Source organism: Quercus lobata, chromosome 5 (genome assembly GCF_001633185.2).
Source record: "Quercus lobata isolate SW786 chromosome 5, ValleyOak3.0 Primary Assembly, whole genome shotgun sequence".
Lineage (NCBI taxonomy): Eukaryota > Viridiplantae > Streptophyta > Magnoliopsida > Fagales > Fagaceae > Quercus > Quercus lobata.
In genome coordinates this window covers 69,286,747-69,355,042 of record NC_044908.1, presented here as the reverse complement: position 1 = coordinate 69,355,042, position 68,296 = coordinate 69,286,747, and the positions used below count along the sequence as shown (strand labels likewise).

At 36.5% G+C, this 68,296-nt stretch overlaps 4 protein-coding genes across 4 annotated transcripts; 3 read left to right on the top strand and 1 right to left on the bottom strand.

Annotated features, from left to right (window-relative positions):
* Window positions 1-8,356: 8,356 nt before the first annotated feature.
* Window positions 8,357-11,392, bottom strand: LOC115991517 (F-box protein CPR1-like). Its single transcript, XM_031115265.1, has 3 exons — window positions 9,214-11,392; window positions 8,923-8,998; window positions 8,357-8,677 (listed from the first exon to the last, which is right to left on the bottom strand). Exons 1-2 carry the CDS (start codon window positions 10,590-10,592, stop codon window positions 8,959-8,961), a joined length of 1,419 nt encoding a protein of 472 aa, XP_030971125.1. The 5' UTR covers window positions 10,593-11,392; the 3' UTR covers window positions 8,357-8,677; window positions 8,923-8,958.
* Window positions 11,393-42,264: 30,872 nt separating this feature from the next.
* Window positions 42,265-46,181, top strand: LOC115992205 (tonoplast dicarboxylate transporter). Its single transcript, XM_031116296.1, has 6 exons — window positions 42,265-42,863; window positions 43,721-44,198; window positions 44,750-44,793; window positions 44,877-44,972; window positions 45,088-45,601; window positions 45,708-46,181. Exons 1-6 carry the CDS (start codon window positions 42,417-42,419, stop codon window positions 45,740-45,742), a joined length of 1,614 nt encoding a protein of 537 aa, XP_030972156.1. The 5' UTR covers window positions 42,265-42,416; the 3' UTR covers window positions 45,743-46,181.
* Window positions 46,182-60,298: 14,117 nt separating this feature from the next.
* On the top strand, window positions 60,299-61,057 carry LOC115991024. Its single transcript, XM_031114781.1, has one exon. It carries the CDS (start codon window positions 60,299-60,301, stop codon window positions 61,055-61,057), a length of 759 nt encoding a protein of 252 aa, XP_030970641.1.
* Window positions 61,058-63,214: 2,157 nt separating this feature from the next.
* On the top strand, window positions 63,215-64,120 carry LOC115991023. Its single transcript, XM_031114780.1, has one exon. It carries the CDS (start codon window positions 63,215-63,217, stop codon window positions 64,118-64,120), a length of 906 nt encoding a protein of 301 aa, XP_030970640.1.
* The last annotated feature ends 4,176 nt before the right edge of the window (window positions 64,121-68,296 follow it).

Here is a 68,296-nt window from a genome sequence, read left to right as displayed (position 1 = left end):
AGGCATTGGGGCAAAAAATCAATAGAAGCAAAACGACATTATTCTTTAGCAAGTGCACCCACGAGAAACGAAACATGAAATAAAGGTGGCTTTTGGTGATCCGGAAATCATGCAGTATGAAAAGTACTAAAGTCTTCCTTCCTTTGTGGGTAAAGAAAAAGGCAAGTTTCAACTACATCAAAGAGAAAATATGGAGAAAGTTACATGGATGGGAAGGTAAATTGCTCTCTTAAGCAGGTAGGGAAGTGCTACGAAAGTTAGTTATACAAGCTATTCCCACCTACTCAATGGGTTGTTTTAAATTTCCCATTGGATTGTGCCATGAAATTGAAGCCCTAATTAAAAAAATTTGGTGGGGTCAACGAGGTGACCGTAGAAAGATTCATTGGATTAAGTGGGAGGACATGACAAAATCCAAAACAGTGGGTGGAATGGGTTTTAGAGATTTAGCACTATACAATGACTCTCTACTAGCAAAGCAAGCTTGGCGTCTTTTGCACAACAGCACAACAAAACATCTCTATTCTATAAGGTGTTTAAGGCTCGTTTTTTCCCAAACTCTACAATCATGGAAGCGGCCGACTCAAGAATGGGATCCTATGCGTGGAAGAGTATTCTTAGAGGAAGGGATATTATTTAAAGGGGTGCAAGATGGAGGGTTGGAAATGGAGAAAATATAAATATATGGCAGCAGCGATGGCTACCTAGAAAACACCCAACAAACCTTCCAATATGTCCCATTCAAGACTTTGAAAATGCTACTGTGTCCTGCTTGATTGATCAAACCACAAGGCAATGGAGGGTGGATTTGGTGGATGGGTTATTCGTGGAGGAAGATGCTGAATTAATCAAGTCAATGCTGTTGAGTCATGTGGAAGCAGAAGATGTGCTATTCTGGCCGTACACAAACAATGGTGTCTATACATGTAAATCGGGTTATCAATTCCTCAAAGAAGAAGCTGAAATGGAAGCCACTATTCCTCCTCTTTGAGACAAACATGTGTGGAAAGCTATTTGGTCAATGCAAGTACCGCAGAAGGTTAAGATGTTTATATGGAGAGCTTGTCAAAACGCTATGCCGACGAAACAAGCCCTAATGAGATGCACAATCATTGGTAATTCAATTTGTGATCGTTGCCAAGCTGAAGTTGAAGACCCACTCCATGCTTTGTGGACTTGCATCGAGCTTGACACTGCTGGGCAGATCAATCATTATGGGAGTTTCGAAATTCCATCGGTTTTGTAGACTATAAAGACCTGGTTTCATGGATAGTAGCAGAGGGTGAGCAGTTGGATCTTTTTGCAATTATTTCTTGGTCAGTTTGGAATCAAAGGAACTAGGCTCGGGTACAAGCTTTTGCTAGTGATCTTCATCAGATAGCCGCTGCTGCAAGAATCAGGTTGGACGAATTCCACACAACAAGACAAGGGCTGGAGCTTCAAAGGCAACGAGTTGTTTGATTAGCACAAAACCAATGGCTTCCTCCTCCAATGGACGTGGTGAAAATAAATTTTGATGGAGTGACATGTCCAAAAAAGAAGAAAGTTGGTATAGATGTGGTAGTTCAAGATGTAAATGGCTGGGTGCTTGCCTTATGTGCAAAGATAAAACACCAACCTTACAAGGCAGTGGAGATTGAATCCTTGGTAGCAACAACGACCCTATCCTTTACAACAGATCTTGGTTTTCGACACGTTATTTTGGAGGGAGATTCAATGGAAGTGATACAAGCTTTGAGAGAGAATACACAGCCCCTAACACCTACGAGATTACTGATTGAGGATGTTAGAAGGTTTTTCCAAAACTTTGATGAATTGCTATATTCTCATACTAAAAGAGATGGCAATGTTGTAGCTTATAGTCTGGCTAAATATGCTTTAAACATACCAAATTTTTTAGTGTGGATGGAGGATGTTCCGACACACATTCTTCCTATTGTACAAGCTAATTTAGCATGTTTACATTAATAAAGTTCAGTTCTTTCCCCCCTTAAAAAAAAAAAAAAAGATTGTCACAGGTCAAGAATTTTTTATTATTATTATCTTTTTTTTTATTAGGCCGAACGTTTTTTTTTTTTTTCCCCTTTGAGATTTAGGTTAAATTCTTCTAAAAAGAATTCAGGTTAAATTGACTATTACACATGAAGTAGTTTAAAAGGAGAAAATCTCTTAAGAGTTTTAATTTAGGTTAAATTGACTGTTAGAGATTAAGTAGATCAAAGAAAAGTAGTTTATCATTCATGCTTATTTGATCTTAAACCCCAAGATTGCATTTTCAATATTCTAATATTTTCTACTTTGCATGAAATGACCATCTAATATTTTCTACTTTGCATCAAGGGTGACTTGATGCATTTTGGGGTTTAAGACAAAAAATGAATTTAGACCTTTTATATATTTAAACATAATTTTTTTATTAAAAAATTTAAATATTATTTAAACTCTATTCTCTTGTTTTAGATGCAAAATTACTAATTAACATAAACTACATAGATTTTTTTTAATAGAAAGTTTATAGACACAAAATTTGTCCAAACTTCACACCAATGGATATAGTGCCGGCTGAATGATAGAGCAAAAAATGCGGTCGCCTAAGGCCCCAACTAAAAAAAGACCCCTAAATTTTAACCAATAGAGTTATTTATAATCAATAAATAAAATAATATTTTTTTACTAGATAAAAAACAAATAAAAGAGAGAGAAAAATGCAATGTCCACAATATTTTTCACAACACTTTTACAACTAATATTAAGTAGTAAGTTGTTATTGATGACAAAAAAAAATAATTATAGTGATATTTTCAAATAGAAAACAAAAAGCAACTTAAAACCTAGGATTTGTTGTAAAAAATATTGTGAATGTTGCACTTCTAAAAAAAAATAATAATAATAATAAGAGTTGAGTTTGCAAACTTTTACTAGTTTTCATCTAAGTCTACCACTAACACTGTTTTTTTACTTACCACTATCAATCTACCACAACAAGTATGAAAAATTTTGTCAAACTTTTTCTATCTATAGAATTTCTAAAAAAAAAGAAAAAATTCTACGTAGTTCATATTAATTAATAGAAATTTTGCATCTAAAATAAGATAATCAATTTTTGCCTTAGGCCCCCAAATGCATCAAGCCGCCCCTGGATGAATACCACAGATTGATAGTATTAAGTAAAAAGGATGATATTAGAGATGGATCTAGAAAAGAACTAGTAAAAGTTTGTCAACTCAACTATTGGAAAAAATGTTGTGAATTTTTTGTGTATTTCTTTTTTTTTTTTTTTTTTTAGAAATGCCACATTCACAATATTTTCACAACAAATTCTGAGCATTAAGTTGTTACTCATTTTAATTTGAACCCACCACCGAAATTACTTTTTTGCCCACCAATAACAGTCAGTAACAACTTATCACTTAGAATATTAATTTGTTATGAACGTGTTGTAAAAAAATATTGTAGACGTAACATTTTTTTTTTTTTTTCATTTGATAAAAAATATTATTTTATTTATTAACTAATATTTGTGCTTAATTAATACTATTACAATAAAAGACATAACTTTATTGGTTAAATTTTAGGGGGTCTTTTTCTACTTGTGAGCCTTAGGCTACTGTCTCATTTGCCTATTACCATAGAGCGGACCCTACTTCAAAGTGAAAGTAACAGTTTTCTATTATGATATACCCTGTGTAAATTTTTGCTTCTCAAAAAAAAAACCTACCGAATGGCAATTACTATCAAGAATGCTGAGAGTTAAATGTTGTTTCCATTTATATCTGTTCTAGATGATTGTTTGAAAATTTTGTTACTTGAATTTGTTGTTTCTGTGGTTGCTAGTGATTTTTTTTTTATTTGATGAATTTATAGATGGTTGAAGGTTGTTTATTGTGGTACTAGAGGTTTAAAAAAAAGAAAAAGAAAAGAGAGAGAGAGAGAGTGGTACTAGAGTTTTAGTGGAATATATTTTATCTTGTACAATATTTGAGGGGGAAAAAAACCAGAATTTGGGCTTTTGTTATGATTTTTAATGATTATGCAATATACTTTACACCCAAAATTGATGGATACATCTGAGGGGTGGCAATAGGTTATAGGTGAGGTATGGAGAGGGGGTCATATTCCCTGCCCTGGCCTCGTCCCCCTTCCCCGCCTCTAGTAACTAATCAAGGGTGGTTCTTTGCCCCAATCTCCACTCCTACAGGCCCTCGAGGGCCCCGCCTTGCTTCTATAATTTTTTTAAATACAAATCTGGAAATTTGAATCAAATTGCATACTTCTTGGTTAACAATGACTTCTAGGCTAGCAAATCACATATATTTATCATTGAAAATATTTTAAATCATAAACACAATACAAAAGCCCTAAATAATTTTTGCAATGAGAGAAAACATAATTAATAAAGAGACAAGTTGTAGAAAATAAACAAGTTATGGATGTGGAGGGGAGTTAGAGCAATAAAGATGACACAAGGGGGGGGGGGGGGAGAAGAGAGAGAGAGAGTACATTAAAGGGAAAGAGAGAAAGGAGGGAGGAGAAATGGGCGATGACAACGAGGAGGTATGGTAGGCCTAACGGTGAGGTGGAGTGGGGCTGAGAGTGACATTTTATGAGAGGCAAAAAATAGAATGAGTGTTGGCCTGTTACGGTATTAGTGTTTGGGAGAAAATGAAATTTATATACTTATGTTTTTTATAATATAATATAATGTAACTAATATGTATAGGTTAGGTATGGGGCGGGAAGACTAACCCTCACACCTGCCCCATACCTGTTTTGGGTGAATTAGGGGCGATAAGGACGAGTTTAAATTTTCAATCCCAAACTTTTTGATGGGTGCATATATAAGAAACAAGAATAAATGACCAACACTTGTTAAAAAAATTCAAAAAAATTTTCAAAAACTGCTGGCCCACCTATGAAACCTGATCGAATCGAACTGTCCCGAACAATTTTACCAAACACACAAATTTCAGTGGGAAAAAAAAATATTGGTCAGTAAGGGTAGCTATTTCAGGATTAATGTGCATGTTAGATTCTTAATGGGACTCATTATCAATCACTACAAGTCCATTAAATTTAATAACAAGCCCGTTAGATATACCAAATTACCAATTAATACAAAAATCATATTTATAAAGAGAATTTTTATGAGTAAAACATGTGTAAATTAAACCAAAAAAAAAAAACTAAAGAAGTATTTTAGCAATAAAATTTTAATCTGAATAGAATTATAATTTTTTTTTTTTTCTCCTCAAAATTTGGTAATAATGTTTTACCTAAAACAAATTTATTATAATTTTAAAAAATTAATTAGAGTACCTAACCCTCTTTCTCACTCTCAAACGTCTCAATCCTCTTGTTGTCCAGACACCTTTAAGTTGAAGTTAGCGACCACCGATTGAAGTTAGCAACACAAAACTCAACACTTCCAACTGATCAACAGCACAATACCCAACCATTGTTGAGATTGTTTCATATTATTTTGATCAAACCCAGTAACACAAAAGATTTGGAGGTTGCTGGTTAATGAATTCTAGGCAAAATAATTTGGGTTTCTCTCAACCCAACACCTTTATCTCTCTCAGTGGCTTAAGATTTGAGTTTTTTCTTCTCTTTTCTTTATAAAAGACTTGGATGTTGTCGGTGGATAAAATTTTAGCAAAAAAAAGCTTTGAATTCGCTTGTTTGGTAAAAATCTAGGCAAAAGAAAACTTTGAATGTTGTTGATTGATGAAAATGGAGAAGAGTTTTGAGTGTTTGTTAGTTGATAAAATGTAACAGACTTTGGCAAATAATAATAATAAAAAATAAATAAATAAATAATGTTCAAATTGAGAATAGAGAAATGATAAAGAATCCATTGAAAAATATATTTAAAATGTAGAATAAAAAATAAATAAATAAAACAACTTGTTTTTTAAAACTAGAGTCTCATGAATTCACAAAACCAAAAGAAAGGCTTTGCGTGTGTTCTCCGTGAAATGGCGGGACCAAACGTACTCTTTAACTTTAATGGAGAGACGACCCATTATGCACATTGGTCCTGAAATGGGCAGGTGGCCTTGCCCACTAACATTGTTTTCCACCTCTTTCTTTTTGAGAGAAAAAAAGAGACGTTATCCATCAAAGAAAAAGAATAGAATTAAAGCACTGATGTTGAATAATATAAATCAAGTTTCCATTTTTTTAAAAAAAGGAATATAAATTAAGTCAAAGATCTACTTTTTCATATTAAAAAAAAAGGAATTTTCATATTTACGTCTTCAAATTATCTAGCAAAAAAGAAGAAAAAGGTAAAGAGTCGCATGTCTAGTGCTATCCTTTATTATTATAATTTTTTTATTTTTTTTTTCCTTTCCAAATTTGACAATTCTAGGGCTATCCGCCACAGCTTTGATTCTTCCGCAATGATAGTAACATAGATCAGAATTGATATGGATCGTCTTATTAATTATACACCACTCAAGGCCCAAGGGGTCAATATCAAGACACCTTGATTTCTCAAGATTATTTTGGCGGTAAGCACCAGCACCATCAAGAACCACATAAACGACAAGCTTTGCAATAAATAAAACGGACAAGCTTTGCAATTAGGGAACACGTTGGCTTCACCCTAAATAAAAAGCCGATTGTATTTGATACTTGACAATTCTAAACCTCAAAATGCAGAATCCTGACTCACAAAAATCCGACTGAGCCAATAAAACAAAAAGAAGGAATCAATATCAACACACTTGACTTCCACGCCACGAGACCCAATAGTAGAGGTAGAGTAGACGGTGGAGGGATTCAAGTGCCTCTTGATGTTATTTTCTCTCCAGCAAACAATTTCAATATCCAACAAATGCAATTTGCTTCCTTTTTTTTTCTTTTTTTAAATAAAAAAATTACCACCCTTCCCTTAAACTGAGTCATATTCTGTACAATTTCTATGTATGCAAACTTCTCATGAGCTTACAATTTCAAATTCAACAACAAAATAATTCTTTACAAGCAAAATTATTCATTTTTAATTAGTGAGACCACTGCAGGATATTCTAATCCAGGCAAGAGAAACAACATGAATTTTAGTAGAAATGGATGAAACATTAACAATCACCCTTTTTTACCATTAGTTAAGTTAAAACGTTTACACAGCTCAATTAGCTTGTCCATGTTTTCGCTTTTAGAGCATCCGCATTAGTAGATACAAATTTTTTGTAAATTTGCACATCTAAAACCTACTTTTTTTTATTTTACACTCATTTTTACAAATCACCTACAGCAATTTATTTATTATACACATTTATTCAATAAAATATTCATTTTTTTACAATTTTTTTATTATTTCCTTCACCCTTCACACTTCTCTCTTCTCTTGAAATCCTCTCACACACAACCCACACCATCAACTATCAATCCACCATCATCAAGCACAACCACTGCAAATCGTTCACCATCATCAGCCACTAATCAAAACCCAGATCATCGAGCACCATCATCAAACTCTCCCTTCACCCACTAATCAAACAAAGAATAAAAACCATCAAAACCCCAAAAATCATCAAAACCATCAAAGAAGGCGGCTGGTTTGAAGTTGAGGGAATCAAGGATGTAGGAGACCATGAGGCTGACGGTTAGGGTGGCGAGCATGGCGGTTCCGCCGGGGTCGAGGAGGAAGGCGGTGTATGGGATGAGGGCGATGGCGAAGTGAGTTGCTTCGGCAGCATCATTTTGGCTAGCTGGAATATCAGATTGAAGAAAAGGATCTAAGATTGAAGAGAAGGATTTGAGAGCAACAGAGATAAGGAGAGGGATTGAGATAGAACGAGAGAGGTGAGAGTGAGAAGCAAAGAGAGTAAGGTGAAGGAGAGAGAAAAAAATCTAAAAGATCTACAGTAACCGTGCATATCGGTTACTGTAGCAAATATGCACACTTTTAGAAGCACTAATGTGAAGCATTTTTGAGGCAAAATGTGTGAAATTGGTGTCTTTTTCTATTATGCAAAACTTTGCATCCATTGATGTGGATGCTCTTACAGGTCTGAAAATAAGTTGGGAACCAGAATGAAAATTTGGCAACGCAGAAAACAGTACATGCATATAAATGGAATTTTTTTCATTGGTAAATTACACACGCACTCTAGGGGTCTTGAACATGACCTCACCCTCCACCTAGCACACACAATAATCAAAGTCCACCAAACAAGGAATAATTAAAATTAAACTTAGAAATCACATATTTATAGCAGATAGTGCTACGACACTCATGATCCATCGATAAGAAACCCAGCTAAATAAATCACATAAATGCACACTTTTCTAAAATCTATGCCCAGCACAAAGTACAAAAGTAGTTCAAACATCCAATTTCAGTCTCTTTAAGTAAATTTTTTTTTGATAAGTCTCTTTAAGTAAATTTGAGCATCAAAATCAACAGGTATTACATAAAACTTGCAAATTTGATCAGGATACAAACATAATTTTTACATAACATAATCTCGTAATAAGCATATTACGCTCACCGCTCACAACATTTTACAGAAGGGTCTATACCAGGTGTTGAAGACAAGTGGACATCATATCACAAAAAACTGGAAAAAGTGTTGAAAGATGATACATATCATGTTAATTATACTTCCTTCAATCTTCAAGCATTCTCAAATACTCTAAAGTAAAACTCTCTCCTTCACTTTCCACACTGAGAAAAACAAAGGCACCGAGATAAGTGGCTCACAAGACATTAATGTTGAATAAAAAAGATGGCAATTTTTTAAGGTAAAAAAGGGTAAAAACTTAATTCATCAAAATTCTGCCTCAACTTGTACATGTAGATTGCCGAACGCCGATATAGTTAATAAGAGCAACGCAACTAATTCTAATACCAAAAGAAGTCACTATAGTAAGCTTCAAAAGGGAAATTACAAGTTAAATTCACTAAATTACCTCTTTTTCATGCTTTTGTTTCATCATCCTGTTTGATTATAACACCAACTTGAAACCCTCCGACAAGAAATCATCCCTAAGAATAAAACAAGGACAATTACATGAGACACTAAAAGTCACATGAAAGTGCATACCAGATCATAGCATCAATTGCTACAGGGTAGGATAAGTAAGACTGGCCTAACAATTAAATTGTGAACCGAATTACAAACACAACTACTCTGATTGAACCAAACCCAACTTATCCCTAACAAAATCAATGCTAGAAAAATAAAACCCATGTAAATTTACCTTTTCTTTTTATGATTCTCTTCACTCAAATTGTGCTTCTTACCATACCCTCTTCTACTAGCCTCAACCGGAACGAGGCTCGCAAGACAAATCTCGGCCTCAAACAAATCCGGCATACCCAAAATCTTCACATTCTTAACCCTTTTCTTCCTCAAATCATACCACACAAGCCTCTGATTATCCACAACCAACAAGACCTCCTTGCCGCTCTTCGAATAAGCCAACGGCCTCAAATACTTAAACGATCCGACCACTTCAGTTCGAGCAATACTAAACAACATAAACCAAGACTCTTTCACTCTATACTCTTTCATCACCCAAACGTCAACGCGAACGTCATGATAATCCGCGGTCACGGACACACAGTCCCCTAAAGCCCCAACCTCAATCTGAACCCTCTGATCTTCCAAACACTTGGGCAGAGGCAATTCGCGAAAATTCTCATCCGTCAGATCGAACGAAACGATCTGATCAACCTCGTCCAGTTTGAACTTCTTCGTCACAACCCAATGCAAAGCTCCACAAGCAAGCGTCCCGTTTTTCTTCAAGTAACACAGAACGTAATTCATTTCCTCAACCCTTCTCCACTCGTTCGCTCTCAAGCTGAAAACCTTGACCTCCGAAGCGAAACCTTCGCTTTCCAAGTCAACGAACTGCGAAATCCTCACCAGCTTGTAGTCGTCGTGCGCAGAGTCGTATCCGAACCCGTACGCACGTGCGCCGCACACGCTCATCCCGTGGTCGCAGGGCCGATCGACCGGCAAAAACGGCAACACCTTGTGCTTCTTGATCGAAGGGTTCCAGAAAGCGATGTCTTCGGCGACGTTCGTGATGCAGAGCAAGCCGTTGGCGGAGCCGAGGACGCGAATCCGGTTGCTGTAGCACATGAGAGGGTGGGCGAGCTCGTCGGCGGCGTTTAGGGACTCGAGGCTTACGGAGAAGAGCTCCGATTCCCTGCGGAGGATGACGGTGACGTTCGAGGAGGTGGCGATGGAGTAGCGGAGGTGGAGGCGGATGAAGCATGGGCTGTCGATTAGAGACAGCAATGGCTTTGATACGGAGCGGAGCTTGATGAGGGTTTTGACTGGTGCTTTGAAGAGTATGTATGTGAGTACCTCATATGGGAGGTCCGCCATGGATGGATGGTGCTCCATGGATGGTTGGTCCGTGAAGGTGTTGATTGGAGCGCATCTAGGGTTTGGATTTAGGTTTCCAGGAAGGCCCTCAAGTGCAGTGAGCTGTTTCAGCATGGTCCCTTGGAGAGTGAATGACGGAGAGGTAAGGTAAGGTACAACCAATAAAGTTCCAAATCTAACCTTCCGTTGAAAAAGTTGCATTATTAATTTTTTTTTTTTTTTGAGAAAAAGAAAGAGTTGCATTATTTTAATGATGAGAGTGGGTTCGGCCTGTTTGGGTGTAAAAAAATAATCACTCCTATTCCAAAGCCCGGTTTGGCACGTAAACCCGCTTCTGTTTTCATCTTCAAAAACCCAAAAAATTGGGACCCACAATCTGACCTCTGCTACCAGTGCCCCGGAACCCCTATCCGCGTTCTTTCATTTTTCTGCTGTCTGCTGTTCCTTCACTTTCATCTTCTCTCCCATCAGAAATACAGAAAAGGACCAAAACCCATAAGCCAAAAACTCTCTACTCTTCCTCCCACTCTGGCACACACTAACTAGAACTAGCTTGATTTTTACATTTTTGTTATAAATAATAATTACTTTTTCTTATCAGTGGTGGTAAAAGGTAAAGATGTGTCATCGGATCTTACAGCTCTACTTTACCAAAGAAATTTTTTTTAAGAAAAACCTGTTTGAACAGATCAGCCACAACTGAAACAAAAGCGGTTCAGATCAGCTCCTCTTCGCTTGACCAAGAGCGGTTCAGATGAGATTAGTGAAAACAACTGAAACAAGTCCTTTAAAAGCTTCCACAAGTTGTTGAGTAAAAGATGAGACTATGAGAGACTTCGTGGAGCTTTTTTTTTTCGACTGAAGAAGGTAGAATTGATATATTAAAAATGGCAATAGTACAAAAGTATAAGAATAGGGTCCTGAGCCACAATAGGCCTATCCGTCTAGGCTACAGGACAAGAAGCAGGCTAAACACTGCCACAAAGAAGGTGAAGTAATGGTCTGAGATGTCCTCTGTGTGCTAAGAGAAAAGTGATTGTTTTTGGTTTGAAGGGTGTGTGTGTCACTAGAGTCGTTGGTGGGGTTGTGAAAAGTAGTGCCTGATGTGACAATCCTTTATCCATGGGTTCTTTCTATGCGTGTATTTATAAAGAATCCGGTTAATGTATCGCTATAAATTAAATTTTCTATTTTTAAAAATATTTTTTTAAGAATTGAAAATTTTGTTATTATTTTTTTAATTTTTGAGAAAATTTTTTTTAAAAATAAAAATTAATATGCGCCTTTAGAACATACATCAGTAAAATCTATTTATAAAAATGTTAAATAACTCAAAAACACCCCAAAATTGTTTTTAATTTTGCTGACTTATTACTAAAAAAATGTTTTTGCTGACTCATTACTAAAAAATGTGAAAATTGAGTGATAGAAATAAAATTTGAAAACAAATCCAAATAGGCTGCATCTCTATAGATCCCACTATTTTTTAGTGATAAAAATTGGATGATGAGTGATGGAAACACCCAAATCCAAACAGCCCAATAATTATGTTATTTTTCTTCTCTTCCTTGACATTTTACATTTTTTTTAATGGGACCTTGACATTTTACTTGAATTATATATATATATATATATATATATATATATATAAAATAACCGCGTGAACGTTCTTTAACTACACTCAATTGTTTTCCCTTTTTTTTAAGAAAAAATAATGGCAAAACTACACTATTAGTCCCTCAGGTTTGCCTAATAAATACTAGAGAAATGCTAAGAGCATTCACATTTGAAATTTACAAAAAATTCTATTTTATCATTTCAAAAGCTACTCGATCATTTATATCATACCATTTTACAACACACCTAATATCCCAAATTTTATTTCACCATACTACACATTAAAATAATATAAAAAATATTCTCACTTCTCTCTCACAGAAAGCACGCTCATTCAACCACAAGCAAACTCACTAATCAACCACAACTCACAGCAACCCATGGATCTTCTGCAAACCCATTGATCAACCACAACTCATAGCAACCCACAGATCTCCACCGCTACACGAAGCCCGTTGGAACCACCACGCACAATCTTGCCATGATTCACGCCGACCACCACACACGACCTCGCCGATCTCCACCGCTACACCCACGAACAACCCATGACCCATCAAACCCGAAACCTAGCTAAACCCATGAACAACCCATCAACAAATCTCCACCTCAGGTCGATCGCCATAAGACCCATCAACTATGCACAATCCATGCCGACCACCAAAATCAAAACCCACTCACCTCTGTCGTGAGTCCGTGATTAACCTTGTCGGAATCCACGCCATGAGTTCATGACCCAACTTGCTGCGACCTAGCTTGCCACGCATGACCTCGCCATAACCCCACACCATCACCTGACCCACGCCAGAAAATTCCCATCATCGTGAGCTAAAGAGAGATGTGATGAGAGAAAGGAGTGTGGATTGGATTGTTGTGGAGAGAGGGAGAACAGAAGTCTGAGAAGAGACACCTAAGAGAGAGAAAGAGCTGAGATTTGGAATAAAAAATAATATTTGGGATTTGGGATTGTGCTACAATACGCTCGTATATTTGGGACGATATTGTAGCGGACTTGTAAATTTGTTTGGACGATTTCGAATGTTGGGTGGTTTTTGGGCTTTAATGCTAAATCATCCTTACATACCCCATTTGGCAGTCCCAATGGGAATGCTCTAACCGATGCTCTTAAGGTAATGGTTAACAATTCATTTAAAAAATGTTTTATGGGAAAAAAAAATTAATATTTTGACAATTTTTTTAATTTCTCATAAAAATTGTGTCAAAACTTTCCTAAAATAGATTGTTAACCATTGCCTTAAAAAAAACCAACCCATTTCAAATTGACCCATTAATAAATGAGTATTCCCAAATCAAACTCAAAAATGCTAGCCCTAATATGAGATTTGTTTTGCCTACCCAAAATACCGATCTGCTTCTGCTTTGTTTAGGGCCACTAGTATCATTTGGCTTACTTTGCCACCACGAAGATCAAGCCAAAACGACGTTGGCAACTCATTATTTAAGATTTTAAGGAAATAATAAGGCAGTACCACCTCCTCAAACAATAACGAAGTCAATTCAAACAAAGCAATGATTAGGGTTAGCAATTTTAACAAAACCACATTTGAAAATTTCAATCCACCCAAATTTGAACAAAGCAAGGAGCGTTAGCAATTTTGAGTTTAATTTGGAATATCAGTTTGTTGGATTAGTTTGAAATGGGTTGGCTTCTAATGGATGGATTTTTTTTTTTTTTTTTTTAAGTGAGTCAGATTTGGGTTTCAATTTCTTTATTAAATTTGATGCCATGTCAATCAAAATTTGTCACATCATTCATTTGTTAGCCACATAGGTGCTTAAATTAATTGCGGTTAATAGAAGGATCAATTGTGTTTATTTTTTAAACTTAAGGGAACAAGAGCACTCATTTTAAACTTGAGAAACCAATAGTGCTTATTAAGCAAACTTGAAGGACTAATAGTGTAGTTTCGCTAAAAAAAATCAATCTTAAGTGGTAGGATGTTATTGGTGGGTAAAAAAGTAATTTCAATAATATGTTTAAATTAGAACCAATCTATAATTTATTGTGAAAATATTATGGACATGTCACTCCTCTTTTTTAATAGTTAAGACTTAAAATAGAGATTAGTTGAGGCAATCTTATTTATATTTAATCATAGTAGTTTATTCTGAGAAAGAGATTCTCAAAAACCCACAAAAAAAAAAAAAAATCATAGTAATTTTTGTCCATTAAAGAGGCAATGTTTAAATAACATAAACAATGAAGAAGTTGCATATGCTTCTCAAGGTAGGTTGAGCTGTAGCCTTCTTCCAATTACCCATTAAAAACTCAATACTTACTATGTCTAAGATATAAGCAAATTATAAACGCTTTCTGAGGTAGTAGGTTAAGTCATTAATCTTTTAACTAAACACTCTTAGTTTCCTTTAAAAAAAATTAAAAATAAAAAACTCTATTGTCTGTAACTTGGGATCACTTTTATGGGATTCATCCTTGTAATAACCTAATATGTGTGGAACAGAGAAACAACATACACTTAGGCCTCGTTTGGGAGGAGGGAATGGAATGGAATGTAATGGAAATGAATGAAAAGAATCATTTTAGAATATTCTTCCATTCCCTTGTTTGGGAGTTTTAATGAAGGGAATGGAAAACTCATTCCCTTATTTGGGAGTTTAAGTGGGAGGGAATTGAATGAATAGGAGGGAACACTCATTCCTCTCTATTCCCTTAAAACTTCAAATTTTCATTCCCCTCGAAATTGGGAGGAATGGGAGGGAATGAAATTAAATTTAATGATTTTTTTACTAAAACTCCCAAAATACCCCTATATATTCAATTCTTTATTTTAAAATAGGGGTCTAATAGTAATATTATCATAAAATGATTCCATTCCATTTCCTCCATGTTGCTCCCAAACAAGATTAGTTACATTCCATTTATTTTCATTCTTTTCCATTCCTTTATTTTAAAACATCCAAACAAGGTTACTTAATTCCATTCCATTCCATTCTTTTCCATTCCTTTCCCTTACTTAAATTTAGTCCATTCCATTCCATTCATTTCCATTCCCTTATAATATTTCCATTCCATTCTATTCCATTCCCTTATGAACTCCCAAACAGAGCCTTAAGGAAATAATTAGATACTCGAAGAGATCGGAATACTCTCGTTTATCAATAAAATAAAATAAAATAAAGATTATTATTTTTTACTGGGGTAAAGAGAGATTAGTTGTGGCAACCTTATTTATAAATTTTATCCTACTAGTTTTTTTGTCCATTAGAAAGGCAATGTTTAAATAGCCTAAACATAAAGAGGTTGCAAACGCTTCTTCAAAAGTAGGTTGAGCCATGTTCCTAAAAGGAAAAAAAAAGAAAAAAAAGAAGAAGAAAGTAGGTTGAGCCATAGTTTTTCACTTACCCATTGAAAAATAAATACTAGAGACCTAAGCAATAATTAAATCATAAACACTCATTGAGGTGGGTTATAAGTCATTTCTATGTTCCTATTGTTCTTCCATCCTTTCATTTATTCTATTCATTACCTTTTTATCTTCAATTTTATTATTATTATTATTCTATATTTGCATAAGAATACAAAAATTGGTGGCATGCGTAATTTTTAAAAATTCTCTTGAGAAAAAGGTAAGAAGGTACACATGTAAATGGGTAATAGGAAGTGTTAAGAGTCTTAACTTTTTTGGTGAAATTTAAATTCTCTTGAGAAAAAGGTAAGAAGGTACACTCGTAAATGGGTAAAAGGAAGTGTGAAGAGTCTTAACTTTTTTGGTGAAAATATTGAGGTGGAGTTTGATGGAAACCATGTACTGATTATTATGGAATGAGATTCATGGTATTAGACTATTAGGGTCTGCTTGGGAACAACTTGTCTATCTAAAATTGAAAATTTTTTGTTGAAAGTGTAGGAAAAAAATTGAAAAATAAGTTGAATAGTACAATGGGGCCCATAAATAATATTAAAAAGTGCAGTAAGACCTATCAATAGTAGCAAAAATAAGCTAAGATTGCAAATAAGTTGAAAATTTCAGCCCATCCCAAACCAACACTTACCGTTCAAAGTAATATAAAAGTTAGGTAAGAAAATGTTTAAAACATGGTGCTAAAAATGTTGAAAAACATAGACCATAGTGCCACAAACAATTCATTATAAGTGTGGAGGGCCAATTATGCCCCCCACACATGCATACATTTTTTAGTGGAGGCACGATGTGTTGAAGGCTCCAATAGGTTGTCTTGAAAGTAGTTTACACGATATGTCGATTATTTCATTAGTGATTAGTAGTTTTCTGTGGAGATTGAGCATGATTGTGCTTGTGCCTTGGAGTTCAATTCAGGTTAGGGGCTATTGGGGTTTTGATTACAATAGGTTATTGGGTTTTTATATTTTTGAGCAACAAACTAGAACAGAGCTTGTTTCACTAATGTTAGGAGCTTTACGAGTTGCTAATGATGGCATGAGGAATTGGAGTGCTTGGACAACATCAGGCCAGTCACTTGGCTCAATGTTTTCTCAAGACACCAATGGCTCCTCATGCCTATCTAGTGAAGCTCCTAACTACTCTTTGAAGGGGACAAGCCCAATCTCCTTGCTAGATTTAGAGTGATGAGCATAATAAGGGGCAGCATGTGGAGGCATCTTGCTTCACATGATGCCCAAGGCCATGGCAGAAGAGAGCCATGGTGGGCAGAGACGGATTTTGATATTGAGTACCAGCAGGTGGTGCTGACCTTATGGGATGGTGCATGGCAATGGTGGTTTGGTTGATGGTTGCTTTGTGTGTGGGCTTGGTGGCTTGAGTGCAAGGCAGTGCTGGGTTGCTGTGATGATGATATGATGTGTTAGGCATTGGGCTAGTTGGTGCTGGCAGAATGCATGGACTTGTGTGAGTGGGCAGATGGCAATTACTTGATGTGCTGCATATGGGCATATTGTGTGGGCTGTGATGCTGATGAGAAGGGCTTGGGCAGGGAGCCAAGCCTTCTAAAACGTGATGGACCAATTGTGTGTGGGTTGTTGGAGCATGGGTAGAGGCCCCATGGTGTGTTGAGATATGGACAAGCATGTGCAGAGTGTGCAACAGTAGTTATTAGTAGTTACCAAGTAGTTCTTAGCTTTTTGGATGTTCAGACATGCTGTGTAGGGGCTGGAAACATGGAGAGCAGGCTAAGACAGCATCAGTTGAAGGTGTCCTAAGTCAGACCACAAGTGGCTGCAAGTCTTGGACAAGGGGGCAGTTACTTGGCAGTAACTGCTGTGATAGTTATTTTTGTGTATTTATCCTAAGCTGTTGGGGCTGTCAACAACAGAGTGTGTAATTTTGGCTTAGAGAATTTCGTGTGTATTCTCCAGGCTTCTTTTGTACTAGATATTAAGTAATAAAGGTTGAGGTTGGTGCCCTATAAATACTGTATGTGCTTTGTGTATGTGAATTCCCTTGATAATTCTGTTCTGAGTGTTCCTACAGTGTGTGTGTGTGGAGTGTTGGTTGAGACTAAGTTAGGGACTTAGTGCCATCACAGGCAGAAAATTTAAAAGAAAAATTGACCCTATGACAATTGGTATCAAAGCATGGGTGCCATGTCTTCGAACACCAAGGCAAGGGTGGCTGTCTTGGAGAACATACTCGGAGTTCCTAGACATGGTGAACAACTTTCTGTGTGTGACAAATTGGAAGCTGTCTCTGCAGAAACTGCTATGGTGAGGAATGATCTTGTAGAACAGAGGGATATGGTGTTGACTCGTGTTGAAGAGTTGGTTGTTGCACTAGACACCCAAAACCAGACAGCAAGAGAGACTCAACACTAACTTGAAACATAAATTGTTCTGTTGAAGAGAGCAATGAGTGGCCTGCCTAGGGAGGGGGAAGTGGCTACCAAAGTGAAGGTGCCTGAACCAAAGCCCTTTAATAGTGCCAGGAATGCCAAGTATTTGGAGAATTTCCTATGGGATATGAAGCAGAATTTCAAGGCTGCCAGGGTGCCTAGTTAAGAGATGGTGACGATTACTAGCATGTATCTTTCAGGGGATGCAAAGTTATGGTAGAGAACTCATGTGGAAGATGATGCAGATGCTGGTAGAGGGAAAATTGACTCGTGGGAAGCCTTAAAGAAAGAATTGAAGGACCAGTTCTTGCCTACTAACACTGCTTGGGTTGCAAAAGATGCCTTGAAAAAATTGAAGCAGACTGGTACAATAAGAGAATATGTCAAGACGTTCAGTTCTTTGATGTTGGATATCAAGAACATGTCAGAGGAGGACAAAATGTTCAATTTTATGTCTGGCTTACAGCCTTGGGCACAGATGAAGTTAAAGAGGCAAGTAGTGCGTGATCTGCCTACTGTTATGTTTGCTGCAGATACTTTAGTAGACTACAAGTTCAGTAAGCCCAATGGGGATGAGGAAAAATGCAAGTCCAAGGACAAAGGCAAAGACAAGCAGAAGAAGGATAGCAAGAAGAAGGATAAGTAGAAGAAAAATTGGGGTAACAAGAGTAAGGGAGAGAGTTCTACCTTTCAACCAAGCAAAGAACAGCCCAAGCTTAATGCCTGTTGCTTCATTTACAATGGCCCTCATTGTGGAAGAGACTGTCCAAAACGTGAGAAGTTTAATGCCATGGTTGTTGAAAATGGTGGTGGCCAGTCCAATGAAGAAGTTCCCAATAGAGTGAACTCCTTGCAATTACTGAATGCACTACGTGTAGGAGGTACTTCTACGGGTTTGTCTTATGTTCAAGTGGAAATGAACGAGAATAAGGCTGGGGGTATGCTTGATTCTGGTGCTACCCGCAATTTTGTTGTTGATCGGATAGTCCAAATGCTTGGTCTGAAAGTGAGCAAGTGTTTAAGTAAGATCAAGGCAGTAAACTCAGAGACAAAACTTGTGTTGGGAATTACTTATGGAGTGAAGTTTAAGGTTAGCGAGTGGACAAGAAAGGTAAATTTCCTAGTCATGAAGTTAGATGATTTTGATGTAATTCTGGGTGATGAATTTCTAGTGTCTACTAAGGCTGCCTTACTACCATTCCTTGGAGTATTATTAATCCTTGATGAGAAGCAACCATGCTATGTTCCTGTTAGGCGTGGGGCAGGGAATAGCAAGATTAGTAAGGGGAAAGAACCAATGGTTTCAGCCATGCAGGTTAAGCATGGGCTGAAGAAGGGTGAGATGACTTACTTGGCTACATTGATCGAGATGAAGCAGGACAAGTATGTCGAAGTTCCAGATGCTGTGGCTGGACTATTAGAGGAGTTTGCTGATGTGGTGCCTCTAGAATTGCCTAAGACCCTTCCACCAAGGCATGTTGTTAATCATAGGATCGAGTTGGTTCCTGGATCAAAGCCTCCTTCGAAGGCCCCATATAGAATGTCCCCAATGGAGTTGCTGAGATAAGAAAGCAGTTGACAGAACTGCTAGATGCAGGCTACATTTAGCCCTCCAAGGCTTCTTATGGTGCTCATGTTCTGTTCTAGAAGAAGCACAATGGCTCATTGCAGATGTGTATGGATTATAGAGCCTTGAATAAAGTGACTGTGAAGAAAAAGTATCCAGTCCCTTTGATGACCTCTTTGACAGATTGAGCAAAACCATTTACTTCTCAAAACTGGACTTCAGATCAGGTTATTGGCAAGTGAGGATTGCTGAAGGGGATGAGCTTAAAACTACTTGTGTGACCTTGTATGGTTCTTATAAGTTTTTAGTTATGCCTTTTGGTTTAATAAATGCCCCTACTACATTCTGTAATTTGATGAATGATTTCTTCCATGAGTATGTGAGTCGCTTTATTGTGGTTTACTTGGATGGTATAGTAATATATAGTGAATCCTTGGAGGATCACTTGGGGTGCTAGGGTGAGGTCTGTAGCACCTCGGTCACAGTAGCTATGGCTCAATCCAACATTTCATAATGAGAGGTGCCCCTATTAGGTCATGCCCTGGGGGGTTAGTCATATATAGTCGCCCCCACCCCCCTTTGATTATCAAAAAAAAGAATCCTTGGAGGATCACTTGGAACACCTTAGGAAGGTGATGTCCAAATTGAGGGAACATCAATTGTTTTTTAAGAAAGAGAAGTGTGAGTTTACCTAGCAAGAGATTTTGTTTTTAGGGCATAAAGTCAGCAAGGGTATGGTGATGATGAATGAGGGGAAGGTGCAGGCTATCCTTGATTGGCCTCCACCAAGTAAAGTGACTGAATTGAGATTCTTCCTTGGATTGGCTAACTACTACAGGAAGTTTATCCAAGGGTATTCCAAGAAAGTTGCTCCTTTCACAGATTTGCTGAAAAATGACAAGCAATGGGTGTGGACAGATGCATGTCTTTTGAGAAGCTGAAAGTTGCTGTATCGAGTGAGCCTATGCTGCATTTGCCAAATTTTGAGTTGCCCTTTGAAGTCCATACTGATGCTTCTAACAAAGCAATTGGTGATGTGCTGGTACAAGAGAAACATCTTGTTGCCTATAAGAGCGGAAAGTTGAATGAAGCAGAGCAGAAGTGTTTAGCTCATGAAAAAGAGATGATTGCAGGTTGAGCCATGTTCCTTAAAAAAAAAAAAAAGGTTGAGCCATAGTCTTTCACTTACCCATTGAAAAATAGATACTAGAGGCCTAAGCGATAATTAAATCATAAACACTCGTTGAGGTGGGTTAGAGCATTCTTATCAAGGGTGCTATAAGTGCTAAAATGCTATTTTTAGCATTTATAACCTCAAAACCCACTCCATTAAAGATGCTATAGGGGCAAGAGCCCAAGATCATATATTAGGTCTTGGGCTTTATCCGAGGATATAGATGGGTCCGAGGAGGACCAAATAACTATTAGATATTCCCAGACCAGGTCCCATAAGTAAGGAGCAAATGAAAGGTTGTCTGAGGAGTAGCTCCTCCTCGGACTTGATGAATATGGTTCAAAGTATGTGATCCAGCAATTATAGTGACCTTCCAAGAAGCTTCAATGATAGAGATGTGCCTCATGAACATAAGAGAAGGAAGGAGACCTAAAAATATCTAAGGGAAAGCTGCCACCACCGCATTAAATGCACCACAGCTACTTTTCTGGCTGCATTTATGTGGAAAAGACCTCTGAATAGTGCTACCTTGGCTACCGCAACTCACAGAGAACTAGAGAGGGTGTCTGATGGGACATGTACTTAAGTAAAGGCTCAGATGATCAACAAGTGTAGGATGAGGATGGTCCGAAGGAGGATATATAGTGTAAAGGATTCTTCGTAAAGAGAGGATCGAAAAAAAGGAGAAGGAGAACATTGTATTAATCAAAATTGACTCTATATTCAACTGTGATCAATATACATAATTATGGTCTCCTCGGATTGAAAGTCTATTGATATCAATACATCTTGTTAGTGCCTGATTGACATTTAATTCCATATCAGCCGTTATTTAATTCATTAGAACCTAGTTCTTTAACCCACTCTCTATAAATTTATTGTATTGGGCTCATTGGGCCGAGATCCCATATACTTTGGGTTTGTGCCACAAATCGGGACCCTATAGATGCCATATGCTAAAAAATTTGACATCTTGCTACAGTGAGCTCTCATTTTTTAGAGCGCACTGTAGCAAGATGTAATAATTTTTTAATATTTTTAATTCTCTCTCTCCTCAGACTCAAAATCACTCTGTCTTCTTTCTCACTCTCACTCTCTCTATCTTTTCTCTCTTTCTCTTTGCGTCTCATTGACTTCAGTCTCTCTCTGTCTCCCTCTTTCTCACTAAGCGACAGTTTGACTCTGGCAATCAGTGTGGATAGTGGTTCGACGAAACTGGGGAAGAAGATGAGGTTGAGTTTATGGTTCGTGGGTCTCTGTTGTTGATCGGGGTGGCTGGGTTGCTATGGTTCGGCGAGTATGGCTAGGTTTCAACAGTTGTGGTGGGTTTGGGTGGGTTTTGTGTGATTTGATTTTAGGTGAGAAATTTCTTCAAATATGCTCTTTCTGATTTTGGGTCTGTGATTTCTAACATGGATTTGTGATTTGTGGTTTGTGATTCGTAGGTCTCTGTTCATCGCTTTTCACTGAGGGTGGGTTGTTTTGATTTTGTGATTTTGGTTGTTTTGTGGGTTTTGTGCTTTGATTTTGGTAGGTGTGATTTGATTTGTGATTTGGTGGGCTTCTGGGTCTTTGTTGTGATTTGATTTTGGCTGGGTTTCGGCAGTGGTGCGTGGTTGGAGGTGATGAGCTTGAAAAGCTCCGATCATGGAGGTTTAGAATTAGAGCTCAGTTTAATAGGGAGGGCTCGAAGGGATGAGAAGGGTTTTATGTTGAGAACATGGAAAGGGTGAGACTTAGGGTCGAACCACCGAGGAGTGGTGGCGTTGATGTTCAAAGACGAAGCTTGGTGGTCAGCCATGGAGCACAGGTTTGAGAGCAGAAGATCAGAGAGAGGGAGAAGATTCTAGATCTATTAGGTTGAGAAAAAGAGAGAGAGATAGAGGGATAGAGAGGAAGAATAAAAAAAATAATAAAGAAAGAATCTTTAAATGAAGTGGTAAAAAAGTAGAAGTTTTGATGTAGGTTGTATTGTAAAGTAATGTGTTAAATGTTATAGAGTTGGTTTTTTAGATGATAAATGCTAAATTTTTTACAATCTTTGATAAGAATGCTCTTATAAGTCATTTCGATGTTCCTACTGTTCTTTTATCCTTTCAGTTATTCTATTCATTACCTTTTCATCTTCATTATTATTATTATTATTATTATTATTGATGCAAAGAAAATCAGTAAGCTGAATGCTTTGGACTTTAATGGATTAGTGACTGTTTGGGAGGCCTAAAAAGAAAAGACATAAGATCAAAGGTGACTGGGAGGAACCAACCAAGAACCTTCCGATACTTAAGTTAGTTTTTTCTCTGGAATGTTAGAATTCCAACTTTTAGAATAGTGAGAACTAACTTTCATTTGATGTGGATGAGTGTTTATATAGTGTACTTTGGAGTGGTTACTTGTCTTGTAACTTCCCCAATATTTGAGGAGGTTAGAAGGTTCAGAATTAACTTCCATAACCGCGTAGGAGTTAGAATGTTCAATCTTATTTTCTACAACTGTCATTGGAAGTTAAGTACTTAGTAGGAAGTTATAGTGATGAACCAGGATCTTGCTCATGTTCCAAAATAGTAACACGTGGTTCGATTCACTAGCTTTTGTAGATAAATCTTTTCTGGAAATTTCCAAGTGTTGGGGGTCGTCCAGGTGCTTTCTTGATGGACAACCTCATGACCATGGATGACTGTTCTACTAGGGATGATCATTCTTGCCTTTTTGACCTGGACGACTTTCATGGACGAATTGGCGTTGGTTCAATTTTCAGTTCACCATCAGTTGCCCCCTTGTCCAAGGGTCGTCCAAAGCACTATAGAATTTACTGTCGTTCTTTGGACGTGTATCTTTATGTCGATGGTTAGATGTTGTGCCATGTGTCATGACCTCATTGGTGACTGGTTGCGTCAATTTACCTTTTTGAGGAATTTGCCAAGTGTCATTCTCTGGTTGGTCGCGTCATTTCAGATGCCAAATTTCACTGCTTATAAATAGTAGAATTCCTCTTCTACCCTTCACATTTCCTAAATTCTCTCCCTTAACATTCTTCGTCTAGTGCCTTGTCTAGAAGTATTTCTGCATCTTTAGTCCTCCTTCATCTAGAGCCAGGTAATCTCTTCATCCTCATTCTTAGGTTTTCCTTCGAATTTCAAGATGTCTGAGATTGTCGTTTATTCATCTAGTGATAGTGTTGATAAGGCTATAGATGAGTACCATGACACTGCTATTTATAGTGGTTCCAATAGTGGTAGCAATAGTAGTTATAGTAGTAGTGGGGGGAACACCACAGACGAGCAATACATGTTTGGTGCTCTTGGGATTCCTTTTGAGGTTTTTCATGAATAGCTTAGGATGAGGGTAGCATTTGGGTCTCGAGCTGGTACCTCAACGAGTGTTCCTTTGTCCACTCCTTTAGACGAGTTTGAAATAGTATATAGTTGTGCTGTAGGAGTCCATTCCAAGACAGATGAAAAGAGACTTACTTCTCTTAGGAGTTGGTACCAAATTCTAAACGACCTTAGCCCTAAGTTAGTTGTTCGTGGGGAATGGTGCTGTCAACCCTGTTTTGGCGTAGGTGTTTATGAAGCTTACCTTTTAGGGGGACTTAAGTTACCCCTTAATGCCTTTACTAGGGAATTACTTACCAGGTTAGGTTTAGGAATATATCAGTTTAACCCTAATGTGTGAAGGCTAGTCGTTTTGTGGAGGGAAGTGTTTGAAGGGGATCGTCCTTTCACTGTGGACGAGTTCCTCTACTACTACAAGCCCTCAGAGATTAACCAGTCCCTTGGCTTTTATCAATTCACAGTTATGGGGAAAGATTGTAGATTAATAAAATCACTTATAACATCTGATAGGAACTGGAAGACGGAGTTTTTCTTCGTCTTTGGTTTTTGGGCTGGACACCCTGTTGAGGTTGGCAGGGATCCATTTGCCCCCTACACTGGATAGTTAGTGAACTTTTGTCCTGAAGGTATGTTTATTTATTTATTATATATAGTGTTTTTATCTTTCACTTATAATTGTCTAAACCTTTTCTCTTCTCTCTCTCCTTTTTTTATTTATTATTTTTTAATAGCTGTTGGACGACCATCTTTGAGTAAATTTTATCTTGATCACGTCTAGAGGGCTCACTATACGCTGACAGGAGTTTCCATTCATTGGTCACCCTTCAACGTCCTGCAACATGGGGACTTGGTCCTGAGCTATCTCCTGAAGCTATAGCCCACAAACTTACAAATCATAGACGTGAATTTTTACTTAAAGAATTTATTTTAATATCATCTTTTTAAATGATTCTAACATTTTTCTTTCCAGGGATGGCAACCATGAAAGAAAATAAGGGAAAGGAGGTAGTAGACAAGGTAACCAGGCCAGAGGCTCAATCTCAGCCTCATCCTTCTATTGTAGATAAAAGAAAAAATTTATCCAAGACGCTGGATTTGGGAAACTGATAGGCCAAAAACGAATTGACCCCTTGTGATGAATTAATTGATTGATTAGTCAAGTTTATTAATTAATCAAATTAACATGCAAGATGCGTGGTAGCACAAACAAATCACCAATTAAACTAAGTATGCATCGGAAATTAAATTGACACGGTGATTTGTTTATGAATGAGGAAAACTTACACAGCAAAAACCACACCTGGTGATTTTAAGGTTACCACTCCCGAGAATCCACTATTATCATAACAAGCAGTTACAAGTAAAGGAATCCCAGTACCTTCTACCAACTTACAGTTAAAACCTTACCCCAATACCCAATTGGACTTGCTCTATAGTGACAATCTCTCCTTTTCAATGCATGGCTCCTAGTATGTGACTAACCAATTGCGCGGATTCTAGTACACAACTTCAATCACCAACTAGAGAAGGTTGTTGGCTGCAAAGTTTTTCAGTTCATCACACAATGAAGATCAAGAAGCTTATTGATTACAAAACCCTATAGTGTACAAATACAGCAGCTTTTTCACAAGAAAGTTGAACTAGGGCAAAACAGGTTTTCGGTTACACTTTACTTCTCACTTATGGAATTGTGCTCTTGTGCAACTGTGCGTTTTACGGCCTTTAAAATAATTCTTATATATGTTTAGAGTTGTGAGGAAAGAAAGCTCAAACATACAATCACAGATTGGATGAAAAACAAACCAAAAATTCTGAGTTTCATAAACCTCGACAGATACCCTATTTATCGAGCCACGGGCTGGAACAGTTTTTCAAGGCTCGATAGATGCTAGCTGTCGAGCTTTAATGAACAGAAATTTTCACACTTGAATCTTAAACAAACTTGCATGGCTTTTACACTTGAACTTGAAACCTTGTTTCTTGAAGTATTAAACACATCCTGGATCTATCCAAATACAAGTAAGGTGTGTTTTGTCAAAAGATTAGCCAATTACATAAAATAGTGACATATGTTTCTAATATGTGAAAAACATATGTCCTAACTGAAGCCTTCCCAGTCATCGAGGAAGCAAAAAGGCGAAGCATGGGTCTTCCAAGCCTGGGGTTGTCAAGTCTGGCCTTCCTCCTACATCTCAGCAATCCATCCAAGTCCATAATGTAGACTCGTCTGTGCCCATCGAAGTCACCCCGTCCAAGATCACTGCGCCTACCTCGTCTTAGCCTTCTCAAAGGGTTGCCATGAATCTCGTTGAAAATGAAGATTTGGCTTGGGAACGGTTTTAGAAGGCGGTGACTGATGAGGATGTGATTACATGCTATGATATGTCCTTGAAGGAATTTGAACATTCTGTTGTTCATGATCTCTTCAAAGTATGTGATTTCACTTTTGCCTCGTCTTGTCACTTTACATTTTTTTAGTCTAACAAGTCTTTTTTTTTTTTTTTTTTTAGGCAATGTCAAAGTTCATCGCAGCGTCTAGGCAGGCCACAGAGATGGACAAGATGAGGATCCAACTAGAGACAAGGATTCAGGAGGTTAACGACGACTGTAGGGGCTGGGCTAAAATGGTGGCCAAGGCTACAGATGAGGCCAAAGAATTGCAAAACCTCGTCGAGGAGCTCAAGGCAAACATCGTCGAAAAGGACACTCGTCTTGACCATCTTTAGAAGAAGAATGATGAGCTAAGCACCCTTCTTAAGAAAGCCAAAGAGGACGCTGTTGTAGAGTTCAGTGCTTCCAAACAGTTTACTAACCTCTTAAATGCAAACTATGCTGCTGGCTTCGAAAATTTTCGTATGGACGTTGAGGAATGCTTCCTAAAAGTTGACTTCAGTTCCATCAAGCTCAACATTGGTTCTACAAGCTCTCTCCTTCAAACAAGCTCTTAAGATGTCAACATCGAGGACGATGCCACTACCCAACCTGCTCAGGATGACCTCACTTCTGGAGATAATCCTCATTGAAAGATGTTTGAAAAATTATCTTGTCATTTTCCTTTTCTCTTTATATATATATATATATATATATATATATATGAGGTTCATTGTTTTGAACCATTTAAATTTATCTAAGTACATTATTCTCGTCTATAATCTTTGTGACGAGCTCTCAAACAATTGCCTTCTAAGCTTTACTTTATAAGAGTTTTTGGATGATGGTTGTCTACCTTTTTTCTAAACTTTATAAATGTTTATTTCCATCACTTTTTTTTTTACCATTGAACATGTTATTGTATGGACGAATTTCTCTTTATTTACATCATCCATGTCATGCTGGTTTTTACATGTGGTTCGTCCACCTATGAAAGCATTTTAGCTCATCCATGTTTAGGATTTCCTCATGTTCTACATTTTCACCATCCTTTAAACTTTACAAGTATAACTTGTCTTATGAATGGCATTGCTTTCGCCAACTTTACTCGTCCAGAGATTTGAATTAGTTGGTTCTACTTTTCATCCATGAGTTGGACAATCTATACTCGTCTTTATGCAAGACATATCCAGCTTTTACCCATCCAAAGGTTGGATCGTTTTAGCTGTTCTATGGATTTGAATATTCTCGTGCACGTATTTTCTCATCCATTGGCTAAACGAATAAGCTTTAGGCTTTTTCCTTGCCCATTAGTTAGATGAACATGCCTTAAACTTATTTTTCTTTGCTTTATCCTTAGTTTAAGGAAAGCTTATAGACGTTACATCTCTGCGTCCAGAGATTTTATTCGTCTTGGGCCCTTGGCTTTCTTGTGGATGAAGTTATGTAAATTAGAAATTCATACATCATATACATTGGGAATCCAAACCGTATATACATAACATAAGCATCATTCACAAGCATGGCACATGCTTAGAAACTAGTGCCTTTTAGGGAATTAAAAATACTATTACAAAAAAGTTTCTAAGCCCATGACTTCGTTCATAGTCCATAAATAGTGTACGGTTTAGAAACTGATGCATCTTTAGGGAATTGAAACACAACATATATTACTTATAACAAACACAAGTAAATGCAAGTAATAAAAATCAACACACAACTTCAGCTCGTCCAGGGCGACCACAATGTCTAGGATGATCTTGTCTAGGATGACACTCATCCAAGCTGGTATCCTATTGATAATATCTCCTTAAATGCTCCACATTCCAAGGGTGTTCTAGCTTCCTTCCGTCTAGGGCTTCTAAGTAATATGATCCTTGTCTCTTGGAATTAATAACCATGTAGGGTCCTTCCTAATTAGGTCCTAGTTTCCTATAGGTTGGGTTTCTAGTTGCCAAAGAGACCCTTTTTAGGACGAGGTCCCTAATGTTGAAGCACCTGGGTTTCACCATTGCATCATATTGTTTAGCCATGAGGTTTTTATACCTCGCTATCCTTTGCTCCGCATTCATCCTTACCTTGTCTATCAAATCAAGGTTGAGACTAAGTTGTTCTTCGTTGTCCTTGTCTTGATACTTCATCACCTTGTGGTTTGCCATGTGCACCTCTACAGGTATAACTGCTTCGCTTCCATAGGCTAGTTTGAAAGAAGTTTCCCTTGTGGGGGTCCTCACAATTGTCCTATACGCCTATAAAACTCCTGGTAGCTCGTTTGGCCATACTCCCTTTGCCCCCTCAAGTTGAGTCTTGATGATTTTTAACAAGGATCAGTTTGCTACTTCTGCTTGTCCATTTGCTTGTGGGTAGGAGGGTGAGAAATAATGATTCTTGATTCCAAATTGCTCACAAAAGTCTTTGAAAGGTTTGTTATCAAATTGTCGTCCATTATCTGACAGTAGTACCCTAGGTACCCCAAACCTGCACACAATGTTCTTCCAAATGAAATTTTTGACATTCTATTGTGTGATCTTTGCTACGGGTTTAGCTTCCACACACTTAGTAAAGTAATCGATCCCTACTACTAAAAACTTCATCTGCCTGGTTCCAAGTGGAAAGGGACCCAAGATATCCAATCCCCATTGTGCCAAGGGCCATCATCAGGGTGAGATACTTTGACGGTTGTCTAGGGATGTTGTTGAAGCGTTGACATTGGTCACATACCTTGACATAAGCCTTAGCATCTGCTTGAATAGTTGGCCAGTAGTAACCTGCACGGACGACTTTATGGACCAGTGCTTTTGCTCCTGAGTGGTTTCCACACACTTCTTCATAAACTTCCCTCAACACATAGTTTGACTCGTCCGAAGCTAAGCATCTTATGCAAGGCTAAGAGAAACCTCTTTTGTATAACACCTCGTCTATAAGGACATACTTGGCATTTTTGATCTTCAATTTTCTAGCCTCGTCCTTGCCTTTCGAAAGCCTTCCATCTTTGAGGTAAACTACTATCGGAGTCATCCAATTTTCTTCTCCTTCAATTTGCTGTACTTCTGGAAGATCTATGCTCGGCGTATATTGGATTCTATCATACCCTACCATGGCCCTCTCTACTGAAGTTGCTTTCGCCAAAGCATCTACTTCCATATTTTCCTCCCTTGGGACTTGAACAAAGTCGGCTTCTTTAAACTTTTTGACAAGCCACTTCACTTTATCGAGATACCTTCTCATACGGTCTTCCTTAGCTTCAAATATTCCATTCACTTGATTTATGACCAATTGAGAATCTCCCTGGATGAGTATTGACTCTACCCCTAAGGACTTAGCCAGTTCCAACTCTTTAAAGAGTGCTTCATATTCAGCTTCATTGTTGGTTGTTTGATATTGTAGACGAGATGCATATTTCAACTTGTCCCCTTCAGGGGATTTTAGCACAACTCCAATTCCTCCTGCATATAATGTGAATGAACCATCCAAATAAATGACTCATTTTTTAGAGTTTTCTTCCTCGTCTAACTCACCTTGGTTGGGAGTGAACTCTGTAATGAAATTTTCCAATACTTGAGCTTTTATCACACTTCTTGGCTGGTACTTGACATCAAACTCACTAAGTTCTATGGTCCATTGGATTAGTTGTCCTGCGGCTTCCAGCTTGTTCATCGCCTTCTTGAGTGGATGATCTGTTAGGACGTTGATGACATGAGCTTGAAAATACTGTCGTAACTTCCTGGAATCTGTGACCAAAGCAAAGGCTAACTTTTCCATTATGGGATATCGTCCTTCCGCTCCTTTTAGTGCTTGGCTTGTATAATAAACTGACCTCTATATCTTCCCTTCTTTTCTAATTAATGCTGAACTTATTGCATGTGGAGACACTTCCAAATACAAGTATAATTCTTCACCTGGTATAGATAGGCTTAGTAGAAGAGCTATTGTGAGGTAGGTCTTGAGGTCTTGGAAGGCATTTTAACACTCTTCCATCCATTCAAATGCCTTTTTAAGAACCTTAAAAAATGGTAAACACTTGTCAGTAGCTTTTGAGATGAATCTGTTAGGGGCAACAACTCGCCTAGTGAGAGATAGGACTTCTTTGATATTTCTTGGAGGCCCCATATCCAGTATCACTTGAATTTTATTAGAATTTGCTTCAATTCCCTATGTGAAACCATGAACCCAAGAAATTTTCCTGACGAAACTCCAAAAGCACACTTGCTCAAATTTAGCTTCATGTCATATCATTTAAGTATATCAAAGGTCTCTTGAAGGTCGTCCAGATGCTTTTCCTCATCCAAGCTCTTCATCAACATATCATCCACATAAACTTCCACATTTTGTCCAATATGTGGACAAAACATAGGGTTAATTAAGGATGTCTTCTCTTGATCCACCTCGTCCATCCTTATTTGATTGTAACCTGAGAAGGCGTCTATGAAACTTAGCAATTTATGACCCGTAGTTGAGTCCACCAGTTGGTCAATGCGTGGTAATTGATAGCTATCCTTGGGGCAAGCCTTGTTCAAATCGGTGAAGTCCACGCACATCTTCCATTTGCCATTAGCCTTCTTCACCATCACCACATTAGCCAACCAGTTTGGGTAATAAACTTCCCGGATAAATTTTGCCGTGGTCAATTTTTGGACTTCTTCTTTAATGGCATTGTCTTGTTTAGGAGCAAACACTCTTTTCTTTTGACGTATGGGCTTGGAGGAAGGATACACGTTTAGACGATGGGTAATGACACTTGGGTTAGAACTTGGCATGTCCTCATGGCTCCATGCAAACACATCACCGCTCTTCTTTAAAAACTAGACAATGTCTTGCTTCGTCTTCTTTTTCATGCTTACTCCAATCCTTGTAAACTTTTCAGGGTTATTCTCATCCAAAGAAATGTCTTCTAGTACTTCGGTGGGCTCTACAACAACCCTTCTCTACTCAATGCTCATTGTCTGCATGTGCTCGTCCATAGCCAACATGGCTAAATAACACTCTCTTGTTGCTAATTAATCTCCTTGTACTTGTCCTATCCCGTACTCCAGGAAATTTGACTGATAGGTGGTAAGTAGATGTTACTGCCTTCCAACTGTTCAAAGTTGGCATTTCGATGATGGTGTTATAAGAAGACAAACAATCCTCCACAAGGAAATTCACTTTCTTGGTTATTTTCTGTGGGTATGATTCCACCACTACAGGTAACGTAATGGTGCTTACAGGTTGCACTTTCATTCCTCTAAATCCCACCAAAGGTGAACATACTAAAGGAAATTGATCTCATCCGAGCCTTATTTGTTGGAAGGTGGGGTAATACAAGATGTCTGCTGAACTTCCATTATCCACTAGCACCCTTCTAGTTGTCTAATCTGCGATGAGTAAAGTGATGACGATTGCATCATCATGTGGGTGATGGATTCTTTCAGCATCCTCGTCTGTGAATGTAATGGCTGGCTTGTCTGTCCCCCTCATCCTTGGTGAACGTCTAGAGAGTTGGACATTTTGTACCACCTAGAGATACGTCTTTCTTGACTTGGAAGATTGCCCTATTGAAGTACCTCCTATAATAACCCTTATTTCTCCAAGTGGGGGTCGTGATGACTCTTCTACCTTTCCTTTCAACTTCTCGTCTTTATGATCTTTTTCAACGAAATGTCTCAACTTTCCCTGTCTGATAAGATTCTCTATCTGCTGCTTTAAATCATAGCACTCGTTTGTGTCATACCCATGGTCTCTATAGAAGCGACAATATTTGTTTTTATTACACTTATTGGGATCTCCCTTCATCTTCTCTGGCCATTTCAAGGATGGGTCGTCCTTGATTTGCATAAGTACTTGATCAAGTGGAACATTCAAGGGCGTGTAGTGCTGACTCCTTCTTGAGGACGAACTTGCCTTCCTGTTGTCTCGATCCTTCTTCTCTCATGTTCGGGCCTTTTTTGGACGAGGGCCCTGTTCTGGATGACGTGGGAGATCTATTTCCATTCGCTCGGCTTTCTTCCTTTTCTTAGCTATGATTGCATGCTTTGCATTCATGAAGTTTTGGGCTGAATGGACAAGTTCAGTCATGATTTGAGACTCTTGCTCATAGAGTTTATGGATGAATAAATCAGAATTAACTCTATTATGGAAGGCTGCCAATAACAACTTGCCGTCCATCTTATCTACCTTAGGGCTTCCCTGTTGAAACGAGTAATGAAGGAGTGCAAGCTTTCATTTTTCCCCTTGTTCTATAGTTAATAGGTTGGATAAGGAGAGCTTATGCCTCTGTACTTCGATAAAATTGTTGACAAACAATTTACTCAATTCTTCGAAAGAACTCATGGTGTTTGGAGGTATCTTGTTGAACCACACTTGTGCTGGCCCTTTAAGGGTGGTAAGGAAGGCCCTACACATAATCTCGTCTGGAACTCCTTGAAGGTGCATCGTAGTCTTGAAGGTTGTGTTATGATCACACGGGTTGCACATTCCATCATATGAGTCTAAGGAAGGCATCTTGAACTTAGAAGGCAGGGGATGACTGTTGATGGAAGCCACGAAAGGAGAATTAGTTCGATGAACTAAATCATCTATGAGATTCACCTTTCTAATGTTCTCCCTCATCTCGTCCATGGCCTTCCACGTTTGATTTATCTCCTTCTCCAAGTGTGGCACTCTTCGTGAAGTGATACCCCTTGATTGGTTCTTATGCTCAGTGTGATAGGCCAAAAACGAATTGACCCCTTGTGATAAATTAACCAATTAATTGAGCCAAGTGAATTAATTAAGTTAATTAACATGCAAACGCGTGGTAGCACAAACAAATCATCAAATAACTAAATATGCAGTGGAAAATAAATGACACGGTGATTTGTTTACGAATAGGAAAATCCTAACGGCAAAAATCCCACCGGGTGATTTTCAGGTCACCACTTTCGAAATTCCACTATTATCACAACAAGCGGTTACAAGTAAAGGAATCCCAGTATCTTATACCAACTTACAGTTGAACCCTTACCCCAATACCCAATTGGACTTTTTCTGAAGTGACAATTTCCCTTTCCGATACACGACTCCCAAGTACGTGACTAACCAATGCGCAGATCCCATTCCGCGACTTCAATCACCAACTAGAAAAGGTTGTTGGCTGCAAAATTCTTCAGTTCATCCCAACGATGAAGATCAGGAAGATGCTTGGTCACAAAACCCTACGATGCACATACATAGCAACTTCTTCACAAGAATGATGAACTAGGGCAAAACTTTGTCTTTGGTTACAAATTACTTGAATAAAATTTGCTCAACACTTGTGCAACTTGCATACACTTTGACGACCCTTAAAATAATCATTTTATATGTCTAGGGTTAGAAGAAAAGAAGGCCCAAACACATAATCACGGATTAGAGTCAAAACAGAACTGGAATTCTGTTTTTCATAAAGCTCGATAGATAGCTGTCTATCGAGGTGCTGTTGAGCAGCTGTGGAGCCTTGGGGCTGGAACAACTTCTTAAGCTCGATGGATAGCTAGTTGTCGAGCTAGCTGTCGAGTTTTAATGAATAGCACTTCTTCAGCTTGAATCTTGGACAGACTTGCATGTTTTCAACACTTGATCTTGAAACACAGTTTCTTGAAGTATTAAACACATCCTAGATCTACCCAAATACAAGTAAAGTGTGTTTTGTCAAAAGATAAGCCAATTACATAAAATAGTAACATATGTTCCTAACAAGTGAATCACATATGTCCTAACACAGCGTTTTCTCCTTCTTTAACTTCTTGACTCTGGGCTTGTCCTTCTACATATACTTCATGACGCTGTCTCCTTAAAGTAATCTCCCTAGTCAACTCTTGGTTCTGAAGGGTTAATTTTACCATGGAGGTTGCCATGAATTGCACTTGTTGTATGGAAGGCGGTTACGTGATAAGTGTTGATTGGCGTTCGCGGTTAGGATGACGAGAAGCGTTACCACTCTCTTGGTGGCCTGGACTAGTGGCAATTGATCTTGTCCGAACCATGTAGCCTTTTGTCAAAGAAAGATAAATTGCAAAACGTAAGTTTAATCTTCCAACAGATGGCGCCAACTGATGATGCAAAGAAAATTAGTAGGTTGAATGCTTCAGGCTTCAATGGATTAGTGATTGTTTAGGAGGCTTGAAAAGAAAGAGACACAAGATCAAAGGTAACCAGGAGAAACCGGCCAAGAACCTTCCGATGCTTAAGTTAGTTTTTTCTTTGGAATGTTAGAATTCCAACTTTTAGAGTAGTGAGAACTTACTTCGATTTGATGTGGATGAGTGTTTATATAGTGTACTTTGGAGTAATTACTTGTTTTGTAACTTCCCCAATATTTTAGGAGGTTAGAAGGTTCAGAATTAACTTCCACAACCGCTATAGGAGTTAGAATGTCCAATCTTATCTTCTACAACTGTTATTGAAAGTTAAGTACTTAGTAGGAAGTTATAGCGATGAACCAGAATCTTGCTCATGTTCCAAAATAGTAACACGTGGTTCGATTCACTAGCTTTTGTAGATAATTCTTTTCTGGAAATTTCCAAGTGTTGGGGGTCGTTCAAGGACTTTCCTAATGGACGACCCTCATGACCATGGACGACTGTCCTATTAGGGATGATCATTCTTGCCTTTTTGACTTGGACAACTTTTATGGACGAATTGGAGTTGGTTCAATTTTCAGTTCACCATCAATTATTATTATTATTATTATTATTATATATTTGGATAAGAATACAAAAATTGGTGGGACTCGTAATTTTTTTTAAATTCTCTTGAGGAAAAGGTAAGAAGGTACACGTGTAAATAAGTAATAGGAAGTGTGAAGAGTCTTTACTTGAAATTTAAATTCTCTTAAGAAAAAGGTAAGAAGGTACACGTGTAAAAGGTTAATAAGAAGTGTGAAGAATCTTAACTTTTTTGGTGAAAAGATTGAGGTGGAGTTTGATTATGTACTGATTATTATGGAATGAGATGCATGGTATTAGACTATTAGGGTCTATTTGAGAACAGCTTTTTTATTTAAAGTTGAAATTTTTTTGTTGAAAGTGTAGGAAAAAAATTGAAAAATATCTAAATAGTACAATAAGACCTAAAAATAGTATTAAAAAGTACTGTGAGACCTATGAATAATAGCAAAAATAAACTAAAAATTTCAGCCTATTCCAAACAAAATCGACCTATGAATAATAGCAAAAATAAACTAAAAATTTCAGCCTATTCCAAACAAAATCTAAAAGTTAGGTAAGAAAATGTTTAAAACATGGTGCTGAAAATGTTGAAAAACATAGATCATAGTGCCACAAACAATGCATTATAAGTGGGGAGGGCCAATTATGCCCCCCATACATGCATTCATTTTTGAGTGGATGCACGATGTGTTGAAGGCTCCAATAGGGTGTCTTGAAAGTAGTTTACACGGAATGTCGATTGTTTCATTGGTCCTTAGTTTTCTGTGGAGATTGAGCATGATTGTGCTTGTGCCTTGAAGTTCAATTCGGGTTGGGGGCTATTGGGGTTTTGATTACAATAGGTTATTGGGTTTTTATATTTTTAAGGAACGAACTAGAACAGGGCTTGTTTCACTAATTAGGCCAATCCGACCAAATAATTTTACCAAGATCAATGCATCCTTTTTGGTATGAGATTGGCCCAACTATGTATTGACTACGATATATGAGTTTTTACGAGCTATAGCTTCTTCAGGTCCATAAAGCAGATGATTCTACACACACACACACACACACACAAAAAAAAAAAAAAAAGTCCATAAAGCAGATGTGTTGGGCCTCAGTTTGGCAAATGCAAAGATTGTCTACATATTTAGAATTACACAGTTTGATTCCCTTCCCATTTTTTTGGTTCACATGGGTTCCACACTGATGGGGTCAAAAGACCAAGTTGGACTTTCTCTTCTATTTTTGAATTTATTGAATTCTAAAATGGTTTTACTCCAAAATCATAGTGTTGGTGACACTTTTTTCACATTTGTGGGCTTTATTAATATAAATTTTCAAATAAATAAAGAAATAAATGCAAGCCAAACACATGGACCAAAATCAGGTGCATTTTATTCTCGGGGATATAAGAGTTATGGTTTGGAGGGCATAAAAGGGCATTTGGCAAACTTCCTTGGGCTCCATGAATAGCCTTGGAAAACTTGCAAGCCCATTAGAAGTACATAGTGCATGAGCCTAGTTACACAAACAGTCTCACTAATGTGCTAAATAAAAGTATTTTTCGCATCTCATGACCCGTGAACTCATGGGGCATTTCACATGGGTTATCCGATAAGTATGACTAAGATTTTGAGGTTCAAATTTAAAACTATTTTGATAATGATTATCAAGATAAGATGATAACTCATTTTGATAAAACTCCTTTAACTATCTATAAAATTCGTTCACAATATTTTCACAACAAATCATAAGTGGTAAGATGTTATTACTTATTAGTTCTAATTTGAATCGACAACTTAAATTATTTTTTTATCTATCTGTAACAGCTAATAATAACTTGTTGCTTATAATTTGTTATGAAAATGTTGTAGATAAAACATTTTTCCGTAAAGTTCTACCACACTAGCTAGAAGAAAACTATCCACAATATTTTAGAGGCAAAAAATCATATGCAATAATTTCTTAGAGCGGTCCTGTCTTTAGCCATCCATCTCTCACCATCAATAGCACCCTAGAACTTGGAAAGTGGAAATCCCCATAGAAACTATGGTAGTCTAGACAAGAAGGTGTTCCATGCTCCAATGATAGTTGAGATCATGTGGAAGCAAGCCAAGTGTGGGCCCACCGTCCTAGACACGGAATTGTTAAATAATTCATTAATTCCGAACTTACCTATCTAAGAAATGAAGATGATGATGATGATTCATACCGTACACAATTAAGACAACTGTATAGTAATGAGAAAGGTAGACCATTATTTCTAAATTCTAATCCTATCAATATTATCCTAATATGTGTTTTCTTGAGATCAGAATTCACGTGTCACACATACATAGATTCATAGAAGAGATCATATCCATTCCAATGTATAAAGTTAAATTTAAGATATAAGTTTCGTGAACTTAAGTATAATTGAAAAACTTATAAGTCGACGAGGAATCCAACAGATGAGCCGCCTGTAATGTGGGGCCATTAGTAATACTCCTAAATTTCGTAACCTCCACGTTGTAAATTGTAATGTACCCTCTTTATTTGACCACCAAGGCTTTATTTTAAAATGGATTTTAATCATTTAAAAAAGAACTAACTTAACTGAGTAGACCAGTTTATATTTTTAAAATAAGATGGATGTAAGTCTGATGTGATATTGGTTTCATTACATCAAAGTATAAATAATAAAAATATAAAAAGATGTAAATTGAGGTGAAGCGAAAGTAAGGAGAATTAATGTAATTAATTCTAATGTTTTACGTCCATTGCAGAAATATGTTGCTATTTAGAATTGTGAATTACAATAGGAATACTTACTTGGGCTTTGCCGTTTTGGTAATCTTAGAACCAAATTAGCTCACGATATTACAAAACCACGATACCCCACGCTTATCTACAAAATCAGTCTACTTTTTATGAAAATATCTTATAATATAATATTGGAATATCCTAATATATTTTAATATTTTTCCTCAAATTCAAGTTACAGGCTTAAGCAGGGGTGGCGCCACCTTATGGTTAGGGTGGTATTGTGTATTACAATAGGAATGTTTACTTGGGCTTTGCCACTTTGGTAACCTTAGACCTAAATTAGCTCACGATATTACAAAACTAGGATACTCCATGTTTATCTACAAAATCTGTCTACTTTTTATGAAAATATCCTATAATATAATATTGGAATATTCTAATATAATTTAATCATTTAAAAAAGAACTAACTTAACTGAGCAGACCAATATATATATTTAAAATAAGATGGATGTAAGTCTGATGCGATATTGGTTTCATTACATTAAAATATAAATAATAAAAATATAAAAAAATGTAAATTGAGGTGAACCGAAAGTAAGGAGAATTAATGTAATTAATTCTAATGTTTTACATTCATTGCAGAAATATGTTGCTATTCAGAATTGTGTATTACCATAGGAATACTTACTTGGACTTTGCAGTTTTGGTAACTTTAGAACTAAATTAGCTCACAATATTACAAAACCATGACACTCCACATTTATCTACAAAATCAGTCTACATTTTATGAAAATAACTTATAATATAATATTGGAATATCCTAATATATTTTAATATTTTTCCTCAAACTCAAGTTGCAGGCTTAAACAAGGGCAGCATCACCTTATGGTCAGGGTGTTATTGTGTATTATAATAGGAATACTTAATTGGGCTTTGCCGCTTTGGTAACCTTAGAACCAAATTAGCTCACGATATTACAAAACTACGATACCCCACGTTTATCTACAAAATCAGTCTACTTTTTATGAAAATATCTTATAATATAATATTGGAATATCCTAATATATATTAATATTTTTCCTCAAACTCAAGTTGTAGGCTTAATTGCTTAAATAAACCTTTGGTTTGGAAGGAAAGTTTAGCGATGGTAAAAAATTTTCGCATCACTTGATCTGCCCGATCCAATATGGTTCCCTCACCTCAAAAAGGTGTTGGGGTAAGGTTTTTCTCGCCTGCCTCACTTTGAATATGTGTATATATATTATTTAACTTTTTTTTTTATACATATTATCAAATTTTATTTATTTATTTTTCATTTCCCCCAAAACACTAGCTCTCTCTCTTTTAGCACTCTAATGTTACCCATCAGTTTTCCCTTAATTAATGTAGAAGCCCCCTCATCAGGAATATTTTTTAAATAATAAAAATAAATAAAAAAGCCTCTAAGCCTCTCGCCATCTTTAGGAAAGTCAATGTAGGGAAATAGCTTATTAGCTTTAATGCCTATTGAATGAATTTGGACCCACTAAGAAACGCCTCTAAAGATCACTGTCATAGAGGAAGAAGCCTGTGAAGCGCATGATAAAGGTGAAAAATGAGAAAAAAGCTTTGGCATGAGAGCGCGCGCGTCTTTAACATGTGTACTATGTGGTGCATGGAGTGCATCACTAGAAAGAAACGGGTGTGTAAGGGCTCTGAGCACATGTGAGATGTGTGAAGAGTGCCTTTAGAATAGGGAGTGAAACATTCAACTATATGCAGATTTAATTTGAGGAGTTCAAAATCTAGACTCAAGTGTAAGTTTTGATATTGACAGCGAAAGCAACAATAAAAGTTTATGAAGAACAAATAATGTGGCTTGGAAATCATGTTTAAATATAAATAAATAAAAATGACGTGGCAAGAGAGAAAGTGAAAATAAGAATTGTTTCATCTTTACTAATAATAATTATGTATTACAAAGAAACCTAATATTGTGTATATATAAGAATACCTTATTAGGCTGAGTTGATAATCATAAAACCGTAGTACTATATGGTATTACAAAACCACATTTGCCTTTCCCTCTTTCTCTCTCTCTCCTCTTTTTTTTTTTTTTTTTCTCAAAATGAAAAAAAAAAAAGATTGTCCCACATCAACTTGTGAAAGTATTGGAGAAGATGACGGAAATGGAAGATGCATTTCACTTTCGTATTGGGCTAAAGGGGCCCACGGTTGGCTGCTTGTGAATTATTGGGATGAATTATTGGGATGGGCCATGGTGGTCCTGGCACTAGTCCACACATCTACCTCTCAATCTTTCATTGGCTAATCAACCAGGGAAGAGGGAACCACTACCTAAAAAACTAATTAATCAAACGAATTGGTCACAGGACAATATGATTTCTATATAAAACTTTATAATTAATCAAAATATGAAATTTAATTGCCAAATTATTGCTCTTTCAGAATGGCCACTTTTTTCCTTCTTTGAGATATACTAAAACTTTTGGTGCTTTCATTTTGGACTTAAAGTTGATATGTTTGACATGGCTTCTAGCCTACTACTACTATGTAATGTGCATTCTATTATTTATCAATGAAAGCTTCTTGAAAGGGATAACAATAACATGAACCTAAAGTTCAAATTTAAAAAGAAAAAAAAAAGGAAATGAAAAAGGATAATTACATGACCAAAGTGCACGAAGTACTTGGGGTTTAGGAAAGAAATGGTTTGAGTTACAGATTTAGTAACATATTGTAACTATTTAGAAAAAGAAAAGGAACATTTATCCATCAGACAGTAGTCATTAAGTAAATATTTATGATGGCTCTCATTTTGGTCATCTATCGCAGACTCTTGGTGCGATAGTCACTCCACAAATATAAGTACTTGTGGGGAGTAGGGGAAAAGGTCAGAGTTCGAGTCTCCAAGAGGGAGTTTCACACATTACGTAGGACTAATCAAAGATTATGTTGTGATTAATATTTTCCTACATACATGCCACTTGTAGAAGAGGTCATTTTCAAGTCCATACAAACAAATATTTTGCAAAATTTTTATATTAGCTGCCTTTTCGGCCTAAGCTTCTTTATCCCCCGGCAACTTGAAAACCCAGATTAGCCTCAAAACTCAAAAGGCAAAAGTGCATGTTCCTTTACACCGTTAATAATTTAGTATATAGTTCTTAACTTCCACACTTTCTCTCTAAATATAACTGCCAAATCTTTATTTCTTGTTGAAAATGTACGGAATGAATAATACAATTGGTTCTGTTCCTTAGATACTGTTAAATATTAGCATTGATATACCATGTTGAATATGCTAGTATAGATGCGGAGGTGAAAGCATAAAGTATAGAACATAGTAACACACGAGAGTTACGTGGTTCAGCCTAACGGCCTACATCCACGGAGGAAACCTTAAAGGGCTACATCAATAATATATTAGAGTGTAGTACAAATCTTGTATTATAATGAATCATAACATGTGTATATATAGTGAACTGAACCCTAAACTAATAGACTTCTAGTACAAGTAGGAAACTTGGCTTGCACACAAAGTAGAATTAGGTTTGGGCCTATATTAATGGGCTAATCCCTAACACCTCCTCTCAAACTCAAGATGGAAGCTTGATGAAGTCTTGAGATTTGATAAAGTTGAGAAGATCCCTTGAATGAAGTTTGGCTCTGTGACGGTAGTTTGAGAAAGGCAATGGTCTTGCAGTGTTGATGCGACTTCTAATGGTAGTTTGATTATACCGGAGAGTTTTGACGGTAGCAGTAGGAAGCCAAAGAAGATGAACGCAGCGAAAAAAAAAACACCGAGGAAGATAAAGATTGCTTTTAAATATACCGTAAGGACAGAAAACCATGGCCTCAAGAAGGTGGCTCTGATACCATGTTAAATATTAGCATTGATACACCATGTTGAATATGCTAGTATAGATGCGGAAGTGAAAGCATAAAGTATAGAATATAGTAACACACGAGAGTTACGTGGTTCAGCCTAACGGCCTACATCCACGGAGGAAACTCTAAAGGACTACATCAATAATATATTAGAGTGTAGTACAAATCCTGTATTATAATGAATCATAACATGTGTATATATAGTGAACTAAATCCTAGACTAATAGACTTCTAGTACAAGTAGGAAACTTGACTTGCACACAAAGTAGAATTAGGTTTGGGCCTATATTAATGGGCTAATCTCTAACAGATACAAAACACAGCTAGAAAAGAATAATTGAAGGGAAGAATAAAGTTATAACTAACTAACTAACTATTTTCCAAACTTTATGCTAAACCCACCGTAATTAGTGGCAATCAAGATAGAATTCACACGAGTAACACTTAATTATGACGTTTCACTTTTGAGAATTAAACTTTATCATTTGTCCAAATACACGTGTTTATTTATATTAGACGGGGAATCAGCGGTTAAATCTCCGGTTATAATAAATCTAAAAAAAAAGAAAAAAAAAGAAAAAAAAAACTGCTTGGCGGGACCTACATACGTCTGAAGAGTAGCCGTATAGGAACTTTTTGTTGAGACATTGTCTAGTTTGAATTTTTTGTTCAATACGTTAGCTAGTCACCAGTTATACCCAAATAATTCCCATTGATTAGCTAAATACAAACAACACAACTGCAAGAGAAAACAAACGACACAGCTGCAAAAAGAGAGTTGAACTTGTCCACTACTAATATCCAAAGAAAAACCACCAAGTCCAAACCTTTATCCTCGTTATCAAACCATAAATAAATACACGTTCTCTTCCAATCCTTTCAACCATTTTCTCCTCTCTCTAGCTTCAAAATGATCAACGATAACCATGATCAATTGGCTCATCCCATCTCCGATGACCCCAAAACCCCACTTCTCCCTCTCCGTAGTGATCCACCGCAACGGAAACTCAGTTTCCTTTCCTCTCTTTCCTCCATTCTCACACTCAAAAACTTGTACATCCTCTTAGGACCGCTTTTGAGCACAATTGTATGTCTTTTTGTTAAGCTTGATGGACCCGTGACTAGCAAAAACATGTTGGCCATTCTTGCTTGGGTCTTTGCTTGGTGGATCACTGAGGCTGTGCCTATGCCCGTGACCTCCATGTCTCCTCTCTTTCTCTTCCCACTTTTTGGGATTTCTTCTGCTGATCATGTTGCGCACTCTTATATGGATGATGTGATTGCTCTTGTGTTAGGAAGCTTCATACTTGTCCTTGCTGTTGAACATTATAACATACACAGAAGACTGGCTTTCAATGTGAGTTCCTACTTAACTTCAATTTTTTTCCCCACTTCTTTATCTATTTGCTTTCTCAAAAACCCACTTCCATTTTGATTGTTGGTAAATTGTGGTTTTGCATTCAAGGGCCTTGTTCTAATTGGCTTTTGGATGTGGAATTTGCTTTAGTATCTTTAGGGAATATGGTATTTAAATAATTCAATTAGAATTTTCAAGAAATACCAGCCAACTATTGGAGTTTGATTGATATTTCTTTTTTCTTAACTCATCCCTCTTAACTCATCCCATGATAAAAAGAAATATCAAGAATGTTGATGACACAATCAATTTTATAACATATATATCAGCATTTTTACTTGATCATACCGACATTATTTTTATGGTACACCATCAAAATTTGTCATTTCTACAGTCATATATGTAAATAAATTAATTCTCATAAAAAAATTATGTAAATAAATTAAAAAATCAAGAAATTTGTGATGTGATAACTTGTTGAAAATTCGTATCATATGCTATAGAGTCAAAAATTTGACAAATCCTAAGATCTACCCTTCAAAAACTGGTTTTAGAAGAAAATATAAGAAAAAGAATATACACCGTGTCAAAAAAAAAGAAAAAAAAAGAAAAGAAAAAGAATATACGAGTTTTTCTTTCTCACGCACTCTCTCTAATAATTTTATTTTTGATTGGTCTCCGTTTCTCTCTCTCAAATAATTGAACACAACCCATTAGCTGTTCGACACTTGGAATCCTTTTATCTTTTTTTCTGAATTAGACACTTGGAATCTTGGACCAGTAGAAATCATGAAGCATCTACTTTATTGTACAACGTGTCTTTTTAGTTAATTTTACTGCCACGTGGGACAATACAGATAACCATTGTATTTTGTGGGGATCCACTAAATCCACCACTCCTCCTTCTCGGAATCTGTGCAACCACAGCTTTCGTCAGCATGTGGATGCACAACGTGGCAGCTGCGGTGCTGATGATGCCCGTGGCCACTGGGATCATTCAACGTTTACCAACGGGGCCCACTCAATCGGACGTTGAAAACAAGTTCTGTAGGGCTGTGATTCTGGGTGTGATTTACTCTACTGCTATTGGTGGGATGAGCACACTTACCGGGACAGGTGTCAATCTCATATTGGTGGGGATGTGGAAGAAGTATTTTCCTAATGAAGAGCCTATCAGCTTCAACAAATGGTTCTTTTTTGGGTTCCCTTTTGCTTTCTTGCTTTTGATTGCCTTGTGGGGTATCCTTTGTTTGTTGTATTGCTCAAAGGGTTCAGGCAGGGCTCTCTCTGCCTATTTGGACAAATCCCATTTGAAGAAGGAGCTTGAACTTTTGGGTAAGACTTAATTTATCTCTTAACAATTTTTTATATATATTTACTTTGGGTTTGTGACTTCACACACAAGTCTCCTTCACTATTCATTTCATAACTTGTTTTAGACGTCAAGTTATGAGTAACACAATATCGTTCTTACATAATCTTATCGCTAATACTATTTTATTCGGCATCAATTACAACATACCTTGTTGGTAGTTGTGAATACTTTTGCCAAAATGCTATTGATTTTCATACTTTCCAATATTGCAACCATTGTGTTACATATACCATTAACACTAGTCAATTTCTTCTTATCAAAAAAAAAAAAAAAAAAAAAACACTAGTCAATTTCTTGGGACTTTGGATTATTGATAGAAATATGTAACTGTCTGGGTGTTGGCTTTGCACATTCAATCAATGGAGTCCATTATTGACTTTAATAGTTGCAATGCCTTGTACAATGAAAATAGGATGAAATGAATATGTGACATAAGTGAAATCATGTTTTTGTCTTTGTATATTTTGAAATTAGCCTGATCAATTTGTGACTCTTACTTTGAACGGATCAGGTCCAATGGCTTTTGCTGAGAAGATGGTGCTGGCTGTGTTTTCGGTGCGTTGCAAAATATTGTAATGTGTTGACCATAGAAACTAATTTTAGGAATGCCTTTGGATTAACAAAATATGTTGCTGCAGATACTAATAGTTTTGTGGATGACAAAGAGCATAACAGATGACATTCCGGGCTGGGGAGTTCTTTTCAATGGCCGCGTTGGTGATGGAACAGTTAGTGTGAGCACAATTACTCATGAGTTGCATAAATTTTCAAAAAATGAATTACAATCGGCTTAAAGGATGAACTTGATTCTCAAATTTGCACAACTTAGGGTGATTCATAATCATGCAGGTGATGATGGCAACCTTATTATTCATAATTCCAAACAAGAAAGAAAAGGGAGAGAAGCTGATGGATTGGAACAAATGCAAGAAGCTGCCCTGGAGCCTTATTTTGCTTCTAGGAGCTGGCTTTGCCATAGCTGAGGGAGTGGAGTCCAGCGGCCTTGCCAACGTCTTGTCTGAAACCTTAGATTTCTTGGAGAGGGCTCCTTATTTAGCCATTGCCCCTGCTGTCTGTCTGATAAGCAGTATCATCACCGAATTCATCACATCAAACAATGCAACTACCACACTAGTAGTTCCTCTTCTCATCCAAATAGCAAAAAGTATGCATTTACACCCTCTCCTTCTTATGGTTCCCGGAGCAATTGGTGCACAATTTGCTTTCTTGCTTCCAACGGCAACTCCTTCAAATGTTGTCGGGTTTTCAACTGGACACATTGAAATGAAAGACATGATCAAGATTGGATTGCCACTCAAGATTGCAGGAATTGCTGCATTGACCCTTTTGATGCCTACACTTGGTGATTAATCCCTTTCCACTCATCAGCTTACTGTTTGATATTTTTGTTTGATTAAAAAGATTACATTTGTCTGTGTTTGTAAGTGACTAACCAATTTGTATTGCAGGAGCTTATGTTTTTGAGACAAATAAAGATGTTTAACAACTGGCAAACTCCCAATCCAATTTCTGGCAAATTCTCAAGCAAAAGAATAAAGCATCATGTGAAAGATCAGTAGCAATCCATAGACAACAATGCGTTATTATTCCTTGGCAAACAAAAGGCTCACTGTATACAGAAGGAAAGAATATGACTAGAGAAAAAGAACTAAAAGGGTGCAGTTCTCATTCTTTTCCCCCGTATATATTTTTCACCGGTTGATTGTGCTCGTGCATTTCATTTTATATTTTTATGTAGCAATAGTCTGTACTTATCAAAAAAAATGTAGCAATAGTCTGTATATCTAATGATTGCTTGCTCCTCAAGTTAGAGCAATGTTTGAAAATTTTTCACTACTGTGAAATGTATCAATGAAATATGTAAATTGGATGTCTGTGATTCATTCAAGCTTTGTATATAAATGCCAAGAGTCTTGTAGCCCCATGCACAAAGTGTTTGGAAGTTCTAGAGTAGAGGGGTTCGAGTTGTGGTACTAGTAGCATATTACTGTATTTTTAACTATCTTATTCTTTATTTATTTATTTTTTTTTAAATTGTATATAAATTATATAATGATTCGTTGCTTACATGCAGTGTTAGATTTTAGAAGTGTTGACTAATTTCTATGTCAAAACAAGTGTTAATGAGAGTTGTTCAAAATAGCTTCATTATATATTGTTCAACCAGTAAGTTCACTTGAGCGAGATTGCAGAAAATAGTGATTGAGTTTACTGAATCAATGTTTTATCCTAGGTTTCACCTATATAAACAACCATTGATGCACAATTTCATTTGGGAGTGGCAACCACCATAAAGATTATTGAGAGCTTGAATTCTTTGTGCCCACTCTGTTTGAAAACCTCATCCCAGAGCTTATAGTTAAGACTGTGAGCTCATCTTTGAGTTTTCTCTTTGTAAGTTCCTTCCAAAGTTTCACTTGAGCTTCTCATTCAAATCACATAATTTGTTGCCCCTAATGCCTCAATCACTAATAGCCTGTTTAGATTGAGGGAGGAGGGAGGAGAGTAGAGTAGAATTAGCTAAAAATAGACTAATTTCGGATAAACTCTACTCTACTCCCCCTCAATCCAAATGGATCATAAGTTCACTAACTTTTCTCTTCCAAGAGATTTATGGAATTATACATATTCAATATAAGTTTGTTATGAGTTTTGATTATTATAATTATAGGGGCCAACTATCTAGAAGGTAATATTAAAATTGTATGAATTGGGCCTATGACCCAATCCGAGGATGGTTAAATAAGGTTATAATGGGAATGGTATAAGAAGAAGAAATAAAGATTGTATGTGATAGTCCAAAATACGTCTGAGGAGAAAATTCATCTTGGAAAAGGGGATTCGAGGTCAGTAAGAATGTCTTATTATCCCAAGCATCCTTCAAGGTTGCATCACAACTAAGAGTCGGGTATTGGATAAGGGATGAGCAAAGGGAGACAACAAATATCTTCAAAAACTGCTACCTTCACATTAAATATCTCCCAATTAACTCTCTGGTCATATTAATGTGGAGGTGATGCTTGAACAGTGATGAAACAACCTTACAGCTACTAGTTGATGGTTCTAGAGGGTGTTGGATGGGACAAGAAGGAGTTCCTAGAATTCAACCTACACGTGTATGGAAGGGATGCTATCAAGAATATAGTATATAGCATGGGAAGGTGGCTTAAAAAAGGGGATCGGAAAAAATCAAGAAGTCTTTGTAATAATACTGTGAACTCTTATAACTTTGTTCATCAACAAGACATTATAATATAAGCTCCTCAGGCCAGGCCGAGCACAAATTTTCTTATCTTATTTGTGTTTAACAATCTTAATTCAACAACTTTTATTATTTTTCTTCTAGAGTATAACTAGTTCTTTCACCACGCTCTATAAATTTATTGTTCAGGCTTGTTGGGCTAAAACTCAATCCTATACTGCGTCCAATCCAAATTGAGTCCTTACAATAATAATTTTTTTTAAGAGAATGAAAATTTTGAATTATTTATTTAAATAAAAATTATACATATATATATATATATATATATGTATGTATGTATGTATGTATTTTACTTGAAGGTATAATCAACCTCATGTAATTCATTTAAAAGTAATACATTATAACAAACTAGTATGTAGCCCCGTGCTACCGCATGAGAATGAATATATTATTAATCATGAGTTTATTCATGTTTAAAAGGGTCAGTTAAGTCTAAATTCATATTATTAACCAGAAAATTTCATTAACAAAACTTAGCAGTATATATATTTTACACACAAGGATAAACCTTGGTGACAATGTTTATCCAAAAGATCCATTCACGCTTTTGAATCTTCAATCTCTATTGGTGATTGAAATTTTCGCAGCTTAAAAAATTTAAAATTAAAAAAAAAAAAAAACCCTCAGAGTTGTACTCATTTTGTAGTTTTACGATGGGTCATTTTGTAACATAATGGGCATTTGTGTGAAGAAAAAACCTCTGATGTTCCATGGCTGATAACAGAAATTCTCTCCAATCTCTTTTTATAGAGAGATGGGTTTGTGCGTGTTTTTATACATCCTTCATAGTTGTATTATAACGAAGCAAGTCCAATGGATTTAGATTGGTACTACCGATTCCCAAAGCATGAGTGTTTAATGTGTTATTAATTTCATCTCATTGGCTTCTGCACATGACAGCAAAATTAAAAATAATTAGATTGTACACGTGTATAGTAAAATTGGACTCCAATTTTAGATTCTAATTGAACAATTGGAATGATAATATATGATAGTAACAACAATAGGAAAATTCAAATAAAATTTCGAATTAAATTGTAATAATCTGAATAAAAAATTCCAGTAGAAAAGACAGGGTGGAGTGATCCACTCCAAGAAGGCGACCAAACTTGTGTAAATATAGAATAATAAATCTCTCTCCGAAAAATTTACATTGTTCATAACCTTTACCTTTACTGAACATTTTAAAAACATAGTGACTCACATCTGCCATCCAAACATCTACGGCCGGGCCCTCTCCAATTCACATGAGATTCCATTGATCACTAAGTTCCTTTGCAGCTTGCAAAAAGTATCATCCATCAGTTCACAGCAATGCTTTCTTCATTGTTATAGGTGCCCAACTTGAACAAAAAGCCAAATATAAGGATAGTGAATTTTAGGCATAATGTGCATCTAATCACATATTAGCAATTTATAACAAATGTAAAGATGCAAACTTTGTAAGTGAATAGTAAACAAAACTCAGTGTCAGAACCAAGAAGAAAGCACTTTAATCTGAAACTCAGTGCAAATGTAAAAATGCAAACTTTGTAAGCAATTTATAGCAAAGATGCAAACTCTGGCTTTGCTATCTTTTTGGAAATTATGCAATGTACCCAAACCAAGTTCCTATCTCCGATATTAATCTCTTTGGTTTTCACGTTTGACTACAAAATCAATAAAAAACTTAATTAGCACAGTAACTCACTTGACCCGATACATAGAAGTGGTTTTAATGAGAATGAGCCCACATGCATTTAGCCACATGATGCAAAATTCAATTTCAATTTCATATTCAAGACACATGGCACAAAATTAGAGTTCTAATTTGGAATTCAATTTCACACACTCTCTACTTCACCTATTATTTTATATATAGATAAGAAACCACCTTAAAGATTAGATTTGTATATTCACAGCCTTAAGGTTAAAAAAGACTTTTAGTTAAATTTAGATAAACTAAAGTGGACTGAAATACTACGTTAATGTGGCTCAATAAAAGTGTAACAAAAAAAAAAAAGTTTTGCTTAAAATTTTAGATACTGAGTGTAAGATCTATATATATTTTAGGGTAAATTCCATTCATACCCCCTGAAGTTTGGGCTAATGCCATCCAGGTCCAAATTTTTTCAAAATTAACCAATTTGGTTCCTAAAGCCAATTTAGTCCCTTAAATAGTTGAGAAAAATAACTAACTGTTTAGGGACTAAGTCGGCTTTAAGGACCAAATTGGCTGGTTTTGAAAATTCTTGAATTTAGTTGGCATTAGTCCAAACCCTAAAGTATGTTAGTGGAGTTTACCCTCTTTTTTAATAAATTTAGATTTAGAATAGGTACTCTCAACCCAAAAAATATTCCTTATATATAACTACATTAAAATGAACCAAAGTGAACCAAAATGGATCAAAGTGGACATGTATGGACCAAATGGGAACAAGGTGGATTGAATAGGACCAAATAAGAATGAATGGATAGATTAGGACCAAAGTGAACATATGGACCAAATAAGACCATAGAGGGCCAAATAGGACCAATGTCAACAAAATAGGACTGAAGTGAATAGAATGGACCAAATAGGACGATAAAGGACCAAATAGGACCAATGTGGACAAAATAGAACCAAAGTGGACTGAATATGGCCAATGTGGACTGAAGTGGATTCTATGGGACCAATGTAGACCGAATAGGATTGAAGTGAATAGAATAGGACCAATGTGGAACGAATAGGACTGAAGTGGATAGAATAGGACCAATGTGGACCGAATGGACCCAATAAGACCAATGTAGACCAAATAGAACCAAAGTAGACTGAAGAGGACAAAGTGGATCAAATAGCATTTTTGAATATTTATCATTTTTATTGCATTTTTAGGGTCATATTTCTAATTTGTAATGTCTATTTTATTTGTATTTTTTTAACTCATAACTAAAGAGTTTAGCCCAAATATAATAAAATTTCATACTTTTCAGCCCAAAAATTAAGAAAAAAAAATGAATTTTTTAACTAAATTGGAAAAGGCAATCTACAAAAAGGATTATTCTAAGGCCAATTAGCCCAAAATGAGCCAAGGGGGACCAAAATTGACCAAATGGACTAATTTGGACCGAAATGTACTGAAGTTGGCCTAATTGGACTGAATAGCAATTGTTTAATTTTTAGGTAGAGCAAATTATGTTCAACAAATTTTAGAGTATAAATTATACATTATATTACAATTACAAAATAATTATTTTTTCATGAGCATCATGTGGATCTATGACTATTTATAAATAAATTGTTAAATTACTTGCTATTATGCAATTTATTATATTAAAGGAAAGTTAGTGATTAAATCAGATTAAACTACATTCGTACACACTAACGAGGAAAAATCGTATTATATTCAAAGTCAATTAAGGAAAGTAGCCAAGGGCCTTGTAGCTAAATTAGCACATTTCTATGCACAAAGTGCTTAGGGGTCTAAGGAAGAAAGGGTGTTCAAGTTGTTGAGTTAGCATCATATTGTATTTATCTCTAAAAAAAGGAAAAGGAAAAGGAAAGCAATGATACAAGTAATTATTAACCTAGATATAGGGATTCATAGTCAAACCAATTAATTAAGCGTGTGAAAAATCAAATAGATTGATTGATGCATGAGATTTATCAATTTTAGGTTCTGGTTGAGTATGCAATCTCAAGCTTGCGTGCGCAAGATGAAAATCCTACATATGTAGTCTCAAGATGCATATGCACCTGTCTTGCAAGAATATACTTTCATGTGTTAAGATTGATTAACAAGAAAATTGAACACAAAAACTAAGAAGAACACATTGAAATTCCTTGAAACTGAATATAATTAACACAAATCCAGATTAACATACATTAACATATATCAGGGAAAAATAGGTTTTTTTTTTTTTTTTTTTTTTTTTTTTTTAAATGAAGAATAAAGTAAAAAGACTCTAGCCTCCTCTTGAAATGGAGGCATAATAGTGTGTTTATAGAGATCAAATTAGGGGTTTAGGCTCTTTCAGAGGTTTTAGAGCCCATTAGGCATCTAAAATGCACTTACCTGAATATTGAAGAGTTTTGATCCCAAATATGGATGTTTCGGGCTTCTGGGGTGAAGCTGTGTCGTTAACCATGAAGCTTTCATATGCAATTTTGAGTCTATGCATGTAGCCTCATGTGGAACCCTAATTTCTTGATAACATTGCTTTCTTGACTTCAAACAAGCTTAACTCACTCATTTTTAATCCCAATTAGGCCAAATTGGTGTACATTTTGAAGCACTAAGTTTTTACTTTATAAATGAAAAAAACTCACTAAAAAATTCTTTGTGGTTAAAAAGATATTGGCAAAATAGTAAGAAAATATCATTTTTCATATTTCAAAGTAATTTGAACACTTTTGAGTTGTGATTACCTTTGAATTATCGAAAATGCTTCAATTACCCTTTGTTGAAAAGTGTCAAGCTTGTCATTGGTGTCGGGACTAAAGATTATATACTATTACAAAAAAGGGTGTTTACACCAAGAAAGATCTAGGTGTGGGTATTCGGTTCCTACAAGTTAAATGAATCGATAGCTCATCATATTCAGTAGTTTTAATTTCTCATACACCTACTTTGAAACCATAAGTAGAGTGGGTAAAATGGTTTAGCAAATTTCATCAATAGATAAGAGGCACAATATGTTTTTCAATAGCTAACGGAGTCGCAACCTCTTATATATTGAAAATTTATGTAAGAGAAGCATTATGTAGGTGCAAAATTAGGGTTTAGAAAAGATGACACAAAAGAACCATTATCTAGGTGAAGTTATGGGTTGTTTTCTCAGGTAAGGTTCTCTTACACTTGAGTGAGTTTCATTTTTTCTTGAGTGAGCTTCACTTTTGCTCAAGTGAAATCCTCTAGATTTGTGCAAAGTAAAGAAGACTATTGCAATAGCAAGTTCAATTAGGTATTGAAGCAGAGGTTTAACTGTAAGTTGGTATTTTTGGAAAGCCTAGGGTAGTGGTAAGATTCCTTATACTTGTAACTGTTTAATTATTGATTAATGGATTCTTGGAAATAGTGACCTTAAATTCACCCGGTGAGATTTTTGCTTTGCGAGAGGTTTTTCTCATTTGTCAACAAATCACCTTGTTAATTTATTTTTAGATGCATATTAATTATTTGGTGATCTGTTGGTGCCTCCCTGATTTGCATGTAATTTGACCAAATTAATCAACTTGGGTAATTATATTAATAAATTGGGGTCAATTTATCTTAACCCAACAGACAAAAAGGTCCCCACACAATGAATGAATGATATCAAAATTTGAATTGTGGTTACAATCAAATTTATGGGATTTTCCCACAATAAAATGCTAACAAACATTCTTTTGATTAATAAAAATAAAAATTCTAAGTTAATTTATGATTTTTATAAGTATGAAGTTTACTTTAGGTGCAATGCATACAAGAAACATAAACATATACATAACTTTATGCTTGTAGATATGGATATATACGTGTGTCCTATTTAACATTATTTTTATGATTAACACTTTTGGTCCTTAAAGTTTCAAATGACTCTTATTGGTCCTTGAAGTTTCAAAATTAAGCATTATTGATCCTTTTATTAACCATCATTAGTCTTCGTGCCTTTGTGACCAACGAAACAATGATATGACTTTTTAGGTGATATGACAACTATTTTATTAATTAAAAATTACGCATCACAATTTACGCATTACACCTAGGTTTTCTTTAAGTCTTTCATCACATCAGATTCAATAGAAACAAAATTTCCCCCAAAATACACAAAATCCCTAAATTGAAACCAAAGAGAAATCATGTTAGAATTCTATCTAACTCCTATAAAAATCAACTCATAAGCTATCAACATTGTGTTCCTATTGACACCCTATTTTACAACCCGCCTTTAACCTCACATGGAGGGTACAAGAGTAATTTCACCTTGGAAATATGCATCTTGATTCTGGTCATTAGATCCTTAATCTCATTTCACTAAAATGATCTTGATATTGTAACAATTAAATCGACTGGTCATAAGCCCGAATCGGACCACCAAATTGAAAGTTATCATCAAATCAAGTTTTAATGGCTGAGATGCACCATCACAAATTGAGTCCGACTATATGTGATTATGAACAATTGATTTCAATTGGTTATAAGTATAATCAATTTAAGATCAATGATGTATTATAATTTAATTGGTTAGGATTACATTATATGGTAGGGTCGCACACACTTAATTAACTAGATAGTTAATCATTAATTATTCAATGAGTAATTTGTGCAATTATCTTTTAATTAGAGTAAATTTGAAACCAATTAAGTCTGAAATGGGAGTGATTGGAGCTATTTAATGTTAATTGGGAGCTAATTTGGGACTTATTAATGTTAATTGTTCTGAAACCATTTTCTAACAAATGACCTTTGCTCACTATTCCATCAATATCTCTTAGAATATTTTGAATTTGTGAATGAGGTTAATTTTTCCAGAAAGTAGACATCTGGGGCTTCAATTTGAGCATAAAAATGAAACAATTCCGATCAGAATTGAGTCAAATATAATTTTTTTAAGTTGACTCTACCGGTTGTTACAACAACTACTGGAAAACCGAACTTTGCTTGCTCTCCACTCTCATCAATCTCCACATTTAATGCACCAAATTTCCCCAAAGGCTTAAATGAGGTCTAGGTTCATGAGTCTTTGTCAACCCTCATTAAATGGCATTCCATTCATATTTCCTCTATTACTACTATATAAACTTTTCCTCTCCTTCATTTCAAAGCACCCTAAAAAAACCCCTCTCTTCTCTTTTCTTGAGTTTTAGTGAAGTTAAGCAATCTTTTCATATCTTGGTCTTCCTAAAGCTCAAGGTATTGAGTGAGACTTTCTCTCCCTCTCCTAACTCTTCTTTTCCTCCACCTTTAGGACCTCCATCAGAAGTCCCTTTCTCTACTATATGGATCTTGCATGAAGGTATAATCTCTTTCCCTAACTTGTTTTTTGTGTTGTCATAATGAGAATTTAGGATTAAAGCATGATAGTAAATATTAAATTCTCTAGAATATGTTTAAATGTTTTTGAATGTTCTTCTTGGTTATTCATCACATTTTCATGCATATCACTAGATTTAATCTTAAATCCACATCAAAAATATGAAAAACATGTTTCTTTAATAATTCTTTTAAATTCTTGAATCTAGGTTATCATCATCTACCCACATTCACTAGAATTTATTTTTTTCAATTCTTAATAAATTGAATTAGGGTATATCATATGCACACATATTAAATTCAACATGCAAATTGATTGATAACATAATGGATGATGTGATATGAATGTTGGTCATCATAGTCTAGAAGACCGGTTTCACCGAGTAAGGTGGGTGTCTAATACCTTCCTACCTTGTAACATAGTTTTTGAGTTTAGATCAAGGATTAATAGATCAAATACTTATCCATATACTTTTCGATTTTTAGATTGTAACTAGGAAATAAAGCAATGTACTTTATCTTAAATTGTATCTAGGGCCAAAGTCATGTAATTTCCTATGATCAATGTAAATTCAATTTCAAATAAATAAAATGAGGAATTTTTTTTCAATTTTGGTTTTTTTATTTATCCCAATAATTAAATAAGTGGCGACTCCCCTTAATCTAAAGGAAAAAATATAACTAGTTGAACCTCCATTTTGAGAGGCAATAACACGACTCCACCCATTCACGTGGGTTTGGCCCAACATCTTATAAAAGCGGGCCAGGGGCGCAGTCTTTCACAGTTCCTACAGTAAATCTGAAATCGGAGCATCGGTTTTATTGGTTGCTACTGTGAAAATAGGAGCACCACTTCAAAGTTTTAGATTAGGGAATGAAAAGTTTTTCAAATGCTTGCAAATTCTTCACAAGCATATTGTTTGTTGATTATATGTAGACTCCAACAATATTTCAATATCATTATAATACATACTTGCAAATGCTTGGCATAAATACTCCAACAATAATACAATATTATTGGAATATTATTGCCTTATGGATGTTAGCTCGAATTTATGATGGGGATAATTGAAAAAATTCTAGAAAAGGTAAATGATGCAAAAAATAATTAAATTTTTTAGGCTATACATGTATTAAATTTTTGTTATCCTCTATATGCTTTTTTATTTTTTATTTTTTGTTTTTTGGTTATCGCTAATTTTTATTGACAAGTTAAACATGCAATTTGAGTCATAGCTTATTCACAAATGTCAATTTTTTAATCCTTTTTTTACATATATTTTTTATTATATGAAAAATTAAGATATTTATGCGTGATATCTTGTGTGTATGTGTTTATGTTAATGTTTATGTTCATCATATTCTTATTATAATAAAATTTATGAGTGAATTTTGAGTTTTGATTTTCATAAAATATTTGAAATAAAAAGCTCTTTTGCATGGAATAAAATAGTGATACTAGCAAACATTTTTTTGAGAAGAAATCCATCAATGATTCTATTTAATCTGGTAAATCAGCCATAACAAGAGAAAGATAGTTAGACGGAACATCCTCCATTCAAACTAATAACGGGGTGCGAAAGTTTTGTCTTCCTAACTAAGGCATGTGCTATAACATTAACTTGCCGATAAACATAGGAGAAAAAATAACTTTGTAAAGAGTTTATATGAATAAGAGTATCTTTGATCAAGTGTCCATATGCAAATCGTAATGTATCCAAAGGTACTGTTTGCAATAGAAGAAAACACTGGTAAATTCACCAGGAAGTTCATCCCCCATCCGATGGTTGCAACGACCCCACCTCCGCCCCCATGATACATTATTGGGTGAATTTCCGCGTTGATTATAGTTGGAATGCTGGTTATGATTCAAAGCAAAGACAACTAGCATTCCAATAGCTAGGAATCCATTGTTACTTGGGCAGCCGGCATAAAACAAGGCCCCGTCTTCATCCTAGCAAGACTGCTTACTCTCCCTCAGTTTGTCAACGCACCTGCCAACTTTGAACTACAAGAATACAAACAACAATTTTTCAGTAGGAATTTTAATTGAACTTTAAAAAGAGTAGAACAGAAAATTCAAATATTTGATGATTTCCATACATTTTCTGTGTCGAAACAATAGCCACATCCTTGCTCCAAACATTCGTAACAGTTGGAATTTATCCTTGAAATACATTTTGTTGAAATGACAGTGGTAGTGGGAGACACAGCTTATTGGTTATAGAAAAAAAACTGAGTGCGGCGAAACCAAATAACAGTATTCCCAGAGAGATCAACATCATCTTTTTTCTTGAGGCTCTATCTACAAGAAGGGCACCGACAATCGATCCAACAAGTGATAGTGCTGAAAGCAGCACTAATACTATAGATGCAGTTGATTTCGAGTTGACACCTCCGATTTGGAAGAACATTGGAGCCTGTGCAAGAGCACAAAACGGACACCAACAAATTTTTGACAAATTTGAAGTGTAGCTCCTATGAGGATACTCACTAACAGGGAATTCCTCTTGATGTTGAAGCTCACATTCTCTTCTCTGTCAATGATGGATTGCAATCTCTTGAGCTTTACTCTGACAGAAGCTATATCATGAGTTTTCTCCAGTGCCACTCAGGCCTCCTCAATTTTTTATGTTTATGTTAATGTCTATGTTCCTTAAATTCTCATTATAATAAAAATCATGAGTGAATTTTGAGTTTTGATTTTCTTAAAACATTTGAAATAAAAAGCTCTTTTGTATGGAATAAAATATTGGTATGGACAAACCTTTTTTTTGGAGAAGAAATCCATCAATGATTCTATTTAATTTAGTAAATCTGCAATAACAAGAGAAAGACAGTTGGACGGAACATCCTCCATCCAAACTAATAAAGGGGTACGAAAGTTTTGCTTTTTAACTAAGGCATGTGCTATAACATTACCTTGCCAATAAACATTAACTAAGGCATGTGCTATAACATTACCTTGCCAATCATGAACAAGAGTATCTTTGATCAAGTGTCCATATGCAAATTGTAAAGTATCCCACACTTAAAGAAAGTTTATGATCATTTCAGAGGCCTACGCTTAAGAAAGTTTTTCACAATTTCAAAGTCACCATTGAAGATAGATTGACTGATACCAATTTCCTGAACAAGTAGTGTAGCCCCTCTAGTTGCTAAAAGTTCATGGACAACCATAGAGGAGGGTTTTGGTATCAATTCTGAAAGAGAAGCCATCACTTTACCATAGGAATTTTGAACCACTACACCAATTCCAGCTTCATCAGTGTCTTCAAACAAAGCCTCATCAAATATTTTTTTTAAAGGTAAGGTGTCCAAGTTTTCCATTTGATATTTCGAGCTCGGGGATTTTTTTTTTTTAATTCTGGGAGCATGAAATCTATGGAAATCCGAGAGAAGGGTCTTGGCAACATCGGCCATTTTTTCCAGGGGTAACATCTTCTTTCCAGTCCTGGATTTGTTTCTTTGGTTCCAAATATGCCAAGTAGTGATAGCGAAGAGTTCCGGCAAATGAGATTGATGCTTTACCAAATCAACGAGCTCTGCAAAAGGATCCCAAGCCCACTGTCTTCTTATCAAAGAAGCCAAAAAATTTTATCCAAACTACTTGAGTCGTTGCACAACCCCACAATGCATGTATGATGGTTTTAGGATTATTGAACAAAAATCATAGGTGGAATCAGTAACAATTTTCCTCTTCTGCAAATTACATTTAGTTGGTAAAGCATCATTACAAACTCACCAAATAAAATACTTAATTTTACCCGGATTTTTAGCTTCCATAAATCTGACTAGAACAATTTTGCAGTTTCTTGATTTGAAGCAATAGCAAAATCTCGGCCTTCTTCATCACATAAGAGTTTGTATCCAAACTTTACTGCATAAATGGTGCAATTTGAAGGAAGGAGGCATGTGTTTTTGTGATATTAACACCTACAATCTAACCGTGCTTGTAAAACAAGCTTTTAGAACATTCACATCAGTATGGCTATTTTAATATTTCAGCAAATATATAACTAAAAATTCAAAAAAACTCAAACATTAATCTCATTAAACTAGTGCAAAAAACTTAGCGAGGACCAGTGCCACGCCAGATGTGACGAGACACTTTCCTTGCCATAGCCAAAAATTGGGACCATTCTCACTAATATCTTTCAGCTTTCATCTCTCTCTCTCTCTCTCTCTCTCTCTCTCTCTCTCTCTCTCTCTCTCATTTGTCCTTTGTCTTCCTTCTTGGTCTGATTCTCTCTCTCTCACTTCAAATCAAACCTCCATGGCCAAGCTCTTCTTTGAACAAATTGAGTCGGAGTGGACGACACCATAACTAGCAGTTGTGATAATCTATGACAACTCTGCGTAGTGACTCCATTTTCAGATCCAGGTCAGGTGGTTGAGCTGTGTTTGATCTGGGTTTCTGTTGCTTTATGCTTTGATATGGTTTATAAGTTTGATATGTGACTATGATTTGGTTTATGGGTTTGGATTGTTTGGCTTAATTTGGTGGTCGATAATGTCGACTTCCGCTTGGTTTATGGTTTTGGATTGTTTGGCTAGGCTTGGCTCATGGGTCAGGCAGTTGGGTTGTGTTCGCTGCTGTTACTCTGCCATTGTTCGCTGCCTGTGATGGTACCATTGGCGGTGATCAGCAAAGACAGCTCTACTTGGGAGATTTTGAAGTCTGGGTTTATACTTTGGGAGATTTTGAAGTCTGGGATGTGGATATGATGGTGAAGGCTGTGGCTGTTCTTGGAGCTAGTCATTGACAAGCAAATCTCCTTTCTGGACCGAATTCCATGATCCAAATAGTCTTGGCAAGGGGGACATGAACTTAGAAAGATGTTAAGTTTGAATCAGCATCCCTTTGGGTGCAAATATGGGGAGCACCGTTTGATATGGTCTCCCCAAAAGTCGCAGAGGAAATAGGCAACCAGTTAGGTACTGTGGAGGAAGTGGAGAAGAGATCAAAACAGGACATCCCTGGATTTTTTATGAGAGTTAAGGTAGCCATACCCTTAGCCAAACCCATTCGGAGAGGAGCCTTTCTAGCTGATTCGGGTGGACAAAGAAGCTGGGTAACTTTTAAATATGAAAGACTCACTCTGTTTTGCTATCATTGTGGGTTGCTCGGCCATGACCTCAAACATTGCACCAAATATTTCACAGTTGCTAAGGGCAAAGGTAATGGGGAAGTGGAGCACCAGTATGGGGAATGGTTGAAAGCTTCTGTAAGTCGTGTTCGCTCCCCGAATCGTAGAGGTCAAGCTTGTGAAATGGGAGATCATGGAGATGAAGAAAGAGGAACGGTGAGGGAGATGATGAACAGGGGCGGCAAGGGCGTGCCAGATAGAAGGGATGGAGATGACAAAGGCATTAATGACGAAAATGACAAGGAAATTAATGACGGAAATGTGAACATTGGGACTGCTCTAGAAATCTTGCCGGCAAATCCCGTGAAGCGTGGCAAACAGAGTACGGAGATAGACAAGCTGAATGGAGTTGATGGGCCATGCAAGAATGGGCTGGATGCAGGGGTTGGGCCTATAAACGAAAGTGGAAAAAATAAGCCTCAAGGAAATGAAAAACAAAGGACGTGGACCAGGCTGGCCCGTATGGACCATGGGCCTATGGAGACAGTAAAAGAAAGCACAACACCAATTCTGGGCAAACGTCCACACCATGCACAGCAGCAGCAGGTATGCTCTCTTATTTTAGATGAGCAAGTAGGGAAGAAAGCCAAAACTGGGAATGTTACCCAAACAACTAAAACGGTGGGGGTGTCGGAACACCTTCGCCGAACACAATGAGGCTATTAAGCTGGAACTGCCAAGGGCTTGGGAACCCTTGGACAATTCGAAGCCTTTACGATATCGTGAGGGATGAAGCTCCTACTGTCTGTTTCCTTATGGAAACCAGACTTGATAGAGAAGGTTTTAAGCACCATTGTAGAGAATTAGCTTTTCCGAATAAATTTATTGTTAAAAAGCCTCATTCTGGTGGAGGATTAGCTCTGGTTTGGAAAGAGGATGTTAAGCTGGAAGTATTTAATTATACGGACAACCATGTTTTGGCGAAAGTGACTGAGAAGTCTGGCTTTCAATGGTTCTTGGCTGGTTTCTATGGCTGGCCGGATGTTAGTCAAAAACACAAGTCCTGGACCCTTTTAAGGCATCTTTCCTCACTTGTTAATGGGCCGTGGTGTTGTGTTGGAGACTTTAATGCATTTCTACATGCTTCGGAAAAGCTAAGTAGCCACCCACCACCGGTGAAGCAAATGGAAGACTTTGGGACTACTCTAGAGGATTGTCATCTGATTGACTTGGGGTTCCAAGGCTATAAATTCACTTGGAATAACAAGAGACCAGGTGCAGCAAACACTAGAGAAAGGCTTGACCGTGTGGTTACAAATAAGGAATGGATGGACTATTTTTCAGCGAGCTCGGTTTACCATAAATTCTCTCATGCATCGGATCATATGTCTATTATTTTACAGACAGGGTCGGATTGTAAATTCAAATGTAGAATGGCTCGGGGGTTTATGTTTGAAGAAAGGTGGCTTTAGAGGAGGATTGTGGTAGGGTGATTGAGGAAGCTTGGTGCCATGTAGGGTGTGTAGGGTCTCTTATGGCCAGTATTAGCACTAAAATAAACTGTTGTGGGGCTGATTTAAACTCTTGGGGGTCGACTAGAACAAAACCGGAGGTGAAGGAAATTAAAAGATTGAAGAAAGTGCTTGAAAGACTGCATGAAGGTGACCAAACTGAGTTTGTGGCAGCCAGTAAACAACTTGATGATTTGTTATTGAAGCAAGAACTTTATTGGGTGCAACGGTCCCGCTTGGCTTGGTTAAAGGCCGGAGATAAAAATACAAAATTTTTCCATTCTAAGGCCTCGCAACGGCGTCGTAGGAACTTTGTACAAGGCATTACAAATTCTGAAGGGGTTTGGGTTGAGAAGATTGAAGAAGAAGCAGAAGTGGCAGTCCAATATTTTGAGAATTTGTTCTCCTCAGGGAGGTGTGATCGGCTAGAGGAATGCTTGAATGCAGTAAACCCTAGGTTCTCTTCGGATATGCTCAATATTTTGTCCAATGAATTTGATGCTGAGGAGGTTAAAATGGCGATTTTCCAGATGGGTCCGACCAAAGCTCCTGGACCGGACGGTATGAATGCTTTATTTTATCAGAAATTTTGGCATATTGTCGGTAATGATGTAACTAGTGCTGTGTTGGATTTTCTAAATACTAGTATTTTGTTGCCTGAATTAAATTATTCCCATATTGTACTCATACCTAAGGTAAAGTCTCCGAAAAAAATGTTAGATTTTAGACCTATTAGCCTATGTAATGTTATTTATAAAATAATCTCTAAAGTGCTGGCTAACAAGTTGAAGTTAATTTTACCCCAATTAATATCTCCTAATCAAAGTGCTTTTGTGCCGGGGCATTTAATTACGGATAATATACTTGTGGCCTATGAGACGTTGCACTCTATGCATGGCCGAAAAAAGGGCAAAAAAGGTGCGATAGCTCTGAAATTGGACATTAGCAAAGCGTATGACAGAGTTGAATGGCCTTTCTTAAGGGGTATGATGCTCAAGTTGGGATTCCCGCAAGGGTGGATTGACCGGATCATGAGTTGTGTCACCACCACCTCTTTCTCCATCCGTCTAAATGGCAAGGCCTATGAGAATTTCAGACCTTCTAGGGGCCTTCGCCAAGGTGATCCGCTTTCCCCTTATTTATTTTTGCTTTGTGCTGAGGCCTTCACATCTCTACTGGATAGGGAAGAGGAGAATAGTAGGATTCATGAAGTGTCCATTAGCCGATATGCCCCTTCTATATCTCATTTGCTTTTTGCTGATGATTCTCTTTTGTTTTGCCAAAACAAGCAGGAGGAAGTGCAAGTGATTTCTGATGTCCTCGAGTTGTATGCTGTGGCCTCCGGTCAATGTATCAACTTAGAAAAATCTTTTGTTTTCTTTAGCTCTAACACAAAGAGGATGCAAAGAGATTGGATAAAAAATAAGCTGGGAGTTCAGGAAGTAGAGAAATTTGAGTCCTATTTAGGCTTGCCTACATTGATTGGCCGGTCAAAGTATCATGCCTTCTCTTTCCTTAAAGAAAGGGTTTGGAAGAAGATACAAGGGTGGAAGGGAAAGCTATTATCTAAGGCGGGGAAGGAAGTCCTAATCAAAGCTGTGGCCCAATCAATTCCTACTTACACGATGGGAGTGTTTCAACTTCCAATGAAACTTTGTAATGAACTTAATATGATGTGTGCTAGGTTTTGGTGGGTCAATGTGGAGATGAAAAGAAGATTCATTGGAAGAGTTGGGAGTCCCTTGTCCAGCCAAAGAAAGGGGGTGGTCTGGGTTTCAAAGACATTCGAAGCTTTAACCTTGCAATGTTGGCAAAGCAAGGATGGAGAATGTTAACCGATCACAGCTCTCTTCTCTATAGGTGCTTTAAAGCTAAATACTTTCCCCGGTGCACCTTTCTTGAGGCAGTTAATCACCCAAATAGCTCATATGTTTGGAAGAGCTTACCTGTTGTTGGTGGGTTGGTTCGGGCTCTTCCATCCGGGTGTTATCTGACAAATGGTTGCCTGGCCATCCAACTAACAAAGTTCTAGTCACACCTTTTGAAGTTGGGGAAGATTGGCTTGTGTCGGAGTTAATTGATTGGGATACCCTCCAATGGAACCGTGCCTTCATTGACATGGCTTTCAACAAGTTTGATGCAGAAGCTATATACCGGATCCCCTTGAGTAGGTGGTGTGTTCCAGACAAGCTATTCTGGCTGCATAACAAAAATGGGAGGTACTTGGTGAAATCCGATTATCATACAGCAAGGTATTTGTGGAATGAGCTAAAGCAGGATGGTGAGGGGTCCAATCCAAAGCCGGGCAGCGAAATTTGGGCGAGAATATGGCATGCTTGTCACAACATTCTTCCAACGCTTGAAAGGCTTAGGCAGCGGAGGATCATTGAAAATGCTCTGTGTCCCATTTGCATGCAAGCTCCTGAAACTATTGTTCATGCTCTATGGGAATGTGGTGCAGCCCAGGACGTTTGGGCTGGCTATCCTCAACGTGCTTTGCAGAAAGGGCTGAATGCCCAGGCCTCTATTCTTCAGCTGGTGGAGGAGCTAATGCAAAGGCTGTCTGAGGACGCTCTAGAAGCTTTTCTGGTGCAATGCTGGCTGCTTTGGCATAGGCGCAACCGGGTTGTGCATGGTGGTCTTTTGCAGGAGCCGGGGGTTTTGATTGATCAGGCTAAGAGCTTGCTGGCTGAGTATAAGAATGCACAGGTGCTGCTTACTATCCCCGCCCTTGCTGGTCCGTGTCTGGGGTGGCAGCCACCTGATGGCTCAACATACAAGTTGAACTTTGATGCGGCGGTCTTCTCGAATGCTTCAGCTTCTGGTGTGGGCGTGATGATCAGGAATGCTGGTGGTCAGGTGATGGCAGCCTTGTCGTCAAGAGGCCTTGCAGTCTTGGATAGTGATGAGGCTGAGGTCTTGGCTTGCCGTCGTGCCTTGGAGTTTGCAGTTGAAGTTGGGTTCTCAGACTTAATTGTGGAAGGAGACAATGCAAATGTTATGAGATCCATTGTGTCAACTTAGGCTGATTGGTCTCGGCTGGGGATCATTTTTGATGATATCCGCTGCTTGGCCGGAAGGCTGTGACGGGTGGAATTCAGAGCCATTAGGATTGCTGCTAATGGGGCAGCCCATTCATTAGCTAGGTTTGCTAGAAATATTAGGGACGAAATTGTTTGGTTGGAGGAAGATCCTCCTCCGGCCCTTGAAGCCTTGTATGTAGACTCATGTTATTTGTCTTATGAATGAAATTGGTTTGGCTTTCAAAAAAATAAAATAAATAACAAGCTCGTCCATTTTCTTTTGGGTCTAATTTTGTCGTGATCTTAAATTGGGTGCTTTGCTTCTCTTTGGTATAATACTAGCCTTTCATTAGCGGTGTCAGTATTACATAAAGTCACTGTTTTCATCCAAAAAAATTAAAAATTGTGAAGAGAAGGAAATAATATTTAATTGAAAGAGTGATGTAATATTGAGACTGATATATTTGTATGAAAAAAAGAAAAAAAGAAAAAAAAAAAAAGATAGTTAAACTAGAAAAAATAGAATTTTTTATTTATTAAATTGACTAAAAATTTGAGGAGACCGATGTGAATGCTCTTAGAAGAGCAATCAACCCTCGGCTCGCCAAAGAAATCTATATATCTATATATATAATAATAGGTGAAACTGAGAGAAACTCAAATTAAAATTTCAAATTAAAGTTCCAATTTTGCACCATGAGTCATAAATTATTTATTCTTAAAGAGTTTTATTTCTTAATTTTAGAATTAAATGTAGGACCGCATTATAAATATTGATCTAAATGACTTATTAAGTACAAAAACCAATCTCAAATCTAATGTTATCGTCAATTATCATGTCCAATTAGCAATAAGCAATTTTTTTTCCTTCTCCTTTAGGTAGCATTCTTTTCATATAAATTTTTCACTAGAAAAATCTTATTCTATATTGTGAGATAGATTATGCAAATGTCACCATATTACTCTATATTGTGAGATAAATTTTGCATTTGTCAAATAGATAAGGTATATTATGCATTTTTTTTTTTTTTTTATAAATAATAATTTGATTGTTACAATAGGGGATTGAGAAGGAATTTAAACTTTGAAATTTTTTGGTTAAAAACACCAAAAAATGTACATTTAAGCTTAAAACTCTTGGTAGTATCTTATGGAATAAATATAAGGCTCTTGGCAGGATCTTACGTCAGCCAGTTAAGTTATAAAACTCTTTGCAGTATCTTATATTGTAATTATATGTATTTTCTCTCTCACATTAAATGGATACCCACACAATTATGGACTTATTAGACCTAACACGGCCCCACTCCTGCTTGCTAACTAATCATATCCCTACCATGTGTAGACCACCAAAAAAATCTAAACACATACAGGCATATTGTTTTCTGCATTTAGTATACATGTCAGGTGGTAATTGAATTAATTTTCATAAATGTCAATTTTTTTTTAAAACTATGTGTAAATGATATAATCTAATTATAAATACATACAAGTTGTAACTATTAAATTATAATCTACATAAAAAAAAAAAAAAAAACTATTAAATTATAAAATTAAAAAATAAAATAAATGTGCATATTATGGCAAAATTCGAGCTTATTTGAAAAGAGCTCAAAAATCACAATCCAAATTTTTTTTTTTTTTTGATAGACACAATCCAATTATATTCTTTAACGTTACTCTTCTATATCCATCATGACCCAACGCATGTTCTATGTTGGTACGTTAAGCGTTACTTGTCCCAACGAAATTTCCACCCATTGCATAAGTAACCGTATCTCCTATAAATACCAGCCAGCAGTTAAACATTCTTTCCCATGATGATGAGTTTGTACCAATCTAATAATCTTGAACCCTAAACCAACAGTTACAATAAAGACCCAGTGCTTTTACCTTATTCTTACCCTTGTGATCCTTCCAATTCACGCTTCGACAGCCCTAGGAGGCAAGCGGGGTCTTCTTGTGGTTGGCCCTGCAGGTCCAGGTGGGTGGTTTCAGATAAACATAACAGAGCCGCCGCATGTGAAGGAGATCGGAGAGTATGCGGTGGAGGAATACAACGAGTCTAAGTCTCAGTTGAAGTTCGTGAGCGTCGTGAATGGCGAGGCCCAGGTCGTGGCCGGGGTCAATTACCGCCTCATCGTGGCCACTTAGGACGGTGCCCTATCCAAAAACTACCAAGCTGTTGTGTGGGAAAAGGTTTGGGAACATTTTAGGAACCTTACCTCTTTTACTCCGGTTATGGCTTAATTAAATTATTCTTAAGGAGTTTTGTAATGTAAGTGGATGGATCTTGAGTGTTGAATGAATGTACCAAACTTCTTCAGTTGTTAACTTGTTATAAAACCTGAGGAATTTTTAACTTGTTATTTCTTACTTTTTCATATTGTTTGCTTATTTCATTTTTATTTTTGATTTTTGGTGTGTGTTGAGGATCGAATTTTTTCGTTTGCTAAGGAAGTAAGGATAAGGAAAAAAAAAGTCATGAATTTTTACTTGAATAAAATTTAGGACTTTGTAGAAAAATTGGCATTTAATTGAATCATTGTTCTCACGGTAGATGGACTTAGAATATTTGTCAAATTGAAAAGAAAATGGTCAAATGAAATGTAGGAAAAGTATTCATTAATTTATTGCGTTTAAAGAAAAATATTAATTTGACAAAAATACAGTTAGGATCTCTTAGGTGTTTATGGCGAGTCACCGTTGTGTTTATTTTCTAAGAAAATTGTTGTCATGTGATATATATCCATAATCCATTGTTGAATGTTCAAGTAAAACAATTGATTTCAATAAAGAGAAATGATATGTTTACAACATTTTTACAACAAATTCTAAGTGACAAATTGTTACTGATTGTTATTGTTAGGGCAAAAAAGTAATCTTAGTGTTAGTTTCAAATTTGAACCAATAACAACAAACCACCTATGATTTGTTGTAAAAATGTTGGAGAAAATAAGTAGAACAAGTTATCACCAACCAATGCCAACTGTTCATAAACACACATACACTGAAAATGTGCAATAGATTCGGGGATTAATGATTATCCATATAATAAATACTTAACAATAATTGCCTTTTAATTACCTTAAAAAAATTAACAATTATTAGATAAATCAACAAGAATAGGCGTCAATTATCTCATAAAGGGGACAGATTTGAGCAAAGATTGAAGGCCTACAAATGACCAAAAGATTAGATTATAAGATACTGTAATTGATTATCTTGTAACCAATAACTATCATTAATTCACATAAATAATAATAATAATGAGTAATATTAATTAATAAAATTTGCAATAAATGCATTCTGCAACATAATATAGGCACCCAAAGCTGAAGACACAAGTAAGTAAGCAGTATAATGATTGCTATGAAACAGCATTTTGGGAGGGAGAAGAAGGAATGGAAGTTGGTCAACGTGAGAACACAACCGCGATATCTAGCGTTTTGCTCTCAAGTTGCATAATAGATAATACAACCTTCAATTGAATCTCTAAATAGTAAATACAAGATATCCCTAGCACTAAGACGAAAGGAAATTTGTGTTGTATTGTCTCTAAATACAAGATATCCCTAGCACTAAGACGAAAGGAAATTTGTGTTGTATTGTGTGAGCCAAGGAGATTTTTGTGAGAACAATTAGTTGAAAGTCACTTTGTCTCCAACTTCCAAACACCATTATGAAAATTTTGTATTTTCAGAAGAGTAGAGAATTGTAAATGTAGAGAATTGAAAACATAAATTTTTTTTTTTTTTTTTGTATTTTTAATTTTCGTCACTGAAAAAAAAAATTGTAAATGTAGAGAATTGAAAACAGAAGAGTTGTCCTATTTTCTAGGCAATATTTAAAAAAAATATTTTTACGATATTATTGTCCCTATTTAAATTAAATGTAGGCTGAGGTAAGGACACGATTCCTTTGCGGCCCACTAACATTTTTGGGCTCACACAATAGAGGTCCCTCACAATATGATTTGTAGAGAGTGGGCTTAAAAAGCTAGCCGCTGGTCAAGGGGCGATGCCGGGTCATGGCTTTAGAGGAGTTCATGTAAAAAAGAAAGGAGTTGGGTTTGAACATTTAAGCCCTAAGGTGTCGCGCCCTATGGCATGGGCCTCCTCGAAGTTGATCCGAGGACTATTGAGGTCTTATCCCGGTTACCCCACGACGGACTTTT

Excerpts from the sequence above, each read along its gene's own strand:
- LOC115991517 (XM_031115265.1), bottom strand. The coding sequence starts at position 10,592 with ATGCAACTCTTTCTTTTTCTCAAAAAAAAAAAAAAATTAATAATGCAA. Across the intron at positions 8,999-9,213 it reads GAGAATCATAAAAAGAAAAG|GGATGATTTCTTGTCGGAGG; the intron begins GTAAATTTACAT and ends TTTTATTCTTAG.
- LOC115992205 (XM_031116296.1), top strand. The coding sequence starts at position 42,417 with ATGATCAACGATAACCATGATCAATTGGCTCATCCCATCTCCGATGAC. Across the intron at positions 44,973-45,087 it reads TTGGTGATGGAACAGTTAGT|GTGATGATGGCAACCTTATT; the intron begins GTGAGCACAATT and ends ATAATCATGCAG. Across the intron at positions 45,602-45,707 it reads CCTTTTGATGCCTACACTTG|GAGCTTATGTTTTTGAGACA; the intron begins GTGATTAATCCC and ends TTTGTATTGCAG.
- LOC115991024 (XM_031114781.1), top strand. The coding sequence starts at position 60,299 with ATGAGGCTATTAAGCTGGAACTGCCAAGGGCTTGGGAACCCTTGGACA.
- LOC115991023 (XM_031114780.1), top strand. The coding sequence starts at position 63,215 with ATGGCTTTCAACAAGTTTGATGCAGAAGCTATATACCGGATCCCCTTG.